This window comes from Amborella trichopoda, chromosome 6, assembly GCF_054954075.1.
Source record: "Amborella trichopoda isolate Santa Cruz 75 chromosome 6, AtrichopodaSantaCruz75HAP2 v2.0, whole genome shotgun sequence".
Classification (NCBI taxonomy): Eukaryota; Viridiplantae; Streptophyta; class Magnoliopsida; order Amborellales; family Amborellaceae; genus Amborella; species Amborella trichopoda.
In genome coordinates, this window is record NC_142341.1 from 43,290,126 (window position 1) to 43,362,214 (window position 72,089).

The 72,089-nt window shown below is 34.9% G+C and overlaps 3 protein-coding genes across 4 annotated transcripts; all 3 read left to right on the forward strand.

Moving 5' to 3' along the window:
• The first annotated feature begins 11,586 nt into the window (after positions 1 to 11,586).
• Positions 11,587 to 20,394, forward strand: LOC18438717 (paramyosin). 2 transcript variants are annotated; one of them, XR_016058627.1, is made up of 6 exons: positions 11,587 to 11,645; positions 12,671 to 14,358; positions 14,518 to 14,594; positions 15,035 to 15,141; positions 15,285 to 15,401; positions 19,988 to 20,394. XR_016058627.1 is itself a non-coding variant. In XM_011626811.3 (6 exons), the coding sequence occupies exons 2-6, from the start codon at positions 12,913 to 12,915 to the stop codon at positions 20,330 to 20,332; spliced, it is 2,097 nt and encodes a 698-aa protein (XP_011625113.1). In that variant the 5' UTR covers positions 11,587 to 11,645; positions 12,671 to 12,912; the 3' UTR covers positions 20,333 to 20,394. The 2 variants fall into 2 exon arrangements, 1 of the variants encoding a protein (XP_011625113.1); XM_011626811.3 differs by having other exon boundaries at positions 15,030 to 15,141.
• Positions 20,395 to 40,830: 20,436 nt separating this feature from the next.
• Positions 40,831 to 56,374, forward strand: LOC18438718 (Rhodanese/Cell cycle control phosphatase superfamily protein). The gene is made up of 10 exons (XM_088870983.1): positions 40,831 to 41,416; positions 41,569 to 41,649; positions 43,962 to 44,069; positions 46,228 to 46,324; positions 50,323 to 50,362; positions 50,481 to 50,555; positions 55,152 to 55,239; positions 55,372 to 55,439; positions 55,682 to 55,754; positions 55,893 to 56,374. The coding sequence occupies exons 1-10, from the start codon at positions 41,252 to 41,254 to the stop codon at positions 55,974 to 55,976; spliced, it is 879 nt and encodes a 292-aa protein (XP_088727109.1). The 5' UTR covers positions 40,831 to 41,251; the 3' UTR covers positions 55,977 to 56,374.
• A 7,772-nt stretch (positions 56,375 to 64,146) lies between these two features.
• On the forward strand, positions 64,147 to 67,378 carry LOC18425331 (ubiquitin fusion degradation protein 1 B-like). Its single transcript, XM_088870984.1, has 4 exons — positions 64,147 to 64,308; positions 64,436 to 64,566; positions 66,007 to 66,230; positions 66,993 to 67,378. Exons 1-4 carry the CDS (start codon positions 64,297 to 64,299, stop codon positions 67,298 to 67,300), a joined length of 675 nt encoding a protein of 224 aa, XP_088727110.1. The 5' UTR covers positions 64,147 to 64,296; the 3' UTR covers positions 67,301 to 67,378.
• The last annotated feature ends 4,711 nt before the right edge of the window (positions 67,379 to 72,089 follow it).

Sequence of the window (72,089 nt, forward strand, 5' to 3'; positions counted from 1 at the left end):
GTTAGCCCATACACGCTGACATGATAAACTCGTAATGGTTGTCGAATTTCTATTGGTCGATGAACTGACGAAGGTACAACCAAAGCGGCCTGCTAGTTGGTATCTGGCGACACTCCAAATGCCGCCAACGCCATTTGGAATAGCATCAAGCAGTGATTGGTCCATCAGATCTTGACTAGAGTCACTAAAAAGCGATACATGTCCAAAACATGATTTGAAGGTTGTTGGAATGTCACCGGCGCCATTACCAATGGTGCCAGACACTGACAGGGCCTTAACAACTGCATTAATGAGCAGTTAATGTTTGTTGACTGTCATTATTACTGCATTAATAACATGACGCCATTCTCACTAACGCCAGCGCTATTCCAAGCATCGCCATAACTCTGATGGTCCGAAAATCGCACAAATCTTACATACAAGCTTTCATAGGTCCATTTTGCTTATAAATAGCCTCCCTTGCCTCCGTCTTAAGGTTCGGATCTTCATGGTTTTTAAGCTAAAACTATACCCGGATTCATATGACCATTGGCCCTAAAACTCTTTGATCTCAAGCTCAAGCTTGCGGTTGAGAGAAAGCCCCAAGGTGAGCCCATTTGAGCAATCTCTATTTTACCCAAGCCCCTCAATCTAAAACTAAGCTATCAACTCCTTCAAGCTACATTATCAAACTGAAGGGGGTTTGAGTAATCAAACCTCTTGGGCCATTTTCCTCCTATTTCTACTTGTCTCGTTAAAAATCGAAAAGTTTAGGATTGACTATGCAACCAAACGATCTGAATCGACGCTGACTTTGGGTGCAGAGCCTGGGGCCCGACCTAATTATTGTTTTCTTCTTTCTTTCATTAGTTTTTCTAGTGTTTATTTTCATTTATTGATCATATTTATGATTTTCTTCCTTTCTTTTTACATTTCTTGATGTAACTCTCATTTTCCTTACATCTCTTGCATTTATTTCTTTTTAGCTATATCTATATGTTTTTCCTTATTTTCCCTATTTATGATCTTATTTATATCCTCTTGTTTCTTCACTTAATGTAGTATTTATTATACATAGTTAGTTATATTTAATCATTTCTTTCCTCTTTTATCTCCTTATTGCATAATCATTCTCCTTTTATTAGTTTATCTTTATCTCTTTTGGTTGGTTGCACTTATTTTTCTTCCTTTTTTTCTTTATTTGCTAGTATAAATCTTCTCCTCTCACCCAATCTCTCATTGCTTTTGCTATATGATTATTTTCTTTCTTTTTGTTACATTTATTTCTTTTAGCATGTTATATTTGTTTATCTCTCCCTTCTTTCCTATTTGATAATGTAGTTCTCTCACCCTCTCTCGTCCCTTCTATTAAATCCGTACTTTCTCTTCTTTATTATTTTTCCTATCTTTGGTTAATGTTATCTACTCATCTTTTTTTCTCTTCCCCTATCTTGTTATCTAGATATTGTTTCTCTATATTTCCTCCTCTTTTCTTTCACCCTTCTATAGTTATTTAGCTTACTCTCCTTATATTTTGTTCAATAGTTTAGTCTCTCTTGTTTTATTCTTGTTACATTTATTCTTCTTGCCTTATTTATCATCTTTTATTATTAACCTATGTTTATCTCTTCATCTCTCCCCTTTCCATGTGTCATCTTCTTTTTCTCTCCATCTCATTTATCTAAGTACTCTCTCTAACAATCTTTCCTTATAACTCTATTTTATATTTATATTTATTGCTCTCTTTGCATGATATATATTAAGTACTAGTTCCACTCCTCCTTCTCTTATGTTTGTTCTATTCCATGTTGTATTATCATTTTTATTCTCACATTCTACTCATATCTCTTTGTCTCACTGATAGGGATCTCTTCTCCTTTCTTCCTCATATTCACTCTTTTTTCTTTATTCTTCTCTCTCTCTCTCTCTCTCTCTCTCTCGCTCTTTCATTTTATGTTATGCATGTTTAGTATCGATAGTGGCTTTGATTTAGTAGTCTCTATGCTTTTAACTTTTTTATTCTTCTTGTATTTCGTAGTTAGATTCTTTACCGATGTTTATTCGTATCTTTCTAGCTTAGTTGTTTATTTGTGATTCTCCTCTCTTATCCTCTTTTTAAATCACTTCTTTTAAAATCTCCCTTTTATCCTCCAACCTCTTTTCGAAGGCTTTCTCTCTTGTTGAGCTCCAAGGTCGAGATAGGACGGAGTCCGAAAGGGATAAAGATCTTAGGACCCGATTCTACCTTGGAATGTAATTTGACGGTACCCGTACTCTTCCAACTCTTTGATTTGTTTGCACCCGAAACCAAGGAGGGGGCAAAGTCCCTTGCCCGCATTTTTTAGTACAAACACATAGATTCAAATACCGAACAACCAAATTTTTGAGTATATTATATTAAGGTCACATTGGTCTAGCTCGATATCTCAACTATTAGATAACTTCTCACTTCAATTTTTTCTAAAGTTATGAGTGGTACGATATCTAGATACCCAATCGCAGTTAAGGACATTTTTACTTTACTTCTTACAGAGTCAAATATCATCGATTTTGGACTTCTTTCTGTAACAAAAAACTGGTCCAATATCTTAAATATCAAACAGACATAAAAGGGCGGTCTGATGCTGGAAATGTTTGGCAGGGTTTTAATGAAAACAAAGTATTGGTCTCATGTTTCAAGCATCAGACCAACTCAAAATAGGTAACACCTCCACATGGGAAGGTCTAATGTTTGGGACATTGAAGACCACAACTTTAACGTAGTCTGATATTTCAAACATTCGCTTCGAGCCCCAAATGAACTCCAACCTATTAGACAGTCCAACAGTTGCAAAAAACAAAAAAGATCTAATGTTACTAACATAATGTCGGTGGGCAAAACTGAAAAGAATAAAAAAATGATGTAAGTAGGACCTCCACATCAATTTGTGAAAATGTAGACTATATCTTAGTACCATAAATATTTTCAGCCTATACATAAATTTCCCATAATATAATTAGTACTAATAAGGTCCTCAATCACATAATTTGAGAGATACTAATTTCATTTCAAAATTGAGATGAAGATAGAGGATCCTAAATAGGATATGTGTATCTTTTTTTTGTTGATAGATACTGCATTTCTCGAGGAGTTCTAAGGCAAGGTTAAGGGTTTGAGAGATGGACTGGAGGAGCTCTAAACACAAAAGGTTGCGAAAGAAGTTGGGGAACTCTTGTTCAAAAGGTTGCGAAAGAAGTTGGGGAACTCAGAGAGATCAGTGATGAGAGAAGGCAGCTGGTCTAGCTTGGTTTTGACGACCCCACATTTGCCTTTGAAGCTCTGATGAGATATTTCTAAAGATAGAAAATGGAGAAGGTTTTAAGAGATTTGGAGGAGGTTCTCCCCGTCCTTGTTTGCAACTTTCATGGTTGTCTTCTTAGAGGGTTTCACAGACCTTCATCATAAAAAGAGAGAGTTTAGGAGTGGTATTTGTGGGTTCCTTTTTTTAGAAAGAGAGAGAGGTGATTCTATTTACAGAGAGAGGTGGGCTTCTATTTAGAGGGTCCTTGTTTGAGGAAAAGAGAGTTAAGCTTCTGTTTAGTAGATCTATATTTATAGAGAGTGGGAAGGGAGACAGAGAGAGAGTTGGACTTGTTTAGGGCCCTTTTGTTTAGAGAAAGAGAGATAGGGAGTTTTTTGGGGTCCTTTGTTTAGGGCCATCGGTTTAGAGAAGAGAGAGTGAGAGAGAGAGAGGTGGGTTACTCTTTAGAGGATCCTCATTAGAGAGAGAGAGGGGGTGGGGCGTAGGGAGATTCGTTCTGGGGTTCTCTATTCAAATAGACATAGATGGCTTACGTGCTGGCTCTCTATAAGCCCCCTCCTTTTTAAGGATGCATAGTAATTTGAAGGTGTTTGGCCTTTCTCTTATAATGGTCGGTACGACCATCAAGGAACCCTAATTTGCTATTCTCCATTACAACTCATATTGTAATTGAACCCTAAATTATAACTTACATACAATTCAGATTGTTACTGAACCCTAAATTATAACTTACATATGTATATGTATATAATATAGATTATACTATTTTTAAAAACCGGGTAGGATCTGGATTAGATGCATCTGTGCCCAGATCCGATCCAAATTTTAATTTAGATCTGGATCCAATTTTCGGATCCATACTTGGATCCAAATAGGATACAAAATCTGGGTCTTGGATCTGGAACAGGTAAATTCCCAACCCTACTATTGGCCCATCTTTCGTTTTTGCTACTGAAAGGTGATTTTTAGGAATTTTTAAGGATTCCTAGGGCCTATCGAATTCTAAAATATTGACCTAGTCAAACTCTATGAGCCTTGGATCCAAATCCCATCAACCCTATAACTAATTGAACTGAAACTCAATTGAAGTCTAAGTCTATACACTAGCTTGCATCACTATACTATTCCAAAGGCATGAGATAAACGATGTAGAGTATGCCATAATTGATAGTTTCTTTAAAACATCTCAATATTTGACAAATTGTTTCCCAATGATCTGTATTTAGGCAACTTGTATATTTGACCTAATATAACTCACTGCATGCCTACTCAATTTGAGAAATACACCTCCTTTTATTTTTCAGTAACTTTGCAATGATGAACTATGGGTATGACGGTTGTCTTAAAATCACTATGCCCGAATTTATTAAGCATATTTACAATATATTGAAATTGTGTCAATACCAACAGGCACAAAGTAGATATAAGATTCAGGGCCAAAATTATATGGTGAATCTCTTCGTGCTTTATTACTTTTTCTCGGTTCTACAACCTCTACAATGAGTTTATTGCACGTTTTCTGTTCATGTCTTCTTGGAAGAGGAATCTTATTCTCTAGTTCAATTTTAAGGTTTAAGTTCTCCAAGAATTTGACATCTCTAGATTTAATTATAACATTAGAACTTCATTCTAGAGACCAATATGCGTTGTTATTTTGTGCATGACTAGTGAAAGCGCAACTAGAGATTAGAGATCCCAATTTCTTCGTTTAAGATTTTTAACAATCTTACGCATGTCAAACGACCCTAAACTTTGACAACAATTGTAGTTTATTATTAAATTGAAGTTCATATGGTGTCTTTACAATTTTCTTGTATTGTATTTAATTCGTCATGAAAATGTGGAAATAAAAGCTTCTCTCCACAAAGGCAAACCATAAATGATGATCATAGTACTAATCATTTCCACCAATCATTTTGTTGAGAGGTAGAAAATGTGATGGCTTTGTGAATTATTCCATTGTTTGAAGAAAAACTAGAAAAAAAAAAAAAGGATAAATATTCACCACCCCCATCACTCCTTAGGATTTTATTTTTCTCCCAAGCTGATTTTTAACTTTAGTTTTATAAGTTCAAAACATTTTGAAAGCCTCATCTTTTTCCCTTAATAAATATAGGAAAAATATCTCTATAGATTCTATTTTTAACTTTTATTTTTTCCTAAACCCAAGATTTCAAAACCTATCTTCTAACCCCTTAGATAACTTTATCTATTTTTATTCCAACTTTTAGTCCAAACAAATTTAAAAAAATTTATTTTCTGACCCTCTCTCTCCTGACGTGTTTCACTCTCTCCATGTAAATCTCTCAAACCCCTCTCTCTCTCTATTTTTCTCCAACTTCTATCTCTCTCGTGCTTTCCTAGATTCTTCTCTCTCTCTCTCTCTCTCTCTCTCTCTCTCTATTTTTCCCATCCTTTTTCTCCCTCCCTGTGCTTCCTCAAATTTGTCTCACTCGTATGATTCACTAAATCCCTCTCTCTCCCCATGTTTCCTCGAATCTCTCTTTCCTATATTCCCCCAAATCAATCTCTCTCCATTTTTTCCCCATCCTTTCTCTCTCTCTCTAAATCATAGTCTCGCTCTCACCCCAAATCACAACAACTAAAGCTTTTATTTGCCCATCTCAAATGGCCAGGGCTTATGAGTAGGTAAGCCACCGTTCTTATGTTCATTCATAAGCATAACTTTGATTCTGTGTGATCCGGTCCATTGATGATTTTCCCTTTCCAATTTTTCACTTGACTATTGATAAATTGGAATAAACTCATCTCAAGGAACTTAATCCATTTTGACGATGTGAAAATTCCAATGATACAATGTTCTAAGGAATTTCAAGAGCAAATAGAAGAATACAATAAAACCAATGTCATGAATCAGCCACCAATAAGCCCAATCAGAACAGTCTCTTTATAACCTTTTTTTGGCAAAAAGAAGCTCAGAAAAGAGCATGTGTTCCAACTTTCTCGCTCTACCTCCTTAGTTCCAATTCTTTCTCTCTTTAGCTCATTTGTTCCAAGAAGTTTCTCAAGTTTGATAGTTGTTCTTTTTTTGGCTGCTATTATTGTAAGAGTTGTTGATAGTTCCTCTACTGATGATGCAGTCATAAAGAAATTGATGGAATTATGGCATTGGTTTCCCTTTGAAAACACACCAGAATTTGATACACTAAGCTACTCCAAAGCCTGAAGCCCTCTGAAATCTAACCCACACGGCTGTTTCTCCGGTTCTGACACCCTAACCATTGAAGCTCTTTAATGGAGCTCTGAAATGGGATAAATTGTTTTTTACCGATTTGATTTTGTCCCAAAAAACCAATGGAAATCCTGGAATTTAAAGCTTGTGAAGAAACACCATTTAACAAGCTCTCCTCTTGAAAACCAGCTTAAATGGTTAGGATTTCAGAGCAAGGGATGGTGGTCGAGTACAAGGTGGAGAGAGAGAGAGAGCCCGACTAGAGAGGACGAGAGAGATGGGGGAGCCTGACTAGATAGAGACAGGGAGCTTATTGTCTCACACAGAGAGAGAGAGAGAGAGATAGAGAGAGCTTTGTAGGTGGTGGCTTTTGTGGCAGTTCAAGGCCGCGTTCCTGGGTGGAGAGAGAGATAGAGAGAGCTTTGTAGGTGGTGGCTTTTGTGGCAGTTCAAGGCCGCGTTCTTGGGTGGAGAGAGAGATAGAGAGGATGGGGAAAACGGAAGAGAGATAGATAAATAATTGGGGGAGATAGAGAGAGAGGGGTTTGGGAGGTTGATGGGGGGAGAGAGAAAGGGAAACATGTTTAAGAGAGAGAGGGTTTAAAAAATAATGTCTTTTTAAATTTGTTGGGGCTAAAAAAAAAAAAAAAGGTAAAAATGAATAAAATATGTCCAGGGGGCTAGAAGATATAATAGAGTTAATTTCTATGCAGTAAGCTAAGTTTTGCAACCTTAGGTCTATGAAGAAATGAAAGTTAAAAACAAGGTCTATAGAGATATTTTCCCATAAATATACATATGTATAATAATAGAAATAATTAATGAATATGATAAAGTACTTTTTTCCTCATGTGAGGGCAATGTTTAAATCATATTTATAACTATACATATTCTCTAACAAGTCAACATTCATACATTACCACATTCAAGGATTAGATTAAGTGAAATGATTTTGATTGGATTAAAATTCATTTCACTTAATCTAGCATACTACAAATTATTTAAACTCACATTTTTAGTGGAATAATTATTTATTTTGTTAACAAAATCCAATTTAAATATTAAATTACAAGAGTACCCTTTCTCAACAAATACACCTCTCTTGGTCACAATGATCGTATCAGAATTGATGACCATTTTGAAACCGTGCTCATTACGAAGGTTGCTCAATACTATATTCCTCCTCGTATCAGGCACACAAAATACAATTATCCAAAGTAAGAATGTTGCTCAAACTGAATTTCAGTTCCATCATGCCTTCATCAAGCATCCTAGTCAAGGCTTGAATTCTTAATTGGATTTAGTTCCCTACTCCTATGGGCTCAAAGGTTTTAAATACGGAAAAAGTTTATATAAAGATGCAACCTCATAATGTAGAACTACAAATGCACCTCAAAAATCTATCAAAAAAGGTAGTTTTAATGTTGAAAAACCCTTTGATTGATCATCTCGACATCGAGATGTACGACTATGAAAAATAAAAAGATTTTAAGTCTCAGAAATAGTGCATTTTACAACATACTATCTATACCGTCCATTTTCAAGATTTTCATATGTTTATAGATCTGCTTGATTTTAACCATTTTTTAAATTTAAAATTTTATAATTAGATATAAAAATATATTTTGAGATAATCCTAAGAACATTTTACATGGAAATTATATACTCTGATAAAATTTGAAGGTGCACCTTACGTCTACAGCTACGGATGCATCCGTATGCCAACTGCACCCTTTAAATAATCACGGTTGTTACATATATGTATGGTAGCATTAGTATCTACTCACAATCCAGTTTCTTTGTCAATTACATTGATCTTGGCTGCCATAGCCATCAACTTTTAGTCTTTAGTGATCAAGGGAGTATGGTTTTGAAGCTTTTGAGCTTTCTTCCAGTGTCAACACTCCTCAAGGTAGTACCCTGGTTTCTTACAACTTCCATTCAGATTTGTTCCATTTAAAGATATTATTTGGAGCTTGGGAAAGAAAAACTTCTTGTTTTGAGTTTTTTCCTTAGACTTTTCACTATAAAGTTTGCTTTCATTTGAAATCCCTTGCTAACTAAGCATCCATGGCCTTATTTTTATTTTCCCAAAGTCTAATTCTCTCTTTTTAGTGCAAAGAGAATGCGGAAGTTAAACCCAATCAACATTAAACGTTTTATGTTTTATTTTCTTTTGGTACTCTTTCTATGATATGGGGTAACTAGTGGATGATTGCTCCCATTTTGAAAGCTTCATTGAACTTTTTTCCACACTTTTTAAGTTTATTTATAATAAGTTGGAACTAATACACTTGATTGATTAAGGGTTTATTTCTAATGATTTTAAAATTTAAATAGTCAAGAATAAAAAACCTTTGGTTACTTGACTCTTCAGTTTGGCATTTGGTCTCTAATCAGTTCCAAAGATCCTACGCCGAACTATCAAGACATAAATATGATATATTGGAATGGTCAAGAAATTGAGGATTTGGAATTTGTACTAGTGATTATCATGTGTACTTCTGGAGAAGTTTGGGTTATTCCTTATGCTGGTGTGCTTCTTCCTCTGCTTCCCCTTCAACTTATGGTGACACTTCTGGGGTAGAGGTATTGAGAATGTAGACCACCTTAAGCGTGGTAAAATAAAAATAAAAGCTTTTATTGTCATCTCTTGAAATTCGGGCCATAATCTAGTTGAGTCTTATAAAGTGTTATTTCGCGACCTTGATATGGGCCATAGAAAACTCCACATTTCATCCTAAATATTATCTTGTGAAGTTGTAAATGATAAGTGAAACGTGTCACAAACTAATTGATTCCACCAAAAACTTTCGAAGTAATAAAATAAGGCATTAATCTTCATATCTGAGGCACGAAAACTTCATTATCACAAGACAATATTTGTCTAGTACTTGATTAAATAAGTACGCATCTAGGTTATATAGGTAATTTCTTCCTCACAATACATGGAAATTGAAGATTGATCACTACTTGCCCATACAGATGCACAAATATTGCAATATCTAGAGCACTATAAGTGTTTTATATTTAGTGATAAAATTTGTAAAAGGAAGATGGGGCTAAAATTAGTATACAAAAATATGTAACCAACAAATAAATTCGTATCTAATATATAAAGAGAGAAAGTGCCCTTTCAACTTCACCATATATGGCCGTTCAAAGCTATTGACAGATAAGAGTTGACTTTTCAATTCTGATGCGGTTTGTATAGAGCCGAGTCTCTAAACAATCAAAGTAAAGTGCACGTTCAAATAGTGTTGAGAAAAGTGATTTCAATACTTGAAGTCTTTGTGATAGCCTTAAAATATATTTTCATCTTTAATTATAAAATTTAAAGCTTAAAAAATAATGTAGATCAAGCAGATCAATGAAAACTTGAAAATCTTGAAAATTGACGGTCAAAAAATACGTTACAAAATACACTATTTCCAAAACTTGAAATCTATTTTTTTCTTATGTCCATGAATCTTGATGTCGAGATGATCAAGTTGAGGGTATTTGGTCATCAAAACAACCTCTTCTATTCTAATTAAATTTTTGAGGTGGGCTCTAATTTGACTGTTTAGAGCCTCGGCTCTATGTAAACTTTTTCCTTCATAAAATGGTTAGAATTTTGTATACAAACCCAACAGTCACACTAGTTCTTGGAGGCTTTCTGGTTCCAAAAGGGGAACCGCTATGACTAAATATGCAACTAAAAATGTTCATCCCTTTGGGGGTATTGCTGTTTGTGTTTACACTTATTCAGACATCCAACAACGCATGGTGCACAAGTGGGAGGTCCAACAATGCCTAATTAGTCGACTACCCTTCTATGGACCTCTCACCACAAATTAGTGAAGAGCCATTACCTTGACCAAGGTAAATTACCAAAATTCCTTTATATGCATTTTCTATAGATAAGTTATAAAAATGCCTTTATTTAAGTGTAAAAAGATGCGAGCCATGAGCCCAACTGCAACCGCACATGTGCTAAGGGCGCCTCTATGCTGATGCGAGCATACAAAGTGTAGCAAAGTGTAAAATGCGCCTCAAGTGCCCTTGGCATGCATGCATGTTGCATTACCCACCATCTTTACAGATACTTTCACTTCCTTAGATGCATGTATATAATGGAGGATGGTAACCCTATATTTAAAAATGACCTCCTCTACTGCACCACTTGTCTCTACTATAGGGTTGACAATGGGCCGAGCGGCTCAACCTTAAAAAAGTAGGGGTTGGCCACAAAATGTGGGCCTAGGCCTGGGCTAATCCAACGGGGCCTTTCTTTTCCTTTATTATTTTTTATTTTCTATGCTTCTACTTGGCCTGTCTTGTCCACTTAAGGCCAGGGTTAGGGCCGAGGATGACCCAGCCAAGGCTTGGTCTTACTCTACTATAAGCCAAAAGAGTACTTTTCAAAGATTATGGAAGACAGAGTAATAATTTTTGAAGAATATAATTTAAAATAATGTTATTTTAAAGGGATTGCATTACAACCATCTGATGTGAAATCCAATAGCCTAAGTATATCATAAAATTCGAAAAAATTTATTTTGAAGTTTGAGCTTGATCAATGGAATAAATGTAGCTATCTAATTTCAAATCCAATGTTCTAAAATTAATTGTAACGTACGTTTTAAGAAAGATAATATATTTTTCCTATTCAAAGCCAGTAGTTTCCAATGCAAAAATACTAATCTATTATGATGATTCACCAATAAGTGTGGTGTACCTCACGTAGATAAAAACTGAAATCACCATACATATTCTCATGGTAGTATGCCCGACATAGCAGGGCATCCATTTTATAATATTCGCTAAGGGACCGTAGATATCATTGCGTATATACCAACGCCACACATAAACAGTGTACTTCCACCGTAAGAAAGTCCATTGGTTATGGTGCTCTACCGTCCATTAAGAAAAATAACAGTGATGATAAATCCCTGTAGGATAGCATGATCATGTCCTTACGTCATTCATCTTCGCTATTGGACGGTAGATATACATCCCGTATACCAGCCTTCATACACGCATATCATGTGTACGTGATATAGACAAATCATGACATTTACTTTCGATGGACGACTGGTAGTTCTCCTCTCTCCCTCTCTCTGTATCCTCTGTTTTAACATTCCCTCTTTCTCTCTCTTCGAGCCAGCCATGGTTACCGTGCCCTTCAAGGTAAGCTCCCTTATGATATTTGTTGCTCTTCTGTGACTAATAATTTGTAATCTTTTCCTAAAAAGGGAATTGGGTGCTGTTATCATAACAAGAAATTGAAAAATCTGGTTAAGACTTTGCTTAAACAACTGTTTTAGAGATTATGAAATTTAATGGCAAGCCTTTATGGGTTCATTCTCTTGATTTGGTTTCTTTATGACCCATGATTCTTGAAGGTAATGGTTAAGGCTTTTTCAGAGCATATCACGATTATTGTTTGGAAAAAGGGATTTGAGACGATAATTGGTTTTGCAGTTATAGAATCTGGTTATGTCAGAGACTTTGAATTTATTTGAAAATATTAAAGACCAAGATCAATGTTGTGACCAACAAAATTTTGGCAAAATTATTCAGTGTATGTCTAAATCAGTTCTGCCCAAATCCGATGTTTCCGAATAACATGGGAAAATCTGGCTTTGGATCAGTAGTGGTGTTCGGGTTTAGATTTTGTTTTCTGTTTCATGATTTGGTAAGTTTGGATTTATTTAGTAGTAAAGTTGGGGCCTTGGCAGAGAATCATATGATTCCTCCCAATTGCATTCTTCGAATTGGACAAATTCACTACATTGGAAGGGTTTTGAAAGGGATGCTCTAGGTTTTGTATAAGATTGGATATCCTTTGAATTCTCATTGTAAGATCAGTCTACAGCTTTGTGCAACATGATTTTTTAGGAATGTGGAAGGTTCTGTCAAAATCTCTTCTGTCAAAATCTGAACATTAGAACCGAAGATGTATTCAATTGTTCAAGTCTTAAATAAATAAAATTGGGGATGTTTGGTTTCCCAAAAAAAAAGAAAAATTGAGGATGTTTGACCAAACTCGCGTTTTTTAATTGGAATACGAGGAACAATAGCCAATGTTATATACCTTCTTTCAAAGGTTGTAATTTGTGATTCTTTGGGGTCTGTTAATTTTTTATTTCTGAACTCATAAGAAAGAAATTAGTTCACTTGTTTGGTCCTCATTCTTTATATTCCTTTTGCAGATTTCCATTATTGAATGTATGGCCCTACTTCTTTTAGCCCTACTTCTTTTAGTCCTCAGGTTTGACCTTTGATGGTTGCTGATATATAATTTTAAGGAGAATAGGGTTTTGGATTCAACCATTTTACTGTGAAATAGATTATTGTTGAGAAACTCTAGAGAGAGCCCCATATGTTTAATAGTAGTTCTATTCAAAAGTTGAAAATTTACCAGATGAAGCATTGAATTGGAAGTTTTGGAAACATGGCGAGTGCTACTGATGATGATGTGGTTCTCAGTGATGTTGAGGGTGAAGATCCTGCTCCATTGTCACTTGGGGACCAAAATTCTGAACTGTCTTTAGAGAAATTGGGACAGATTCTCAAGGAGCTTGACGGCGAAAGACTTGCAAGAAAGGCTGCTGAGGCTGCAAAAGCTGACTTACAAACCTCATTCAATCGCTTGAAAGTGCTTGCCCATGAGGCCATTAAGAAGAGAGACGAGGTTTCACGACAAAGAGATGAAGCTTTGCGAGAAAAGGAAGAGGCACTCAGAGCAAAAGAGGGACTTGTAGGAGAGTTGACTGAAGCGTTGAGGTTACGAGAAGAAGCCATGAAGCAAAGGGATGAGCTTCAAAGACATAAGGATGAGATGAACCGGTTAATAGAAGAAACCCAAAAAACCAGGGACTCTTTTAGGTCAGAAATTGAAGCCACTGCACAGCTGCTTGTGAGTGAGACCGAAAAGATCGCTGCCAAAGTTAATAGTTTTAAGACTTTTGCAAGTGGACTTCCTAGGTCTACAAAGTATACTGGCTTGCCTGCAATAGCTTATGGTGTCACCAAGAGAGCTGATGAAATAGTTGATGAGCTTCTTAGACAGATTGACAATGTATCGAAGAGTAGAAACGACGTACGTGAACAGATGGAGCAGAGAAACTATGAAATTGCCATTGAAGTATCTCAGTTAGAAGCAACGATTAGTAGACTAAAGGAAAATCTCTCTGAAAAATCTTCTGAATTGGAGAGCTCAGAGAAATCAGTTTCTGCAAAAGATTTGCAGATTGCTGAGTTAAACAAAGAAATGTCAGAAAAATCAAGATTGGTTGAACAGGAGGCCGGGGATCTAAGGCAACTCGTAGAGGAGCTCAATGCCAAATTAAGGGGTTTGGAATCAAAGATTGAAAGGCAACGACTGTTGGTCTTTGATCAATTGAATTATATATCAAAAGCTCACGATCAACTTTACTTTATAATTAAGATAATTGATACGAATTCACCAGATCAAGCAGAGTGCCCTGAAGATCGCTTCCTGCCTCATGAAATGGATATGGATGAGAATCTGCGAACTTCTTTGGATGGAACAATATCAGTGTTTGAACTCTCCAGAACAGCTGCTGAAAAAGTAAGGATTGACATGGAAACCAAGAACAATGAAAGAAAAGATTTGCAGGATAAAGTTGCTCGATTGGTTGCAGAGCAGCAACATATTGGTACTTTGCTGAGAAGTGCTTTGTCAAAAAAGATGGGGGCTGAGTCCTTGAACAGCGACAGGGGTCTTGAAGATCGATCATCAAAAATGAGTTCCATCCTTCAAGTCGCAGGAAATGGTGTAAGAGATGCTGGGATAGATTTCAAATTTGGTTCAGTTCTTGAAAATTGTGGAAACTGGGATGCTTCGAATGATAAGGAGGATGAGGTCTTTGGCTTGGTATGCATCTATCTTCTTTGCCCAAATTGGACCCAGATATGAGAACCTCCTGTTAATTTTTATTATGTTTGTGAGTTTATTATGTTACACTATTTTATGAGTTTATCATGTTACCCTATTTTAGTAATCATGCAGTAATCACTTGTGAATTTGATGTAGGCTGGTGCATTGGAGAAAATTGTGAGAGCATCTCAAATTGAGATTATTGAGCTTCGGCGTTCTTGTGAAGCACTCAGGTACTTTTTCTGGTGCTAACTTTGATGGCTAGGTGTTACATATGCATGATTGTATACAATTTCAAATTTGCTCTCACTTAACCTAAGGCCTATATGACAAGATTCATATTTGTTTCTTCTTTCGAATATTGGGAGTTGCAAATCTGAAGCTGCTGTCTTAATCGATGGAATTGTTATTGTCATTATTGTTAACTTCACCTCTCCACCACTACTTCCTCCTCTTTCTCCTCCCCACAACCCCTCTCTCTCTCTCTCTCTCTCTCTCTCTCTCTCTCTCTCAAACAGTGAAATGTGGAGGTTGATGCCTTTTATCTGTATTTTTATATTTTGAGTACAATGTATTGTATCTACTACTTATTCATCTGATCTGTTGCTAAGTGTTATGTTGAAGTTATTCTGAATAGCATTTTTTGCCTGTCCTTTTCCTGCATCAAGGGCAGAGTCCAGTTTACTTAAAGCACGTTTAGAAACTCAAGCGAAGGAGCTCAACCAAAGAAAGCTGCAAATAAAGGAACTTGAAGAGACAGAAAGGGCAGCAAATGAAAATGTGATATACATGCCTAAATTTTCTTTTTGTATTTGTATCCTTCAATTTTTCTTCTTCTATAGCAAGTTTTTGCATGTCTCATTGCTTAAACTTATTCACTTTAGGCCTTTAGGGTTGGAGAATATTGAAGTTCCTTTTGTCAGGTTGAAGGCCTTATGATGGACATTGCTGCGGCAGAAGAAGAAATAGCAAGATGGAAGGCTGCAGCCGAACAAGAGGCAGCTGCAGGGAGAGCTGTTGAAGAAGAGTTTTTGGCGCAGGTATGCTAATCACCTGATCAGTTAGTTTTGATTTTTTTGCATTCTGACATAATAGTAGCTTATCATTTTTGAAACACTACATGGATGAGATTTGAACTGTAATTGGCTGTTTGATTTAGAACTTTACATGAACTGAGTGGTAGGTTCTACCCTTTCTTGGTCACGTCCATCCATTGATTTGGGAGTGATCTCAACTCTCGATTGTAATCTGGATCTTATTATATACTTTCTGTAACCTCTAACAAATAGTGTTTGGTTGTTTTTGTTTTAGTGTCCTTCAAGTTATCTTGATGCGTTTGATATTCAAATGATCGTTATGACCGCGAGTAGTGGGCCTTTAAATGAATGCATAAGTTATTCTTGTACGATATCTGGCTCTTGTTAATCTATAAACTACGCAATTTTTTACTGTTTCTATATTCCTGATGATTTGGCGGAAAGGGAATGCATGTAACCATCAAGTTTGAAGTTTGTTTACTCCTTGATGGCATTGAAGCATCTGTTTTTATTTAATATCACATCTTCTGTGCCTCAAGTTGTATTTCTCCCCAGCCTGTTGGCAGGTCACCAACTTACCTACCTGCAACCAGTGTTCCTCCCAAAGCTCCACTTGGTGGCTGGTATCGTGTGTTGACCGTTTTAAGTTTTGACACTTGGACACATGGTGGCATTTCAGAATTGGGTTTAAATAAAAAAATAAGAAATAGCTTTTACTAGAATTCGAACTTGAGACATCTTGTACGTGAACCTTACATTCCAATATCTCAAAGCACATGCATGTGTAAATGTAATGAAAAATGGGCTGTACGTACTAAAAGGCTATTTTTTAATTAAAATGATGATTGTATATATGTCTCGTACTGTTTTGGCTTTTCAGGCCAAATTACTGGACACCTTAGAGGCATCCTGGACACCTTAGAGGCATCCTGGACACTGAAACTAGTACAGCTATCCATGTAACACTGCTGGAAACTCCATTCCAACTTTCATTCTCCTCAACATGTGCGAATATTTTTTGAGTGGCAGTTTTTTGCTTTAATCTCAATTCTATATCTTAGGGCTTACCTATTATGTTGTCATGCATTCTTCTTCCTTCCTTATTCTGAGGTCTTTTTCTATGTCTCATAACCGGTCACTGCCCACTTAATTAGCTTCTGTAACCTCATAGTCTTCACAGGCCTAGCCCTCAAATTGTATTAGATCCGCTATGGCTACTCTGTCCTAGGTTTTCCACCTCTCCTGGAGTTGGCTTCCCTTCCAGATGATCAGGAACAGTAATGCATTATGACTTTCTGCACTGGTTTAACAATCTCAGTCAAAGATAGGCTACAGGGTGTAATTGATAGATCCACCATTCACGAGCATGGTTTTCTCAAATAACCCAAGAAATATAGAGTTGAAACATGAGCATTTGCCATGGGCTTTATCAAAATGAGGGTAACACAAAGAAACCTGATCCTTGAGATAATGGATCGTAGTAAATTCAGTGGCTGATGCCCTTCTGAACTCATTGATCGAATGAGGAGAAATATGGGACTAGAGTTCGAAAATGGTCAGAGGGAAGGTTAGAGTCAGTCCAAGACACAATCAGAATAGAAATTGCATGAAAGGATGTGATATGAGTTAGTCACAGTATTGCAGAGAAGGTCCTTGAGAGGGTAATTTGGCAAAGACATTGAAACTATGTTGATAGTTGATATTGGAAGACATTTAAATTGGGTGCACTTGAAGCAGTGGTCGTAAGTCAACATGGATTAGGGGTGGCACTGTAGATTAAAAGAATAGTTTTCGTTTTTGGAATTCAGTTTGACTCCGCATACCTGGATTTGTTCTGATTCTCATACTTCCCTTCCTACTCAGTCTGGATTGCAGGGCTTGGTTGTGTAAGCATTATTTGTAGCCCTGGGTCATAAGTTACACCGCAAATTAAGGGGATAGCATCGGCATATTGTCTTATTTGGAGTACCCTGTGCTAGTCACATCTGAATCATTTTACTCAGAATTATCTTTGTGGTTAGGACTTGAAATTTGATTTATGTTTTTAATTTATTGTTATTTTTTCATTCTCTTGCTATTTGCACTTGGAAGTATTTTTATGTAGGATTGCTTGTGTCCTTTATTAGGGAAATATGAGATTCCAAATTTTTTCTAGCAGTTATCCTAGATAATAATTAGATACATGTAAAAATTGAGGAAGATATTCCTAGTTGGATGAGCATGGGTAGTCTAATTTTTTGAATTCAAGCTGGACCTGGAGGGTGGTTTAATCATTGACAGGGCATTTTGGTTTGTACATAAGTTTTGTTTTGAGCCATACCATAACAAGGCCAATGTTCTAAACTATAGTTACCAGGATATCCAGGCATAGTTGGCAATCTCTCTGGTACTCCAGTAAAGGGATATTAGAGGGATCTTGATTTGTAGATTTTGGGATCTCAATCCCTACTGTTAGGGATCGCATTTCCTACCAAGTATTTTAGCCATGATAGTCATGGTGGACACAATGGATTTCAACAGCAAGAGCTTCCATAGCACATTTTATTATATACTACAAATTTTTTTATATATAAATAAATACTATCAGTGTGCTAGATATATGAGTCTGCTTTACGAGAATTATTCAGTTAAGTCCATCTTTTGGAGAAATTATTAAGACCCAATTATATTACAACCCTTAAGAACCATGGCTCCATTTCTCAAGTTATAAGATTGAATGCTGGTTATTTTGCTAAGAAATTTAGAAAAGGAGGAATTGGAATCCAATGCCTGATAATGCACATCTGGATGTGATCAACAAGATGGAAACAAACAAATTTTGGTGTTCTGCAAATGAGATTCTTTGTAAATTCATTTTTTACATCCTTACTTTCCTTAAATAGTACATGTTTAGCTTATTAAATTATCTATCCATACTAAAGTTTTCAAAACTTCTGCACAGGTTTTCTCTATGTTAATTTCTGAGCTAGCAAGCTAAGCTAAAGCAGACAGGCAAACTTCCCCAATCTATTGTAGTTATGCATTTTCTAGGACTAAAGCTAGGTATTCATTTCTATTCCATAATGAGATAGCTGTATGCGATAATAAGAATCTCTAATACCTCAGAGTTGCAGTCTGAGAGAGCAAACTGTATGCAGAATCAGGTTTGGAAGCTCGTTATTTTTAGCTCAGGTATTAAAGGATTAGGTTGGTCTCGGTCATGTTTCTATATGTCATCTGTCCTTTTTTTATTTCTGAAATGATTCTGTTGCTAAGGTTCGCTGAAACATACTGTGGGCTTGTATTTAATGGAAAATGCTACTTCAAACAATGATCTACTGATCTTAGGTTGCCTAATCCTGAATCCAATTCATGCTTTTGTAATTTCACAAATGTTTTGGGCAGTGTTCCGAGACTTGGCCGAGGCCACTTGAAATTGGCCGAGTAACTCGGCCTCATCCTAAGGGCGAGGCAAGTTTCCGCCGAGTACAGTGTACACCAAAGTCTTCTAGACTATATAAAATACTATGTCAATTTCAAGTCATAAGTTGCACGAATAGCTTTTTGGATAGTAGTCACGCCTATGCTCCATCACAGCCGGGGTTTGATTCCCACTGATGTCATTTTTTTGTTTTTATTTTTAGAATAAAAAGAAACAAAAACAGCGTACAGGGGCTGAAAAAAAAAGAGTTCGTGGGAATCAAACCGAAGACCCCTTCATAATGGACGCGCAGCGACTTTGCCATTCGACAATTAACTTTTAAAGGGGGAAGGTTATATTATATGTATGCTTCCTTTGTCTATGTTTTTTTTCAAAAAAGGGATTGAACTCGGGCGAGTTCTCGGACTCGCCCAAGCAACTCGCCTCGGCCAAGGTCTGGGTACCTTGTCGGGTCGTGTTTCAGAACACTGGTTTTGAGAGTAACATATATCGTAGTGGGCTATGGATATGGCGACTCCCGTTACTGTTTTCTGTAATTTAACATGTGTTTTGATTCCTTTCGACAGGAATCAGCATGGATATAGCACCTATGTTCGGTTACCTATGCATTGTAATTAGTGGCATGTTATTCCCTAAGCCATATGCCGATGCACCTATATTCAGTTACCCAAGCATCGTAATTAGAGGAATGTTATTCATTCAGCCATATCCATGGCCTTGCTTATTAACTTGCATATGCCATTGTTCTACTCTTACTACCACGAGTCATGTCACAATTTTTCAATAGATTCTTTCTTGTTTAAGTGGTCATACTCGTACCAGACTTGCAACAAGTAGCAGTAGTGTTAGAAGGCTAGAATGCTTAAAACGTTCACCTCCATCCTCTTCTAGTTGCCATGTCATCTTCTTCCACTTGGTTTCACAAAGGACACCATTGGCACAAAGAAACCTAGTATATAGAAACCAATTTGATGATCTGGGAAAGATGCTCAGTGATACTTATTACAAAGATGCCTTTCTCCGTGTTTTTTAATATTAAATTTATTTCATTTGCGCCGGAGAAGCAGAAACATGGTTTATAATAACTAGATAAGATGCCAGTTTCCAAAAAAAAAAAACAACTAGAAAAAGGCCACTTCGGGTTTTTAAAAGATATGTTTTTTTGCAGCTGGGATTCCTCAAGAAAGATTTGGAAGAAGCAAAGCTTGGTCTCCAAGAGTCAGAGAACAAGCTCAAGTTCAAAGAAGAGACGGCAGCAGCAGCCATGAGTGCACGTGATGCTGCTGAGAAGTCTCTCCGCCTTGCAGATGCCAGGGCTGCCAGGCTTACAGAGAGAATTGAAGAATTAAACCGGCAGCTCGAGGAGTTGGAGAACCGGAGTGACTTAAGTATTCTGAGAAGGCAAAGATACATTTGTTGGCCATGGCAATGGTTGGGTTTGAATTTTGTTGGTCCCCGTCCTGATGCTGATCAAAATACCAATGAGATGGAGCTCTCAGAACCTCTTTTGTAGGTTGATTGTATAATCTCAGTAATTATTTTTAATATAAAATAGGTGATGAAGGTTTTGGTCTACTTGCGCATGTCTTGATAGAAGCTTCGTGTAATTTATTTTACTTTCCTTGCTTTTCAGAAGAGGTGCATTTCCTTGGTGACCTTGCATTCATTGAGAAAATCGTCGTTCTAATTCTTGGTTGCTCATGATTCTAGATCTTGGATGAACTGAATTTTGTGTGTTCATTCGTCCTTGCAGTTCAGAGCATATGAAGAAATCTCATGTGGTATATTATAGGAGCCATATATTGCTGGATGTTACTTCTTTGTGAGAGAATTTCGCCATTAATGCGTCGCTGCTCTCACAAATGGAAGAAGGAAAATTCTATTTGCATTATCTTATGGCTCATTTGTTCAATGGAAATTTAGACCACAATTCAATAGTCTATGAAAATCCACACGCATTCAGGTCATCACCCTCCATGAAATGGAAGGTAATGAAAGGAGAGTTGGATCCACAACTGGGCCATGTCTTATTTCTGATGGGTCTCGTTCCTCTCCATCATCATTGTTAGTAAAATCGCCTGAACTAACCGCTAACCTCCCCGTTAGATCGGAACCGGCCATTGACCAGTTCCGGTTTTGGGCTGCTAGGGTGATCAACTGGTATTTTTTTAAAAACAATTCAAAAAAATGTATATAAATTCTCAAAAATAAGAAATTTGATTTGTAATGCATTTTTAAATATTCTTTACATTATGGTAAAGATTAAAAATTATTTTGGTCATTAATATTCACTTTTATATTTTCCTATTTTTTTAAAAAAATTTAAAAAATAGCCATTGGAAAATATAAAATGCATTAAAATCCATTTTTTCCATTAATTTTCAACTTTAATTCAATGTGTTTCGTTTTAATCATTAGTTATATGCTTTTCATATTTTAATACTTTTTTGACCGCCTAGGACTTTTTTGACCGCCTAGGACTTTTTTTTTTATTTCTTTCAATACTTTTTTGACCGCCTAGGACTTGTTCGATTAGAGCGGTTGAATCGGCCGGTTTACTAGTTAAGCCGGTTAAACTGCTTCTAGACCCATGTCCGGTTAACCGTTCTCGTTTGATTTTGCGAACATTGATCACCATCATTCGTTTAATTGAATGATATTGGTCTCAATGGACTAGGACAATACCAGTGCATTCCATATAATATAATTGCCCTTTTAACAAATATTTCAAAAACAATCTTGAAGATAAACGATAAAGTACTCAATTGCCTGGTGAAAGGAATAAGAAACTGCGAGAAAGAATTGATGAAACAAAAATGCCAGGAATGACTTTGGTTTAACATCATTTTTGGTGTTGGTCTACTTTTTTTATCCTGTATGTAATCTAATTATGCAGTGTCCTTTTGATTCAATATATTTGATAAGGAAACCAGCAAAATGCTCTTCGTGTGTTAATCATCACACTTCTTAAGGAAAATGGGACAGATATTAATCCAAGTTAAGATGACCCATCTAAAAACACAAGCATCATCATCATCATAGATTTTTTCTAACTGTTTGGGATCGGCTACATGAATCTGGGTTTGTCATTCTGCTCATCTAAAAACATAATCACTTACTAAATGAAGGCAAAATGTTCATCATTTTAAAGGTAGGACATCATGGTTTTGTCTGATTGATCGCAATCAAAATTCATGCAAAAATGTATCCTATGGAAGCCATTGGTGGTATTATTCCCAATCACCTTGGATTTATTTTCCTTTATCCAGGAATTATATATATGAAAGTACAGATTGTGTTGTAAGCCAATGTATCTAAATTGCTAATTTCACCAAATTTGGGATTAAAGTGAACTTTGGGAGTTTCATTAACTGGTTCAAACATTTATAAGTAGGAAGTTGAGAAATTTGGGGAGGTAAAAGGAATTATTATGTTAATCTTTAATATGGAAATAAGAATCCCGCGGGCTTAATTGGCACCAAAATGTATGTCTATCAGCTAGCGAATTAACCATAGATGGAAGTTGATGCCAACTTGCTTCCGAAAATATGTATCTTTTGATGAAATCTTTGAGATATTTTATGAAGTATATGCTCTCTAATTTAGTAAGAAATATATACAATTATCTTAATTAGTGTTTGAGAGCTTAAGGGTTATGTCCGTCACGATCCTATGGTAGTTAGAACACTTGGAATTGCAGTGATGAAATTTAAAATAGTCAAATGCATCAGAAGCAGACTGGTCATTGAAGCGGTTTGGAGCTGGTCTGGTCAAACTGGCCGAACTACCTGAATTGTTGGATTGGATTTAACAAAAATAAAATAAAAATCATAAAGAATAGGTTTAAAATATAAAATATAAAATATATTACAAAAATTTGCCCAAACTCGTTTAGTAAGTTGAAATGGTCAAAACGGGTTTGTCCAACTAGCCTAATTTGGTACGATCCATCTGGTCTTGATAAGAACGCTAACTTCTGATTCTCGTGATTTGTGAGTATGGTCGTCTCTTATAACAATAGTAGGAATACTGTCCATCAGATGAATATGAGATTCCCTTCCCTTGAATTTGTAATTTTGTGCTCTTTCATATCTGTCTCTTGTAGAAAAAAAGGGAAGTGCAAATTTGTTAGCTTTAACTCCTTTAAAACAAGTAGTAGTGACTGGAGCCTTTATAGCTGCAAACTTGTTGGCTTTAACTCCTTTAAAGCAAGTAATAATGATTAGGGCCTTTAAACCGCTTGAAAATCACTTATATATAGACAAAGATCATTGTTATAAGTTGATCACGGTCAAAAATCAAGGATTGCTTTAAAATTTCCAAGCTGAGAAACGCCTTCAAATCGAGTGGAAGGCAGTGGACTTGGTTTGCTGGTGACACAGATTGATATCTCAATCAAACAATAGCCAAAAATCAGAGGTTCCTTACTGCAGCAAAAACAAAGTGTTCCAATTAGATGTAACAAAAAGGAACATAAGACTCTCAAGCTCAAATTTTAACTCGTTTCCATGTCCAATACTAGAAAATTTTCTTCTGGGGATCATTATAAGTCACTTCTCATGGAATTTGGTCTTAACCGTGGCTAAAAATTGTTTTCCGAACAACAATCAAAGAAACTCATAAAACAAAAACCAAAGTTGGTAACGACGCAAAAAAAAAATCATTGAGCACAAACTTTGCTCACGGGGGTTTCTGGAACATATAATCTTCTCTGTATACTAACTTATGTGAGCTGCTATATTTCACTGTTGACCCCGAGGCTGGAGATGCTCTCATTGTCTTCATTCTTCATTGGATTAATCGCCATCAACTTAGTAACTCTTAAGATGCAGTTGAATCCAAATGAATAATACCTCCAAGGAAAGGTACATCTGAGCCAAGCAGGGGACCAAACTTACGGAAGCAAATTATGGAAAATTTGTTAAAGCATTTTAATGATTGCATTCTTCGAGAAAGTTGGTTTGAAACACAAATCAAAACTAACCCCCCACTCGTTTTCAGCAACTTGATTGTGTTGGCAGACCAAGAAAGGCAATACGTTAATGAAGGTCAGCAAAAGTCTTGAACCTTCACATAGTGTTAGGCTGTAGGGCATCCAGAACAGTGAAAATGAACCTTGAATTATGTTCCTATGTAATATGTTAACGTCCTACATAACATGTTTTCTTTCTAGATTTGTATTTTTTCTGAATAACATGCATTTCTCTTTGACTTATGTACCATATCCTAGTTTCATAAGCGCTCCAGGTATGACCCAATTCTTCTAGAGAGCGGCCATTTTTTTATTCTCATATAGGTATGTCCATGGGGACTGTCTCTAAAGCTCAGCACCCTCACCTAGGTCAATTTCATTGAGATGAATTAATTGATTAAGAGCTCAACTCAACCTCATTTTAGGTTGCAAATCTTTACAGCACAAAGGCAAAGATGAAGCAGGAAAATATTCTTTCGTTCAATGTATTCATGTATAAACCTGGGACTTGGGATCACCTTGTTTACCAGGTAGGGATCTTATCACCCTGCGACGTGTTCTAAGTGGACCTCAATCCCATCCCTCTAGTTGTTTTCTAAACTTGGTCCTTTGAAAGAACTTTGGTTAGTGGATGTTCTGATTAGACAACTAGTAGTAACCACTCCATCTTAGTGATTGCCTCAATTCACAATGCCTCAAGTGGATGCGACTCGAATTTCTATTATATATTTTACTTACCACTCGATAAACAACAACTTCACACAACCATGGTAAATTAAGATTACAAGTTTAAGACTTTTGAGGGAATGATACATCTACCATGAAGTTTCTTAACCAAACTAGTTCTATATTAGTGCCCTCCAAGGCAAACAAATATAATTCTTTGTTATCTACAGATACACTTCTACTTCTTCGAGCCTCATGCAGCTATACCCCCACTAAAGGTGAAGTCCTACCAATAGTAGCCTTAGATTAATTAGAATCCAATATCCACTTTGCATCGCTATATCCTTTTAGTATAGTGGGTTCGCCCATGTATTGTAATTCATAGTTTATAGTCCCTTTGAGATAGTGCACAAACCATTTGGATTTATTCCATGCTTAAGACCTAGATTACTGGTAAATCTATGTAGTTTGCCCACGGCATAACTAATGAATATGGTATACTCTAGTTGGGGGAATAAATTACATATATATATATATATATATATATATATATATATATATATATATATTCAATTGAATATGAGGGGTAGTGGGGTTGGAGATGGATTGCAATTGAAGAGGTCAAAGCCCTTAATGACTTTCTCTATATTGTGAGATTGGGATAAAATATGACCATATGGTTTTCTCACTATGTTAATTCCAAGAGTCATGTCATCTTGTCCCATGTGCTTATGTATTAATTTCAAACACATTAGATTCTTTGTCTTCAATGCAAACAACATTGCTGTCAAATATGAGCATATCATTTACACACAAACACATAATCACGACACCAACATCCAAAACATTAACGTCGATACAATTATCAAATTCGCAAATGGTCCATGCCATTGTCCAGGTGCTTGTTTCAATCTATATTAGACTTTACAAGTTAATATTTTCGAGTTCCATTGCTCAAGATAGATCCATTGGTTCTATCCTTCTAAAATACCCTACACTCATCATTGACTAATCCCTTCCAAAATGGAGAATCACACGAGGACATGGCCTCTTGAAAGCTCTTACGTTCTTCTTTTAGAAGAAAGGTCATGAAGTTGGGCTGAAATTCAGTTGGTTTATTGGGTCTATTTCTTCTATGTTCTAGGGCTTCATGACAATCATTTTCCTCCCAGTGTTACAAGGACACTTTATATTTTTCATGAAATGGGTTGACACTTAGGCTTGTGTCGAAATGCACATACACATCATCCACAATTGACCATGTGTCTGATGCCATCATCAATTAATAAGTACATATTGACAAGCTAAGCATAAGTGTCTGGCACTTTTATAACCCTTTGTGACCATCACCAAGGCTTGCAAAGTGCTACCACAAAGCAAATTTGATGTTACTTCACTATATTAACATTATTTTATATATAACCACATCTTATTTAAAATAGAATCACCAACGCTGAGTTTGAACACATGACCTCTTTTAAGGTGATACCACTCCAATACTTTGGATTAGATGTATAAATTTCGGAGGTTATATTATATATATAATTATAATAATCAAAATATTGGTTGTGCGGTCAATGCCGGGAAGTAATGGCATTTTAGCCTTTCATACTAAACACTTTGATGCATACTAAATACTGACACACATTTTGCTATCCACGTAGGATTGGTTCAACTTGAACATATCCTACATGCTAATTTTGATATTTATTACAAATTCTGCGGCCCTAGATTTCCCATTCACAAAGGATTCTAGGTCTAGAAATTTGTAGGCCTTATTTGAGCATGCTCTAAAACAATACATTTTGGACTTTTATTTCCCAGCTTGGGCCCTTTCAAGGTCGTGGAGTCTTGCTTAAGCAAGCAGCCTTCAACTTTGAGGAAGCCTAGGGAAGATTTCATACCTTTCCAAAGTTCATATAATGTGACATGGACTTTGAATATGATATTCCATTCAAAATAAAACATGCAGAAATTATAGAATTTTCCAAATATACGCAACAAGATTAGAACTAATAAGCATGACATTGACATTCACACAACTCTACCATTTCTACTTTTGGCCAAACCATTTTATTAAGGGGTATATTGGGCAGTGGCTTGGTTAATGATAACATTCTCTTTATGAAACCTAGCAAATTTGTTGAGAACAACATTTGCCATCTCAAACGCTTTGAAGTACCTTGAATTTCAAATCCGTTTGATTTTTCCAATTTTGTTTTATAAATATGAAATTTTTCAAAACTTCATCTTTAGTATTATAAAGTAAACATAAGCATTTTTTAAAATCATCAATGAAAGTAATAAACTACTTTTTGTTACAACAAGTTTGCACATCTCTAGGCATCACTATGAATTAATTCCAGTAGGCCAAAACTTCTTTTCCATAAGGAAAAGAGTTTTTTTTTGTGATCTTGAATTGTACATGCATATCTCACATATTAGTATCAATATTATTTCATTTAGGAATCAAATCGAAGTTTTATTATTTTTCTTTCGAGCATGTAATTAACCTGACCTCATCTACTATACCACAAACTAAAAGTCACTCAACTAAGTGTATGAGGAGGTTCATTGATGCATAATCTCTGCCAAAACATACACCTTTCTTCGATAAGATAAATTCATCAGAGGTAAAATCAAGCTTGAAGCAATGCATGCTGAGAGAGGTTGAGTCAGTTCTCTAGACCTCGAAAGCATGAAAGATATCAAGGAAGTTTAGAAGCCTATTAACTGTGAACCTAAGTTCAACCATCCTTTTACCTATTACTTTGACGAAAGGGGAGTTAACCTATGTTGAGCACAGATTCAGCAACTACCATTTGATCGGTCGTAAATATGCTCCTTTCACTAGAGATGCGCTTAGTGCTTTGGTAATCTCTCTGGTAGTCTGAATGATTTCTGATAAAACTGATCTTGAAGACAAGAGGCACATATTTCTCCTTGACCACATTAGCTTATGCAAGTTGATTCTTCTAAGGACTGAGCTGGCTTACAAAAGTGACATAGTCTACCCGAAAATTTAAAAAGAATTACTTCTACTTGTCTTTATTCTTGGGTTATTTGTTGGTTCTTTCACTATTGTTCTCTATCTTCCTCTCACTTATTTGAATTTCTCTTATAACTTTGGTTTATTCTTTTGAGAGTTTTCTAGGTGATGTCCTTGGGCTTGTGCTTCGATACATTTATATAATCCCTCCAGGATAGTGGCAGTTTTGTAATGATTGATGCCACTTATAATGCTTCATAAACCTTCATGTCATCTAAGCTAATCCCATTGGAGATCACTAATGGCTCATGCACTTATGTAAGAACAAAATTATCATTGGTAGTTGTTTGTAAATAACTTTTTCCTATAGACATCCTCTATATTGTATTTATTTTCAAGGGATTCCCACAGATCCTTAGTTGAGGGCATTGTTTTGAAAAAATGGATGGGTATTGAATCAAATGAATTAATAATCCTTATCATCCATGATTGACAATCTAGAAGTATAATAAATTAAAAATACTAATATGACATATAAAGCTCGAATTTTTGCTGGCTAGGTTGTGCACTTATTAAGCACTTGTTCATACGTTTGATGTGTAATTTTTAAGTCAAACTTTTTTTATTAAAACTCTTTGTTAGGTTTGTGTCCCCCTTTGTGGTATTTTATTAGGTCAAGAATAAATGGCTATGTAAAACATAAAGCACTCTTTAGGGCGGTTTGAAGCTCCCACCTTTTAATAAACAACCACATGTGATAGCTAATCAAGATTCAAAAAATCAACTCAGCCAAGGTGCTCTGACTTTGACCGAAGCGAGTTATTAGGCAGAGTTCGAGTAACTCGGCCGAGTTCGTCTCATGTTTTAAAAAGAGAGAATAACCAATAATAAAGTATATATATAATAGGGTGTGGTTTCCATAAGGTTGCAACCTTAAACGATCCATTTAAGGTGCACCTTCAAATTTTATCATAACATATAATTTTGATGTAAAATATTCTTAAGATTATCTCAAAATCTATTTTCATATCTAATTATAAATTTTAAACTTCATAAATGATTAAAATCAAGTAGATCTATAAATATATGAAAATCTTAAAAATAGACAGTCTAGATAATGTGCTGTAAGATGCACCATTTTTGAGACTCAAATTCTTTTTTTTTTCATAGTCATTCATCTTGATGTCGAGATGATCAATTAGAGGGTTTTTCAATATTAAAACAACATTTTACGATGGATTTTTTGAGGTGCATATGTAGTTCTACATTTTAAGGTTGTAACCGTATATAAACTTTTCCCTATATAATAAGATACTTATTTCTATCCCACATGCTTAAATACTGTATTGGATCAAGTGTATAGGCCCTCTTTAATAAGTTGGGGTATCAAAACCTGCCGTTGTATCCAGTGGTCAAACATGTCTGGGCTTATTTTTAGGACATTGTACTCGGCCTCGCCTATTGGTTGAGGCCGAATAACTCGACAGAGTCTGAGTCTCCTCGGCCGAGTTTAAAAACAATGTAGCTAACTAAGCTACTTGAGCATATTTTACTTTAATATGATATAGTATTCAAATGCCGATTCCAACCACGAATCGACTCAATCACTGGCGATTCCCAATCTGGATCGGTGATTCATGATCTAGATCTATGAATTTTTTATCACTAGTTGAGGGCATCTTATATCACCAGGAGCATTTATGATGTGCCTTTTTGAGATATGATCCTCATTATCCATTCATTAAATTCGATATTCTTCTCTTTAAATGGATGATTAAGCATGTAATTGATACTTAGATAAGTTGTCAAGGGGTCAACTAAAGGGAAATTAGGGGTAGGGGGGGGGAGGATCTATGAGTGGTACTTGGAGGAGTTAGACATGCCTTTGTTAGAACATAGGCAATCCTAAGAGTTCTCAATAAGAAAAAAACAAGCTTTCTATTGCCATCTAATTGGGTGTCTTTTGTAACAAAATCTAGGTGTAGACAAAATCCTAAATGAACGTTTGGTCATTAACTTTGTGAATCAATTTTCAAATGAGTTTAAACTTTGAGATATCCTCAAAATAATCTCATTGGTCTGTTGATCAAATTTCATACGATTTGGAGTTGATTGGATGGGTGTTTGAAAAGATCACCACAAGCTAAACCTATGAATACAAGGCTGTGAACTTTAGAATTGGGTCCAACTAATGCACATTTGATCCAGACTTGATGGAATGCTTGAAAAATGTAATTTAAGCTTTGCTATAAAAATTTCATAAGATTTGGATGATTTTTTCGCATGTTTGGAAAGCTTGTTTGCGAACTACAATGCATATGAGGTACCCTACTGGAGTCATGAGTTGTTCATCGTAAAAAATGTTATCTTAATAACTCCTCTATAGCTGAAATTTTGAGGGATGATAGAGAATTGATTCAAGAATAAGTGCTTAAAGTTCCATTCAATTCAATTTGATATTAGTCTATTACAGTATGTAGCAGTTTGTCAAAATGTAGTTTGTAGGGAGCTTATATAGCAGATCTTAACAACCTCAAATAAGATAAAAGTTTTTAGGTAGGTAGGAAAAATCCTCAAGAATCCATAGGAAAAATTTAATGTAATTTGGACATTGAAAAGGGGTTCAAATTTGATTTTCTTCTCAGTTTCAAGTTTCATATTATATAAATGCATGACTGTGGTGAGCTTTAATGGGCTATAGAAGACTATGTTATTGGTCTCAAATCAAAATAAGATTCTGTAAATTTATAGAAAATGTATTGCCAACCTACAATTATGATCTCATTCAATTTGGACACTGATAGGGTGGTTCAGCTAAATTAAACTTTGCCATCTGCCAGTTTTATGTAGTAGAATGTAGCTAGCAAAACGACCCCCGCCATAGATATTAAAAAATATATCATATTGTTAAAATTTAAATTTTGTTGGTTAGTGCGAAAGTGTTTGTAGAATCTTTAGACAAATTCATGAATTTTTCATATCGATGCGGGCTGAAACGAATCAAATTCTATTCACTAGCTGGTTGTAGTTTGCTAAATGAATATTGCTTGCGGAGTGCTTTTGCTCTAACTGTAAACTTTTGTATAGGTAAATGCCCCTCATTGGGAACTAATGAAATTTGGTGACTTTGAACTCTATATTGATAGGGGTTTGTTTTAGAATGATTTAAGTCCCTGGAGAATATTTTTAAGATCTTGTTTCATTAAATTTAAGTAGGATTAAGCCGTAGATTTTTCCCCTTTGATATTCAAATCAGGGACTCAATCATAATGTATAAATATTTCACATGAATTTATCCTAGATATTGGGGAAGATGATCAATCAAGTATGAGACCTTATAAGTATAATAAACATGTTCAAGAAAGATGTTATGATTAAAACCAGTGGTTTAAAAAACGGATCTGTGGTCCGGATCGGACACCATAAAAATCCATTCGGATCGGTGAATCGGCGATCCGGATCGAGAATCGGCCGAATCGGTCGGATTAAGCTTTAAAAAATATATAAAAAATTATTAAAATTCATTATAAATGTTGTTTTTTAAGAATCCAATAAGAAATCGTGGTACTACATTATTAATTTTTATTTTTTCATCAATATGTGAATATTGAGATATTTTTTCTCAGTATGAACTTATTTTAACCATTGAATTACATCACACAAAATAAAAATCGTGGAACTATCATGAATGAAGTATATAATCATATATGGAATACAATAAAGAATGGTTTTTTGATAAGAACCTTTTAGTTTTTTTTTTTTGATAAAAACCTTTTATTTTTTTACAAGAAAGTTTGTCGTTGTTACATTTTTTTTTGTTTTTAGCAAGAACTTTTTTTTTTTGACAAAAAATACTTGTATTATTTTTTTTTTATAAGAACTTTTTTTTTTTGACAATAACTTTTTATTACTTTTTATTTTTTTGACAAAAACCTTTTATTTTTTTGACAAAACAAAGAAATTTGACAAGAAAAATAATTGATAAGAACCGTTCATTTTTTTTTATAAAATTTTTTTTATTTTATTGATAAGAAAAAAATTTGACAAAAAGTAAAATTTATAAAAAAAAACCTTTCATGACAAAGTCTTTTTATTTGTTTGACAGAAAAAAGAAATTTGAGAAGAAAAATAATTGATAAGAACCTTTCATTTTTTTTTATAAGATACTTTTATTTTATTGATAAGAAAAAAATTTGACAAAAAACGAAATTGATAAAAAAAAATTTCATTTTTGATAAGAAAAAAATTTGAAAAAAAAAAGAAAAAAACAACATTTCCTCCAAAAGGGATTTGAACCAATGTCCTCCACAAGGAAGGTATGTGATAACCAATATGCCACATGCAACTTAGTGATATTAGAATTACAAATAAATTAATATAATAAATCAATGTTTCAAGTTAATACTTTTTCACATTATCCCATATTAAAGAGGTAAAAGGAAATCTTAGTGAATAAGTACTTCTTCGTTCCCAGCAAGGATAACGCATGCAAAGTAATGAGAACCACGTGGCAAGGTGTGCAGACCTTAGGTTCCTGTGATTTGTATAACCTATTTCCTATTTTACCCTGAAATTTACAAACATGCCCATGACAATTCACTGTTGAAGAATCAGGCGGGCCATGATGTCATGAATCGAAGAATCCCTGAATTACAAAAATGCCCATGACAACTCACTGTTGAAGAATCAGGTGGGCCATGACGTCATGAATCCCTGAAATTTGCAAAAATGCCCATGACAATTCACTGTTGAAGAATCAGGCAGGCCATGACGTCATGAATATCTGAAATTTGCAAACAGGCGGGCCATGATGTCATGAATCCCTGAAATTTGCAAAAATGCCCATGACAATTCAGTGTTGAAGAATCAGGCGGGCCATGATGTCATGAATCCCTGAAATTTGCAAAAAGGGCCATGACATCATGAATCCTTGAAATTTACAAAAATGCCCATGACAATTCACTGTTGAAGAATCAGGCAGGCCATGATGTCATAAATCGAAGAAACCCTGAAATTTGCAAAAATGCCCATGACAATTCACTATTGATGAATCAAAGAATCCCTGAAATTTGCAAAAATGCCCATGACAATTCACTGTTGAAGAATCATACGGGCCATGATGTCATGAATCCCTAAAATTTATAAAAATGCCCATGACAATTCACTGTTGAAGAATTAGGCAGGCCATGACATCATGAATCGAAGAATTAGGATATTCATGACGTCACATAGCGATTTACGGTACGGAATCGCCGATGCACATTGTTGATGCCGTAAGTCGCCGATGCACACTGTTGAATACTCAGACGGGCCATGACGTCATGAATCAAAGAATCAGGAGATTCATGATGTCACATAGCGATTTACGGCACATAATTGCCTCTAGAACCCGGTTCTTCTCTAGAACCGGGCGATTTCTAGGCTCGATTCTTGTTAGATATTTTGTAAGTTTAATTCATAGTTGCATATTATTCTCTAAATTGTTTGATTGTAGTCCAACCCCTAGAATCTTTTACTTAGCACACTTTTAGGGGCATCACAAACTCTTGAAATTCACACCATCAAACAAATACAAAAGGACAAAATCAAGGTTCAAGGTTCAAGTTTCGTGACATCGGACATAGATGAGGGCATCTCATTTGTCCATATTCACACCTTGAAAACATTAGCTTTAGCATCCTTTAAAGTTAAAACTATAGGATTGTGGTATTTTTAATCGCCTGTTTAACCACTGATCCATCCAAAGATTGTTGTGCCAGATCATGAATTGCCCTTTAAGCACAACCAAAGTGAGAAATGCAATCAAATTGAAGGGATGGCAGTGAGACTTTGTCGGTTACTGATAAACATTGATATCTCAATCGAATGACATCCAAAACACAGAAGCTGATAGCATAAATATGAAAAAAAAATTCAATGTTTTAGTGAACCATGGCCACAATGAATAGATGTCTTTAAGTTCAACTTTTGACTCGCCTCTGTAGCCAAATCTTAGGAGTTCTACTCCTAGCTCTTCTAGAGTTAAATGTAACTCTTTTGATGCCTGAGAGTTGAATTTGGTCTTAGCTATACTTAGAAAGTACTTTATAAGAACAACAACTCTGAAAATAGAGGAAATTGCAACTAAGTAAAAAGTTATTAGGTACTACAAGCTTTAAATTTGTGGGCTTCTTTGATCGTAGCAATTGTTGGATACCCGAATTTAATATTCTCTGCAAACAAAGTTTTCCAAACATTTGATTAAACAATTTTAATTGTCTTCATTGTGAACCTCAAGGCATGATATTATCTTACTCTCTTCAAGGCATTAATTGTCCTCAACCCAAAATAAACTTGATATGCAATTGGGTGTAGAGAGTATACCTTCAGGATTTAACTAGGCCAAATGGAAACACTCGTTGAAGTCTTTTTAGAGCGGCGGTCTTTCAGAATCTTATGGAGAATATATGAGGCCTAATGGGCTTGCTTTATGCTTGATTTTGGTTTAAAGACTCAATTACAAACTCATGGAAACAAACAACAAAAGAAAATGGTGAGAAAACATGGAAAAATCATGGTTTCAGTTTGCATACATCATGCTTTGCAAAAATATGAATGGTTTCCACATTGAAAGCTTCAAAAGGAACTTTATTTAAATATGAAATTAGATAAAAGTCTACAGTTGATCTGCTAAATTTAAATACTAAACCAGGTGTGAATGGTTGAACGACATGTCCAAAAACTGTTAATCAAATGTGTGAGAGTAGTTGGGAGTGATTATAGCTGATTGCAGCTAAAACTTGGGGTTAACGTGTTAATCGTGGTGGTCGAGAGTCCAGTAAAGGACATAACTCTGGTTCAATCATGTTGAATGAGTTAAAGTGAGAACTTTGCCAATTTAAAAGCAGTCCCCAAATTGTATGCTCTACTTAAACTTATGTGTTGATCAGACATATACCTGAATCATAGATCTTGACAGTTTGTTTCTCAAACTACAAAAAATAGAGATTATTTTTTGAAGCACCAATTATACTAACAAATTTTTTTTTTTTATGAACAATATCAATTTTTATAATACTAATGGACTCTGCAAAGGCATACTTTGTTGCACCACGGTTCATGTTCAAACTACGCTTATGAATTGCCCAATCATTGCTGACAAAATCTACGAAATTAAACACTTAAATTTATGAATTGTCCATTGATTGGTGACAAAATGTACGACTTAAAGAGCTTGAAATCAAAATCTTTTGATAATTGATTGCAAGGTGAATCAAGGGGTGTTTGCAAAAAAAAAAAATGCTAGAAAATATTCTTAACATGGTTCTTAGGGGGTTTGATGATAAATGGGTCACCCTGTTTATTGGTATTTTAACCAAAAATAAAAATATAATCTAAACAAATCTTTTATAATTCATGATCCCTCCCTCTCATCCTATATCTTTCGTCGCTTTGTGCTTGTAAAACACACAATCGTTGAATGCTAATTATGCTCACATTTTAGTCTTTAGGAGAAAAAGTATTGGCTTTTTTCTGCACAAATTGTAATAGTACAACATCTTTGCAGGGTGAGCAGATGGGCAAATTATTCTTTGTTTCTTAATCTACAGGTTCCCAAATAACTCATGAGTAAGCTGGAGCGGATCAAAATGTCATGCTCAAGTAATAAATGATTATTTTTACGAATAAAAAAAATAGTAGGCTGACTCGAAATCACCTGAATCAGATGGGAATTGGTGGGTTGCTAGGCCAGTTCTCTCCGAGCTTCAGGCAAGCCAGCTTGGGACCTTTTTTTGTAACCTAATAAACTAGAAAATGGCCTTACAACCATTTATTAAAAAAAAAAAATGATGAATAATCAATCCCCCACTATTTTAACCCCAATTTGGATCGACCAATAGGTCTATATTAGCCTCATTTGAGATCCCAAAGAAGTTTTTTTTTTTCAATTGATTATTGCTTTGGGTAAAATGTTTTCCACAAAATTTCTTTATTTCTTGAGCCTAGAACAGTAATCCACCATTGTTGCATTTTCTCTCTTGATCTTCAACAAAGCAATCTGGAATTTGTTTCAAATCGTTTGTACATTGCCCTCTAACGAATCCATATAACCTTTTATTGGATAAAAAAAAAAAATTAAGAAATTGAGAGTTTGAATATTGAGAGGTTTTTTAACTTGAAATCAAAATTCATCAATTTCTCACTTACTTTTTAACCAAATTCATTGAAATTTGTTCTAAAAGTTTTCTACAGCACCCTTAATACATTTTACTGAGGGTATGTTTGGCAACTCCATGATATCCTAATATTTTAGGATATTGTAGAATCTTAAATAATTTCAATCTTAAAAAATGTGATAAGGGTTTTTGCCCCGTTTGATTGACCAAAATAGTATTTTTTTAATATTAAGATAATACATACTTATCTAAATTTTAGAAAATTCAAATAAGACTTGAATTTTGCGGGTTTCAATTCTCCTGTCTTTCATGTCGAAGATGATGTGCTCCCCTCTTCCCCCACGAACCCATATCCCTTCTGGGTTTTTCCTCTGTAAATGACCTCTCTATGAGTCTCACCCTCCTCTCTCTCTCTTAACCCTAACCCTAACCCTAACCCGTCAAAACTCCATGAAATCACATGGCTTTGGAAAACGTATCAGTGATAGAGTTTTCTTTTTTATACAATTTTTTTTGAAGTAAGAAGAAAAAGCCAAAGCCCATGTACTGATCATAACGAAGCTGAGAACCACATAGAGTCAAGAAGTCATGAATAAAAGTTTGGAGCTACATAGTCTCAAAACACATAACAGTCACGAAGGAACCAAAACCCTAAAAGCCACAAATAAAAACCCTAGCCCATTTGTATACTTCTCTCTTCTTGCACATAACAAGATCCATGCTCAGCCAAAAGAAACAGCTCTTTCACGCTTTTTTTCCTCTTCATTTTTTGATGAGTAAGAAGAGCTCTTCCATCCTTATTCTTTCTTCTTTACTTTTCCCTATTTTTCTTTTCCTTTTGGACAAGTAAGACCAGCACATACATTCAATGCCACAAAACCCACCACGAGAACTCCCACCATCGTCAAAGCATTAGAAGTACCACCATTCGATAACAAACATGTAAATCAACCCGAAAACATGTACAGAGGGGATACGACCAAAGGCAACTTAGCAGTCAAGTGAAAGAAGAAAACCAGTTATTTCCTCAATAAAGGTTTCAGTAAATGGTAGGAAGAAATATTCTAAAACACCCGTGGAAGTCAAACATGTGCAAAAAAAAATAAATCAAGTTAATATGTAATTCAGATATATATCAAACAAACCCTGAATCAAAACAAAAAATATCTGAGAACAATTTTTGGCTTACATCATTATTTTTTCTACCACTTTCTTCTTTAAGTGTTTTTATTAAATTTTTTATTGTAATTTTAATTTATACCTCCCATTATATGAAATCAATTATTTGATTTTCAATATTTTGTTTTATGCGGGTTTTCTTTATTTGTTTCCCTTTATTCCTCACCTCCCCCCATCTTTTTTTTTTTTCTTAAATGTTTTGGATAATTCAGTCGAACTGACTAAGCATTTAGGTGGTAAGTCTTACCCTAATAATTACCTAACAAAATAATCCCCATTAACTATCTAATCTAAACAATGGCTGAGTACTTGTGGCTTATTTGGACCATTCATCCTACTAAGGTGCATTCTAAACAATTAGATCCTCTTCCTAGCAATTTCTAGACCAACAACGTAATTGACTAGCCCCAGCTAAACTACAATTATTGTCCCTCCCTGTGAGCTTCCCATGAGCATGGCTCATCTAAACCATTTAAGGCTTCACATACTAAAACTTGGGAAACTTGTCACAATTTATTTAAGAAATGAAGTATTTAACATTTTACCTATTTTTTTATTTAATTTCAAATTTATTTTCGAAATATACTTAGGAATAGTTGAAAATGTGTAAAATATTAATTAGTTAATAAATTAAGTATATTTTGATAAATTAAGTTTTGGTTTATTTGTAATTCGTGGGAAATAGGGAATCGATGGAATGGCCTCTTGCATGCACTAAAAGGACGGGTAACCAAACTAGTTATTTACCATTACATAAATATAAAATGGAAAACACAAACAAATAGAAAGGAAACCTTTTTAGGTTTTAAAATTTAGGGAAATTGACATAAAGAAGACATTTTCTTTTGTTAGAATTAAAAATAGTCCCCACTTCTTCAAAGTTTACTCCATGGTCTTTTGTTTTGTCAATTTTTATTTTTTCCAAATCACCCCAAGCCCGATACTTAATACCAGATTACATTTGGAATTTTTTCTTTAAGTACTCAGCCTGGCATATACTATTTCGTCCAACACTTCAATTGCTAGATCAATCTTTAACAAATTTTGTGTCAGGAGTCAATTCGATTACTTGGGAGTGTTGGACCACCTTCTTTTCTATTAAGCATTTCAACTGCCAAACTAACTAAACCAAAGACAAACCAAATTTAAATGAAGGGCCCGTCCAACTTATGAGAAATGAGAGAGAGAGAGAGAGGGTGTTAAGTGTTGTATAACAGAGAATGCAATCTAACATGCCAAGTGCCTGACAAATATCTGCAAAGGCTACCCCAATGCTTGGAGTTCTGGCCAGATACTATTATAGAGAAGTCGGTCCGGTAATTAAAGTGTTGGATCGAGTTGTCAAAGAAAAGTTTAACGTGCGATCTCATCATTCGAGTGGTTTTGGGAAAACAATAAAAACTAAGAAAAAAAAGGTTCTCAGCATAAAATAGTGAAAATGGTGATTGCTTTTAATTTTAAAATAAATAAGAATTTCATGCCTTTTTTTTAAAAAAAAATTACTTAGTTATTCCGAGTTCATGATCACCGTGGTTGAGATTATCAACCCCTAAACAGATCCAAAGTTCATCTAAAATAAATTTTGGAGTGTTGGTACATGTAAATAAATGAGCAAGCTCACTAATCAATCAATTGGGAAAAAGTATTTGATGGGTTAGGGAATGCAAATATTGGGTTGTGCCACGGTATGCATCAAACATCCATCTTTAAGATGAATTACACAAGAAGGTTTCTTGCGAAAAACTAAAGGACAATCTTTCTATGTTTCTCCTACAGCATAGAAGTTCTATCCTTCCCCTTATCCAACCATCCATTCTGAATGAAGGGCTAAGATTGCCCCAATCACAATGTCACGTCTTCACACTATTTTATTTTTAATTTTTTTTGTATAAACTATTTTGACACCAAAATTTGGATGTCCATTTCTCTATTAAAGTCGCACTAGTGAAAAATATAAAAATATATTTTTAATAAATTAAAATGACCAAAACACCCCTAAAAATTTTAAGGGGTATTTTGATCATTATATTTTTTAGAAAAATTATTTTTAATATTTTTTATAGGTGCGCCCTAATGAGAAGATAGCATGTATTAAATTTCATATTCATACAATTTGTATAAAAAAAACTAAAAATAAAATACTTTGAGACGTCAGATCTAAGATCAAATAGCGAGTGACTCTGTTGATCGAAATTGGACGGCTGGATGGTAGGGGGAGGATAGAACTTCTATGTTGTAGGGAAAGCATAGAAACCTTTCCCAAAACTAAAATGGATGGTATGAAAAAACTTAAAGAATATTATTTTTAAGTTTTAAAATTTGTTTGTCTTTCAGACTTCATGATCATAGTGGTTGAGATTATCCACTCCTAAAAATTTGGATCCAAATTTTTTTTGAGGGATAACTATCGAAAAGAAAAATGAGTTGATGCATCAAACATGTCACTTGGAAAAGTATTTGATGCATTGTATGTCCGTCTTTTAGATGAATTGCAAAACATCTTCTTTGACCAAAAGCTAAAGACGACAGTATATAAAATCAAAACATTAAAAAATTTTATTTTTTTTTATTTTTTGAGAAATTTAGTAAAATATCCACGAGAGATGAATTATTCAACATTCTACCCTATTGCAACTCAAGATTACATAACTTTTCATAGGTATTTTGAAATTAAAACAAAATATATGAATAAGATGTTAACTTAATTCTCTTTTTGTGGGTAACTTGATAAATTCCCTTTTATTTTTTTAAGAATTCATGGTCACTATGTTTGAATCCAAAATCCATCTCTAAGCCCCTAAGATGGATTTTGGCTGGGCTGATGCATATAAATAGATAAATTGGCTTACTTGTCAAAATAATATCCATCATTTGGAAAAAAGTAGGATGCATCCCATGATGCATCGAATGTTCATCTTTAAGATGAATTGCAACAAGGGGATAAGGAAACGAAATAAGTGCTAAGCTAAGTGTCGACTGTCTAGTACTCTTGATTATTCGGTCCTTCTATCGTTACCATAAAGAATGATCAAATCATGAATCCATCTATTTTTCTTGTACCTATTTTGATTGATCTTGAAGAAACAATCTGAAAAATACATGTAAGGAACAACATCTTACGTCCTATAGAATATAAAAATATAAAAAATAGAATAGAAATAAATTTTAAACTTGTGCAATTTTTTTTTAGAATCTTTCAAATACTAAAATTGACATGTACAAAAATAAAAAGAATGCTACTTATAAGTCTTAATCGTTGTTTAGTTCATTATTATAGCGGTTGAGATTTCTATAAAAATGATAAATTGGTGGGGGCATGTCAATGGATGAGTCCCATTTTGTTGTCTTCATAATTAATGAGCGCGGTTTGTATAAGGTTGTAAACTTACTTGTAGAAATGAAATAGCAATATTCTACACCATCTACTTTATTTAGGTGGTGTAAATTTGATATGTTTTTCAAAACACTATTAATATACAACACATTTTTTGCTTATTAAAAAAATATATAATATGTTTTTTAAGATAGTATCTCATCTACACCATCTAAATAGAATAGATAATGTAGATTACTACAATCTTATTTATATAAAAAGTGTCGCTTCTATGAGGTTATAACTTTAAACAATCAAATTAAGGTGTACCTCCAAATTTTATCATAAATATAATTTTGGCGTAAAACAATTTTAGGATGTCTTGAGAATCTACTTTCATATCTAAATATAAGTTCTTAAACTCAATGGTTCAAATCAAGTAGATCTATAAACAATTGAAAATCTTGAAAATAACCGGTCTAGATAATTTGTTGCAAGATACACTATTTTTTAGACTATTTTTTATTTTATTTTTTCATATTCATATATCTCGATATTAAGATGATCAATTAGATGTTTTTTCAACATCAAAACAACCTTCTATGATGGATTTTTGAAGTGGATATTTAACTTTGAAGTGCATCTTTAAATTTACATTTTAAGTTCGCAACCTTATATAAATATCAAAACAACCTTCTATGCAAATAAAGTTCCAATCTTATACAAATTTCATACTAAAATTAATTAGGGCTGTAATCAGTTTTTGGGCTCCGTTCTCTTGCTCGATAAATATCAAGTTCCAATCTTGATATTTATCAAAACAACCTTATATAAATATCAAAACAAGCTTCTATGCAAATAAAGTTCCAATCTTGTACAAATTTCATACTAAAATTAATTAGGGCTGTAATCAGTTTTTGGGTTCCGTTTTCTTACTGGACAGATGTTGATAAAGCATTACGGTAGTGCAGCTGGATTAAACGGCACGTATAAATGTAAAATTCCAAGACAAAAATGGCACCCACACACTAATGTAGCCGTTTCTTTTTAGTTTTACCTTCCTTTCAAAAAAACAAAAGAAAAAAAAAACAGAATAATTTAAGCACAGCTAGATAAGCTTTAGCATAGCGATTGTTGCATCTGCAGGAGTTTTGGATATGGAAGCTCTGAGGATTCCTTCTCTTGATACCACTAACTTCTGCATTTCCCCTTCAGCTGTAGGGAAAACCAGGAAACTTCGAGATGGGTACCTTCTCCCAAAACTTTCCTCAGGACCTTTCCATGGTTCACTTCTCAGACCCCACAGAAGTCATTGTCCCCCAGTGAGTCCATCTCTCTCTTTCTCTCTAACCATAATCTTGGGTCTTCTTCTAACTCTGCATTTTCTTTGTTATTGTATTGTTCTGGGTGCCCTGTTTCACGTTTATGAATAAATGGATAAATGGGTATCTGGGTTCGAAACGTTGTGACGCAGTGCTTGATAAGGATGGAGGCGGATGACCCAGCGAAACAGATGAAGGAGATGGCTGACGCCAGAAAGAGATGGGACAAACTGGTAAGTTATATCTCCTTCATTAAATAAATCTTTGCAATTCGATGGATTGCCGTATAAGTTTTCGTAACGCTTACTTTGTTAGGTTGTTGATGTAATCTATTATTATCCCATTGAACTTGTTTCTTGTAAATCTTGAGGCAAACTCTGTTTTTGGATCAAAAGCTCCTGATGGTTCTCATGACTCATTTTGGTATTTAACAGAAATATTGCTCCACTCATATTGGCCTCAATTTACTGTGCTCGGTACTGAATTTTGTGTAGAATGCCTTTTTTGCTTGGATGATATTAGACTATTTGTAGAAGATTTAGGCTTCTCTGTGGATATGGAAGCCATTGGATTATGAAGCTGATGCTCTTTAGTTGTAATCTTGTGATTTGTTATGTAATGCCTTAATTGATATGGGAAAAGAAGGAAAAACAAGGAAACCATTGGAAATTAGGAGGACAAGGTGCTAAAGCAGCGGCTATTGCCCATAGTTCATGGGCTTCATTTTGTCTTATATCGTACATGTTGTTATAATGGTTTTACATGACCAATTTGTCCCTTGAGGTTTGGTTTTCGGTGTTCCTAATGAATTTGGGTGTACATAATGGCCACTTAATGTTTGGTTGTTTGTCGTTCCACTTGTGCGTGTGTACATTATGAGTTCTGAGATTGGTTGCTGATATCCATTGTCTTGTCCTGGTTCCCTTTCATTCATCAGAATGCTGTTCAACCTTCTAGATGCTTAGTGGTTACCATCTTTACTTTTGTTTTGATTTCTGGCACTGCATCCTAATCTCAACAATCCTTGTGTAGGTCTTTTTTCTGTTCTGAATATAAGTTAAAAACTTAAAATGGTGAATCCCTAGGGTATAAGGAAATCAAAGCCAGGAGACAGAAATGTACCGGGACAAATATGACTAAAATACACATACAAGGTAGAAGATCTTGAAATTGATCTCATAACATGAACATCATTCACATATGTATCACCAGCACGCCGCCCATAAGAAGTAACAACAACAAAGATTACCTGTAAGAAAAAGTAACAAGCTTTAGACTTAATATCTACAGTACACCTAAATCACACCCATAAGAAGTAACAACAATAAAGATTACCTATAAGAAAAAGTAGCAAGCTTTAGATTTAATATCCACAGTACACCTAAATTATCCCGTGTATTTGAGTACAATCTACACGTGAGTACAATCTACACTGGATAATATCTTGGTATGTTATGTCCAATCTTAAGCAAAGAAATTTATAAGCACCTAAGAAGATGTAAGCTTGGCCTTATCACAAATAAGGTCCTAAGTCATGCAAAGGAAGCTTGTCAATGTGTGAGATGGCAGCAAGACACACCTGTTGCTCCATATTGTCCCACAGACTCATGAAACCTCGGGCCAACATCCTGGGAATGACATGTGCCAACACCCTGAACTTGGTCAGAAGGTTGAAGCTAGAGTCCACCATGAGTGTACAGTCGTACTGACTCTTCAGGTATAAGTTTCATATGTTTCTCGTGTGTCTGTCTCTGCTTAGCCTCTATAATCTTGTATTGCTGCATATTCGTCGTGCTTATCGTTATCCACTCTCATAAATCTACATATGTATATGTGAGTGTTGCCTGCTGTTGGCCATATAAGTGCATGCTTATTTTTTTGCTATGCATGTATTTTATATTTATAATTCTACCAACATAAATTAATCACTGTAGGCAAGAGTACGCATATATTTTCCATAATGTGCAAAAGCCTGTCTGTGAGACTTTTTCTTAGGTATCCACATCTATATACAAATTCATGTTTGTTTGTCTAAATAGTAATTCTCTTGCACTTGTCGTATTTGTAATCCCATTGATGTTTGTGGATCGCTTGTTTGCATCTTTCTGCATGTGAATTATTGTGTAGAGTTGTGTTTACATCAACGTCGGAGTCTCTTCAAAGAAGTTAAGCAATAGTTCTGGATTCCACCCTGTTTCTAATTGATGAAAGACAACCTAGTTTTTTTCATTTCAACTAAATTGAAACTTTTACTGTAGATGATACACATGCTTATTATGTTGCTTCAATTTTGGTTGAGTTAACAACTGATCAAGTAAAGATTTTGGCATTTGTATGATGTCTTCTCTTTGAAAAGACTTCCATGAAGTAAAAGTGTTCAAAAAACAAGAAATATGGTGTCAAAACCTTTTTTGTGGTGATCACTCTTGAAGCTTTAAAGCATTGCGGACGACACTCTTAGCAATAGTACTATGCATCCATCACAGGCTCGAGCTTTTCATCTTCACTGTACTTTTCTTTGGCTGATATGGATTTCTATTTACAGATCCGGGAGGGAAAAGTTAAAGCCCTTACCCCAAGGGAAGCTGGTTATGCGATTCAACTTTCAAATAAATCCCTTCTTGATGTTCGGCCATCCATAGAGCACAAGAAGGTATCGAAAGAACCTTCCATTTGACTCCCTCTTGATTGAATTTTACAAGTAGATTTACAAATGTGGAAAGCCAATTACACCTTATAATATGGGTTTTTTTTTCCCTTTGAGTATGCTTAATTATTTGGATTTCAATGTTGAGAGTAAACAATGTGAATAACAAATAATCAATATCAGCAAAGTTTCAAAAACGCTAGGCGGCTCTGAGGCGGCCTTCCGGGCTCCCAGCGCCTAGGCGGGCGCCCAGAACCTCGGGTGCCCTGTAGTTTTTTTCACTTTGGGGGTTTTCATATAATGAGGGTGGTTTTTTTTTTTTTTTTTTTTTCTTTTTCACTTTGGGATGGGGGGGGTTAAAAATAAACCCCATAACATTTTTATACGACTTTGGGGGTCAAAATGACCCCCTTTGCCCTTTTGGGAGATTTAAAAACACGAAAAAGGCCTTACGGTCCTGGGCGTCCGCCTGGGAGCCTGCCTAGGCGCTCGCCGAGCCTGCCCAACTGCATCCGCCCGTGTAGGGCCGCCTGGGTCTAGGCATGCGGATTTTTGGTCTAGGCCGCCTAGGCATCCGCCTCGGGGTCAGACGGACCGTTTTTTAAAATGTTGAATATCGGTGTTTTAAAAATCTCCTAACTGGACCGAAACCGGAAGATCTAGTTTTGGAATTGGTCAGGTTGATTCGGTTCTGTGAATATATAGGGAACTGGCTGGTTCATTATATGACTTGGCCTATTCAGACCGATTCGTTGACAGAAACGGCCGGTTCTGTTAGAGAACCGGCAATCCCAATCGGGCAAACTGCCCAACACCTTTTGTTTTGTCTTTCAACTTTGGTTAAAATTTTTAGTTATGTGGGCCCACATCCTTCGCATATTTTGGGTGGCGCCGTTCAACATAAAACCCACTTCTAACTCATTCCAGATTTGATTTGGAAATTTTACCATTGGGGCCCACATCCACAATGCAATTGGCCCGTCGTCTTACTCTACCCAACAGCCCACGATGAATTTTTATACTAGTTCGCTCCCCCTCAACATGTGAATATAATTGATGTGGGACAAATAGGTGCCCATCACCAAATCTTTTCAACAATTCAAGCATTACCAAGGATTAATAATTTACCCTTTTCATTGCGGAGGTCAAAATTTTCGTTTTTGGTAAAAAACGATAAAATTTACAGAGAGAAGAGGGAAGAAAATTTGGCTTCGCCCCATTACACCAAACTCTTTTTATAAATGAGATGGTGGGGGGAAAAAAGGGATCTTTTGATAATTAAGGAAAAATAAGAAAGAGTTCAAGTGTAATTGTAATGGTGAAACAAAAGTACTTTCCCATCATAAATTTGCAAATTATTAACCAATCCAATATCTCTTTTAATTAACCAATCAATTTTTTTTGTTATTTCGAATCCAATAGCGCCTCTTAATCTCCTAATCTCTTGGATTGGTTTTTTCTTTTTTCACTCTCTCTCACACATACTTTCTCTATCTTGAATCGGGTTTTTCTTATCTCTCTCTCTCTCTCTCTCGGATTGGGTTTTCGTTTTTTACTCTCACACATACACGCACACTATTTTCTTGGATTGGGTTCTTTTTTTTTTTTTTACTCTCTCTCTCTCATTTTTCATTCTCTCCTCCCTCTTTGTCTCAATTAGGCACGTGATTGTGCCTCGACTATAGACATAAATTAAATTTTATGTTGACCATAAAATGGATGTAATTGATAACAAACACTCAGACATGATATATGTTCTCAATATTGATGTATTTTAAGTAAAATAATAAAAATTATAATGCAATAGCATTATTGTTTTTGAAAACCTGAAAAGCTAGAATTTTAAGAAATTCTAGTCATTTTTTTAAATTGTTTTAACGTCTGATCTTGCTAATTCGGCCGATTCTCTGATCCGATCGGCAATCTACCGTTCCGACACAGTTTTTGGGGTGGCCGATCTAGATCACAGATCCATTTTTTTAGACCTTAACCAATATTGAGTTTGGTGTTGTTTATCTTTGGTAGAGAAACAAATCTAATTTTTTCCTTTAGTAATTCTTGCAATGTTTCATGACAATAATATTATGGTCATGGCTTCATCATTTGTTTTAGTTTGATGCATTTTGTTATTCCTCTTTTTTAATGTTCTAGTAACATTTGGCAGGCTTGGGTGAAAGGGTCCACTTGGATTCCCATATTTGATGTCGATAATAACTTGGAATTTGGAACTCTCTCCAAGAAGATCACAAATTTCGTCATGGGTATGCTTCACAGCTTTACCATGTAAATACCTAAGCATCTTGAACTAATTCCATGTATATGGTAGTTCCATGCTGCTTTGATCATTAAGAAGTTAATACCAAGGCTGATGTCTGTTGTTAAAATGTGACAGTTTTACATGCACAATTGGATAATTAATATTATGATTATAACTTATTACTATTGCAATGTTACCTCCATTTTCTTAGAAGTCACAAACATTGGGCCTTCACATCTAGTAACAAGTCTATAGGGGGAGATTTCCTTTTCATTATTTGGTTGCAGCTATTTGTTCGTGTTCATCATGTGAAATCGCAATGTTCTTGACAGTTAACAGTTTTTTAAATAAAAAATAGCAATATTCTTGACTAAACTCATACTTTTTAAGACTCATCTCCACACCAAAAATTTAAGTTTCAGGTTGTGCATAAGTTTCTCTCTGCCATGACTTTGTTACTTGGATTAATAATATTTGTCAAGTTTGTGAAAGAAGAGAGAAAAAGAACATTCAACCATAACATTGGCTAAAAATATACATGTCTATCTCATTGTTTTAATCATGGGGCAATGTGCCCTATATATATATACATGTATCCACGAGGGTTACAGCTATTAAAGAAGTCCAAATATAGTAGGGTACTATAGAAAGGACCTTAGTCAAGTTATCAAGTTTGATACAGATTGAGTTTCCAAGAATGTGAGGATCCTCACATTCTCTATGGTCAACTTTGGTACAAATTGAGTTTTGACCTAAACATCCTTACTCAAATCTTCATTAACCTTAACCCTAATTTTGGCCCATTAAATACATAAAGAAAATGAAAATAAACAAACTCATTAAAAGTAGAAACTCCTGAAACCCCTAACAACCTGTCCAAATCCTGCAATTTCGAAGAGAAAACTGTAATTCACCAATTTGACTGCTTTACCTTGAACCCTAGAAACCCTAGGTGCTCAAATCGTAACCCAGACCTCTGAAATCCCTCAACCCCTCTGAATTCAGTAAACCGTATTCCAATCTCTCCAAGACCACAAAAAACCTAAGCACCTCTCGTTCTCGAATATGGTGTACCATTAAGCAAATCTTAGACTACTGTAGGCACCCTCGCCCCTATGGCCTGACTCAAAGCCATGTTCCCTTACCTACTCAGTGCCTGCAACGTAGGAGTAGGAGGGGACGTGCGCTGGTATCCCATCAACAATAAACCTGGACTCGCTCTTCTCGAGTCGATCAAAGACTCAGCACTACTCCACTAATTCCATTTTTGAGTTAATCAAGGAGTCAGGACTACTCCACTAATTCCATTCAAACTTTGACAACTGAACATCTTTGGCTCAAGCACCTCAAGGACCAAGGGAATGATCCACTTGCACCACTTGTCTGATCTAGGTGCCACCTCATGGTGCCGGGCATGTGGGCCTAACTTCTATTCAAGTGGGCCATATTCATTACAATTTTCTTTGTCTCTTTCATTTTTCTGAGTTTCATATGCTTTATAAGGTTCAATTTCCATTTCTTGAAAGCCCTTCCCTAGACTTTCTTTTGACAAACTTCTAGCAGGTGCGGCCAGTGGACCACAAAAAGCAGGCCATGAGGTCGACCCTCTTGTGATTTGTAATTTGATGGAATCCTCTTTTTTCTACAATTTTCATTAATTGAATCTCATTTAGGTGAAAATCAAGGCATGAAGGTTTGATCTTTCTCACTTCAAGATTTTGTGTGCAAACACTTGGTATGTAATTTGTTTCTTGTTTTGGGTTGAAAATCATTGTATTTTCTTGATTAAAAATAGTGCACAGAAGCCCCTTGTAAGGTAGACTTCTAGTATTCGATCAAGGTGCTATGAAATTTAAAAATTTTATACTTGGCCAGATTTATCCTTGCTGTTCATACCTAGTTGGGGCGGGGCGAGGCGGCTGCCAAGCACTAGCAGCCGTTTGTTTAACGTTAGTATCTTCCATACCTTCGGACATGCCATGCCATTTTGTAAAATTCCATCTCATATCTTAAGTCTTAATCAGTCCACTCTATCTCTACAAACAACTTGTCGCCATTTAACTAGAAACTTATCCAATGCTTTCAGTTAATACGTTCATTCAGTTATGTCATTAGGAGTGCATCTAAGTGGCTGCAATGAAGTGTGCCTGCTCATCAGCAATAGCACCCGTCTTTAGTACCACACATAAATTGTGGGTTTCCTCATTGGGATCTTTTTGGGCAGAGAAACTTCAGTTTATCATAAATATCACATGATGGTATAGCACTTAAAGTTGATGAAAAACCTTCTTCCCATAATGTCCACAGCAGGCAATGATGGATGCAGTGGTTCAAGTCAGATTTGGATCCTTCCTCTACTGCCAATAAGTGATCTAATACCCATTTTTTGGGTATCAGGGCCCTTGTCAAGTTCCTTGAATGCAAGTGTTTAACACATGAAGTAAACTGAGACTTTCAAACAACCCTTTTAATATATCTGAAGCAATGAATTATGTCCATAACTAGCCGTCTTCAATAGATGTAACCCAATTCTCTTAACGAAGCCTGCATTTTTCTCTTCATATGTTCTCATATTCTTTCATGGATGGTTTTTGTGCCTCAGGCCACTTGATGGGAGGAAATTATTTGCTATCCTGAAGACTTTTTACAAGTATCTCAGGATCATTTGAAGAAGTGCCTTTCTTTTAGTAGGACAGTAAAAGGAGAGCAGCCAATACTTGTCATCATGTGAAATATATAGACTGATGTTTCTATGCTCTCAAATATACATACGAGGAAATACACAATTTACAAGGGGAATTAAGGATCCATGATGAGCAGGGGCACTTAATATATGAATATTTTACTTTAAATAACACAATACTGTTACTTACCTCAAAAAGAGTAACCAATACTTCATCTAGCTGTTGACCACCAATCCTATATGTTTATCTTGGACGCTCTTTGCAAAGATCAGGTGGCTGGATGACTGAAAATTGGTTCATTCCTTATTGATCATTTGTCAACATAATTGACTATTTATGATCCATAATTAGGAACTTCAAGGCGAGCCATGGGGACATTCTTGAGGCATAGGGCTGTCAATGAGCAAGACCTGGGCCAGACCAGTCTTAGCTCTAGCCCTGCCTTATTTCCTATAGGGCTGGTCCAAGCCTGGCCCGCCCCGAGATGGTCAGAAGTGGCCCTGGCCCAACCCTGCACTTGGGCTGGCCCAGCCTTGGTGGCCCCCCGGTCACATTTTGTGGCCTAGGCCCTAGTTTTTTAGGGCCGGGCTGGAGGTCTGCTCAGGCAGGAATTGGGGGTTAATTTTGTAGGGAAAAACAATGCTTTTAATCTGGTTGATGTACCATTTCAAATATCTCGAATTAATGAGAGCAGGATCCAAAGTAAACTAACGGTCCATTGCGTAAAAAAGAATAGGATTGTTGAGCAACATTATAGGAGGATGTTGGCTTGATATATTGCTCTGCATATGGCACCTTAAATTGTTGCCTCAAGGCCCTTGCGGCTAAAGTATAGAGCTAGGGGGAAGAAGTTCATCTTAATTCTGGACTTGGGAAACAATGAGGACCCTTAAGCTTTCTATGTAAGCTATTGAATCAAGATCACCAATAAATATTATCTTTATTTACCTTCTCAAAAAAAAAAAAATTATTATCTTGATTTTTCTCTATTACTTTTGTTTGCAAAGCTCAAAGCCAAGATTTTGGCAAAGTGATTGAGGTCTGAGTTAGTAAATCAGAAGAAATAGTCACTAATTATCTCCATTTGTATCTTCACTATCTTTGTTTGGGAAGTGAAAGCCCAAACTTATGGCATATCAGTTAAGAGTAAATGAAGAATGACATAGTTGAGGATGCATAATTTCTTATGCCTTTGATTTTAATCGTTTGTTTTGGGCGTATTTTTTTTCTTTGTTTTGTCTTTTTGTGTAATCACTTGTAATCTTTTATTTAGATTTTTATCAAGAAGGTACATGATAATTTTGTGTGATTTATGTAGGTGGCTGGTGGAGTGGAGTTCCCGTCTTCTCCTATGACAAGTGAGTTTGGACTTGTCTTTTTGCATATCTTTCTAGTATTCCATGCTTTAACATCATGGCATTGTGTGCTTCATGCATCATGTTGTGTGATTATATGGTGATTGTTGTATTTCTACAGGCAGTTCATTTCTAAGGTAGAGAAAAAGTTCCCAAAAGATGCCGACCTTATTGTTGCATGCCAAAAGGGTCTGAGGTAAACAGTTTTGATTCTGAACTTTCCCCATAAGCACAACTATTTGTTTAATGAATACGTTACTGCATTAGTGAGATAAATTTGTTGTTTCTAAGTTTGTCTCTAAAATGCCAATTCCTTATTGTGAGGGCATACTGATTCTCGCATAACTTCTTGGAACAGTGCCTCATTGGTTGTCACATTAATGTGATGATGCGCAGTTTCCGGACTTCATGTCCATTGGCATGCAAGTTTCAAAGATGCCATCTAAAAGGGGTTGAAATTATCAATGACTTAAAAAGCAGATTGCTCAAGACCTAGGCGGTCCAGAAAGCCTGGGCTCATCGCCCAAGCCTAGGTGGCCAAATTAAGCGCTCGGGAACCCACCAAGGCAGGCGCCCAACAACCAACCCTTGGGCGGCCGCCCAGGGCCTGCGCCCCGCCCAGGGGTGGAAATGCCTTTTGTTGAGGGTTTTTTTTTGGGTTTTTCGTGAAAAAAAATTGTTTTTTTTTCTTGAAACTTAAAACCACTAGAGCCCGTTTTAGAGAGAAACCTAAAAAAAACTAGATTTTGTGATTTTCATTGGATTAAAGTGTTTATCAAAGTTACAGGAAATGGATTCAACATCACCTATTTAGGTTAGATTTAGTTTTGGAGGTTTTTTAGGCCTATTAGAGGGTGTTTTTGAAGATTTTAGCACTAGAAAACGCCTCAGAGGTGGAAGTTTGGAGATCAAGCAATCAAAGTAAGTGCAAATTTTTATTTTTTAGATTGCATATATTATTTTGAGATGTCTTCATCTAGTCGAAGCGGTGATCCAGGTTGGAAATATGGATATAACCGGAATACTTTGGATAAAAATTGCACAAGATGCAATTATTGTAAAAAGGATACAAAAGGTGGCATAAACCGATTTAAGAAACATCTTACCGGTATTAGGGGAGATGTTGCCCCTTGTAAAAATGTTTCTGAACGTATCAGGAGGAGATTAACCAATAAATGAATTCAATAAAATACAAACAGAAACAAAATCCTTGCTATTTGGATAAGTTTATTTCTAGTTCTGCTAGAAGAGGTGATTTGGGTTGGAAGTATGGTTATAACCCAAAACCAAACAATAAAAATTGTATAAGGTGTAATTTTTGTGAAAAAGATACCAATGAACGTATTAACCGATTCAAGAAACACTTTGCCGGTATTAAATGGAATGTTGCTTCTTGAAAAAAGGTTCCTGAAGTTATTTGGGATAAGATTAGACAACATTTGAATTTAGTAGAACCAGAAAAAGAAGAAAATGAGCATTGTTCTGTGAAAATATCTTCTCCAGGTTCTTCTTGAAGTGGTGATCCAGGTTGGAAGTATGGTCATAGCCCAAATCCGAATGTCAAAAATTGTATTAGGTGTAATTATTGTGGAAATGATACTAATGGGGGTATTTACCGGTTCAAGAAACACCTTACCGGTATTAAAGGGATGTTGTCATGTGAAAAAATGTTCTTGAGGCTACCAAGGAAGAGATTATACAATACTTGAGTTCAAGGAGGCACACAAAAAAAGAAAAGGGTTAAGAGGCACCAGCCAAGACTCCTAGGACCTCATCTGCACAGAGTAAGAGGGAAGTAGAAGATGAGGAGGAAGATGAAGATTTAGAAGAATAGAAGAGGACGAGCGTTATGTTGAAGAGGGAGATGACTCTGATGATAATGGCCTCGAATCTGATGCAATATGATGAGGCTTACCCTACTCCTCCTGATGATGATGATGGTGACTGAAAAATGAAGGCGCTTGACTCTTGGTGTTGACTATTGAGTTCTAGACAATATATTTTATATATATATATTTTTCTTATTTTTTAGTTTCTAGTTTCTACTACCTAACCCTTGTGTGTATGCTTTTATGGTTTTACCATTATATGAAAATATGGATTATGGACTATCTAAATTCTCTTTATTTATGGAAATATGGATTATTTGTTATATAGTTATACTGTTAAACGTAGACACTTAGACTAACATTTTTCTTTCTACTGGGCTGCCCAGGTTCTGGGCGCCTTGGCGTCGAGGAGCTGGGCAGGCTGGACTCCCTGGCTGCCTAGCGCGTTTTGAAATGCTGGAAAATATTATGCTTGAACATTAGATTTTACTGGATTCCATCTACTACAATATAATGTTTTATATTGCTTCTGCCCAAAAAAGATAAATATTCCTCTTTCAACAAGATGTCATCCCTATGTTGATGTCAAATCTATAAACTGTGAGAAATGTTGGGACTTATTGTAATTCTAGGACATTTTGAATATAGCCCAGATTTCTGTTACGTGTTAGATTGCTTTTTCTTTTTTGACTAGGTTAGCCTGGGATTTTCCATTCCTGCCCCATTCTATATGATAAAACATAAAAATTAGATTGAAGTTCTGGACCAAAAGGTCATGCTAGTGGCAAGTAGAAGTACATCAAACCAAGAAAAGAAAAAGACCAATCCCTATTACATTTCCTAGACCAAAGAAGAAAGAAGGCATTAGTAACGATAGTGCCTGAATCATACAAAATCACCCAACTACATTGTGCTGAGTTCACGTTCTAGAGGAGAAGTCCATGAATGATTTGTGGTTCTAAGTTCTGAATATTTAAGCACTTGGCCTTCTGGATACCCAAATGGTCGGCTTTGATCTCTGCTTTGTTTTGTTGCCTTGAACTGGACCAGCAAAAGCCATTATGAAATGCTGGATTCTGGATATTTAAGCACTTGGCCTTCTGGATACCCAAATGGTCGGCTTTGATCTCTGCTTTGTTTTGTGGCCTTGAACTGGACCAGCAAAAGCCATTATGAAATGCTGGATTCTGGATATTTAAGCACTTGGCCTTCTGGATACCCAAATGGTTGGATTTGATCTCTGCATCATTGTTGGTGCCTTGGACTAGACCAATGAAGCCTTAATGTGAAGCCCTATATACATGATCCCACACAACAATAAAACCTGCATTTTCATGATAAAAATGAGCCATCCTGTGTTTAATTTGGCCCATTGTTGCTTTCGTGGTAGCCATGTCTCTTTCGTGATTTGGAGGAGTTTTGGTTTCAATATCCCAACGTACTAGAGAATTATTGAATCAGCTGGGGATGTTGGGGCATTTAAAGGCCTTGAAAGCATGTAAAAACTCGTGGAGACCACTCGAAGAATCCCAATTCAAACTTAATTTCGACGGGTGCTCTCTCGGAAACCTTGGGATTGTAGGCATCGGTGGCTTGTTTTGCGATCATGACAGTCAAATACTTTGTTCCTTCTTCATCCCGATTGGCTTCTCAAATTCCATTGTTGCGGAAGCCTCAGCTCTCCGGGAAGGACTCAGAAGATTCGATCCCTCTTGGGGACTATTTTTAAACATTGAGGGTGATTCTTTAGTGTGATCTCCTGGGCCTCAAGGGGAGCCCCATGGCCTTGGAGACTTGACAACATTTTTGAGGAAATTTGCCATCTCAGTGGGAATCTAGCAACCTCTTGGACTCACATATGGAGAGAGACAAATGCTGAAGCTGATGCCTTAGCAAAGGCAGCCGCAACTTTACATCATGTCAACCTGTTTCACTCTTAGGGAACCATTTTTTGCTTGGTGCCCCTACCTTTGGGAGTTTGCAAATTGGCGATGTAAAATATGTTTTGGCCTTTCTAGGCTCCTTGTATAGGGCACCCGTCTGTGGGTAGCCTATTTTTTGGGCGGAACTCACATGTGGGCATTAAGTACCCCCCCGTCCCCACTCTCTCCCTCCTGTATTCGCTTTTAGTTTTAAATAGAGTTATTATATTAAAAAAACAAAAAACCACATGTGAATGTAATGAATATGTACTCCAACAGGAGTGTGATCTATTTGGGTCCAATATGTTTTTCTTTGACTTGTTGGTTGACTAACTTGGATTGAGCAGTCTAGGCCTAATATTGTGTCCAAAACCTTTAGCCCTAGGCATATGCTATAGCTGGAAAGGATTTGTAGGATCATCCCTCATTAAGGTCGGAGAGATGCCCAGGGTATTTTTGGCCAAGAGGTCACCGGTTATCTGCGCAAGGTTAGAGGCTTGTGAGTGCACGGGCCAAATCCTCAACAACCACTACATCATATGTACACATGATAGCGCATTATGGGAAGGGACCCAAGGCTAGCATATGCATTCTGTTGAAGAGCGGACCCCCTGTACTATTGCAATACTGTGCGTTTCATCTTTATTGGATATCGTTGGAGTTTGTGGCCTTTAAACACCGTAAAAGAATGTAAAAATAATGATTTGGTGAATTGTGCACTTCAACGGGTGTGTATGATTAATTGACTGACTTAGGTTGGGCAATCTATGGCCCCAGTCATGTATCAAGTCATTGGTGAGTGGCCCCACTCGTCAACCCCATCTTTATTGTCCCCATCATCACCTCCTTTATCATTGATGTGTACCAGATCTTTATGAACGTTGTCTGATGTAGTGTTCTGAGCATGTCCCATGGCAATATTCATTTGGAGAAGCACTATATGGATGAGAAACTGCTTGAATTATGTATTATGCATGTTCTTGATCTATTTTGAACTATTTCCTTAATGTTGCAAAGCTTATAGTCTTTGGTGTACTTTAGGTCACTCGCTGCTTGCGAAATGCTTCACAATGCCGGCTACACAAACCTACTTTGGATTCAGGGGGGTCTTGAAGCTGCTGAAGAAGAGGTGAATTTTTACTGAAAATATGTTGAGTTGCATAGTTCAGTTTTCTGATTTCCTTTGTGACTGCTGTTTTGTGCAATGTTAGCCCAAGTGCTTGGCTGATTGGGGCTCCGAAATGTTTTTGATTTGGACCAGGATCTTGAGAGAGAAGGTCCTCAGCCATTCAGATTTGCAGGACTTGGGGGAGTTTCTGAATTTCTTGGGTAAGCGCATCTCTTCAGCAACGGTCTTTAACAGTTGTTGGGTGCTAGTAAGCATTGAAATTTGAAAGTCATGATGTGATCCATGAATTGAATTTGATCATTTAATGGTTTTTTTTTTTTGTGTGCATATTTTTTCCTTGGAATTGCGTTAAAATGTAGTGATGGTATTTGTTGGAGTTCTGTCCTACATGGAGATGTCTCCACTTTCGATTAAGTTACTTAGATTGATGAATGTTTGCCAGTTGGACCGATCAACAACGATATGCAGCTGCCAAGGAAGGATGGGGCTACCGATTAGTCTTTTCTGCACGTCTGGTACAACACTTAATGGTCCATGGTTCTTATTTTTCTTTCAAAACGGACTGATTTAAGCACTACAGTGAATAAAAATAGCACCCTTTGAGAAACAACCATTTGTGATTCTTTATTTTTTTCGTACTTCGGTTGCCACAGGTTGGACTCTTTCTCCTAGCAGATGCCTTGTTTATTGGGGCTCAACAACTCGGCCGTATTATTCAAGACTTATGGTCTCAGTGAAAACATGAGTCCGTTTCCTAAGCATGCATCCAGTGTTCAGGGTTTCGACAAAGCGATTCCATTATGAGATTGAAGAGTCAGAGCTCTCCTAGAGGTTTCTTTCTAATGACATTTTAGAAGATCTCCATCTCCTTGTCGGCTCATTCAAGGCGCTAGCTTGGTAAAGTTCGCAAGGCAGCATTCCTTGGCATTCAGGTAAAAACCTGTTTCCATGAGCTGATCCTTTGTAGAGTTCAACAAATTTGCGGATTATGTGTAACGACTGGAATACTTTCTTGTTTTGTTTTTTTGATGTATTGCATGCTGGTATCTCTGATACTTTTCAGCCATTGTCGGCGGACAAAAATATGTTGTCATTAATATTAGTTCTTAATTATTATTTGATTTTTGATTTCCAAGACATGCATTCTTGCCTGGTCAGACGGCTTCTTGCATTTTTATAGGGGAACTCGGTCAAAAGAAAAAAGGAAGAAACTACTAAAACTAACTGGAATTGAATTTAAATGTCAATGAACGAGAAAATGTATTTTCTTGCACAAAATATAACATAGAGATTTTAGAAGAGAAATCCATGCAACAGGTGAAAGAAATTTGGTTGCTCTTAACGTTCATAGAATAATCATCCGAGAAGTATTGAGTAATCGAAACATCATATTTGCTTCCTACACCCTAATTTATCAGCCAAAATGGCGAAGTCCTGGATTCCACATAATGACACTAGGAGAGACCGTACGCTTCGATTCTTTGAAAAAATATGAACAAGTATAGAGGTAGAGGTCTTTCTCATGTGATTATGCTGCAAGGGAGTATTGTCAATGGGTATCCTATTGATCAGTCTTTGAAAACCTAGCAATTTTCAATTCTGATGGGAATCGGTTGATTCCAAACTGGTTCATCTATGTGTCGAGGCCAGTTTCCCCCTAAAAATCTCCATAAATCTCTATTTTAGTTTTTGTTTTTAAATTTATTTTTGATATTTTATGGATCGCTTAATAGGATTGATTCAGATCAATCCGGATTACCAATAGAATAATCCGATATGGATTGTGGATGAACGATCTACACTACCGATTCAAGTTCTATAACACTACCGATTCAAGTTCTATAACACGGGTAGTGATAGATAACTTTACTCAGCGAAAATTCACATGCAAATGCTTAAAAAGTACTAACAAGGTTTATTCAAGCAACGAGGGATTTTGAATGGAAAAGCATCTTGAATACGTGTATTCTAAGTTTTTATCGTTGCTTGTTCATTGTTTGAATGACTAAAGAGAAAGCTTTATATATATGCCACTAGGGACAGGGATTTTATATATGCTAGTCTCTCACATCTGTCGAATCTGAATGAATGGTTTGGATGCCTTTAGCCAGTATTACTACTGAACCATGACCGTTTGATCTAGATCTAACAACTCAAAATATTTTGTTTATAATTTTTTTTACAAATCAGATGAACACGAAATTTGGTGCGTGTGATCATTTCAATAGGGTGCACTAAAAATAATGTTAAAAAAATGTTTCCATGAAAATAAAATGACCAAAGCTGCCTTGAAAATGTCGGGTATTTGGTTATTTAGTTTATAAAAATAGTTTTTAATGTTTTCATAGATGGTAGGCTACGAGTGGATTGGGCACCTGAAATTTGAAGTCAACATAATTTGTATAAAAAGAAAAGTAAAATATTAAAAAATGTTTAGGGTGTGACATTATGATTTGGGCTATTTCAGCCGCCCATTTAAATTGAACGGCAAGGAAAGGGGTGGCATGTATAAATTCCTTATACCTAATCACATATAGAAAGCCATTTGCTTGTCTCATTGTTTGCCTTGTATGGTATTTAGAACACCATACACCGCACGATGGTGAGAAACAAGTGAATGTGGGATGGTGAGAAACAAGTGAATGTGTCCTTCCAATTCTTTCTCAAGCACGGATTGTGGATTATAAGGTGATGTATATTTGGCAAGAGGTCACAAACCAATATTGTCAAATCCGTTTTGGGGTCTTTTTCGGTTTGGTGAGAAAATGAAGCAATTTGAGAAAAGACTTCAGATTTTTTTTTTTTAAAATTAATATAAATAAATTAGATATTTATATACAATATATATATATATATATATATATATATATATATATATATTAGGAAAAGTTTTAAAAAAAATTAAAACATATATTTATAAAGCTATTTCTTTGCTGGTTGAAGCAAACTCGAAGCGGACATGAAGTAGTCCGAATTTGACCGAAGCGGCAGTACCAAGCTTCGCTTCTCTTCGATTTATGCCTAAATCCGAAAGTTTCAGCCTCTTCGACCGAAACGAAGCAAAAAAAATTTAATAACATTGTCACAAACACCTCTAACCATTATCACATGTCAAGTCGGACAGCTTGGGGTGCACAAAAAAAAAATTCCAACGTCGAACGGGCAGTGTCTTGTGGGTCCATATATTCAAGTTACTTTTCATGGAATTCGAATATCCTAGTAAACCAACCTGTGGATTTCAGTAATAACCAACCCATGGATTTCAGTAACATCCAAGATATTAAAAATCCATACCTTAAAATCCATGTGTCCAAACGGGCATTCTAAAAGTATGTTCAATCTCTATTAAAAATATGTTCAAACTCACAACATTGAGAAAATATTAAAATATGATTTTTGTAGACAAAAAAAAAAGAAGTGAAATACAATCCTAGGCTCCACTAAAATATAGCTTCATTCTCCATGATGAAGGGAAGACTAAAACATAATCGAATTTAAAAATAATAGAGATACGAAAGAAATATTGATCCCTAATCCCAATACAGTCTCAATGAAAGGAAACATATAACCATCTTTCTCTCACTACGGCACCAAGCCTTCACCATGGTCTCCGAGTTTCTGAAGAACGTAAGCTCTGTATCTCTCACTAACTCCATATCATCCTTTTGATCTGTCATGTTTGAAAACATATTTTTTGTTGGAATGATCGACCAACCTACCAAAACCATATTCTAAACACGTCTTTATCACATGGTTCTTAATTAGAATTTCTTTCATAAAATCAGAGTTAGCACCCTGCATTTTCATTGTATCAAAAGTTCTCTCTGCTACTAATAGTTGAGAATCAACAACTGGGTGCCCCCTCTTTGCAAAATCATACAAGAACCCCAAACCCTCACCCAATAAAACATAATTTTGAATATTCGACCTCTCAAAATGACACAATAAATTCATGGCATTTGCCTTAGAAATCGTACACTAACCCACGACTATTACAGTCCTGTTTCTGCAGAGACAAAAAAAAGGGAACCCAATTCATTGAAACTCTTTGCCACTAACCCATAACCACTTCTCCAAAGCAAATATTAAACCATTTTAGGTCTTTTATTATCTAATGTTATATAATATTGTATAACATAAAATAATATAATATTTATTGAAATGTTATTTATATATTATATAATATAAATCATACTGTAAATAGTAAATAGTGAATACTGGGTCCGCATGTGTGAAAATAAAAACATGGGGAATGCTTGTCCACCTCAAGAGGTGAGGTTTTGTTTTATCATGAATTAGACAATTTCCATACGCATTACCCACCAAACAAACATATGAAATGTAATTTTCACATGAAAATATTTTCTGAAAATGTATTTACACACGAACGAAATGCGCCCTAAGTGGATTTGTATAGTTAAATGAATGCAGCCAAAATATTTTAAAATTACATCATTTTTAAGTTTCAAAATTTATTCATCTTTCTAGAGCCATAATCGCTACAGTTAGTGTATCTTGCAACACATCATCTGGACTGTCAATTTTCAAGATCTTCATATGTTTATAGATCAACTTGATTTGAACCATTTTTAGAGTTTAAAATTTTATAATTAGAGATGAAAATAGATTCTCAATGCATCCTAAATTTTTTTTATATCAAAGTTACATATATGATAAAATTTAGAGCTGGGCCTTATTATTTTATTATTGCTTATAAATTTATAAAAGCTTTGTACGTGACTCCACCCACATATAAATTATATGTGACTTTTGGATTGCTCATCTCACAAGCCAAATAATGTATGGTGTTAAAAAAATTTCAACAAAACTTTTTTGAGTTAAATTTATGGTGTCCTAGCAAAAATTTAAAAAGTATTTCTTATGAAAATAAATGACGAAAATACCCCAAAAGTTCAGAGGCACTTTGATAATTTTTCTATGACAGGAAATATTTTAAATTTTATCATGTGTGCCCCTGTGTACATGTGTAAAATAATTTATAGAATAAAGATCAAAATCATTGTGGGATTATTGGTTCTCATTGGTTATTTTTGTCGAATTATTTCCATTTATGTGATTTTTCTTCTGCATCGCAAATTGAGAAAAAATTATAAAGAAAGCAAAACTTAGTTTTCCAATAAAATAAATTAGGTTTTTATGAAGGTGTTTATTTGAATAAACACCTGGACCTTTTCTTTTTTCTTGAAGAGAAAGCCATTTAAATACTATACTAAGGGTGCATTTATCATTTAAAGATAAATCTTGTTGCTTTTTCCCCAAGTGTCTCTCCAAATATGATATGGGATTCTTCTCTATAATATAAGGAAGGAAACTCCCCAAACAATTTATTCCTTTATCTCCGTATTGGGGCCCACCTTACTCATAAAAATAGGAAAATAGGAATAAGATTAGGAGAATTATTTGGTGCGTCCAAGCCCGCACCTGTTATTACGCGTTATGTGATAAAGAGCGTAAGGATCTACACCTTAAATAATAAATAATAGTCCTCCAAAGAAAAGGTCCAAAATACATCATTTTTTAGTTTTCAATTTTATTTATTTTTATAGCAAAAAAAAAAAACCAAAAAGATACTAATCTCTGATTTGGGTTTTAGTTGATCCTAATTTCTTCATATGTAGCAAAAAAAAAAAAAGACTAGTTTCTTCGGTGTTTTTGTGGTTATATGCTTTCGATCTCATTTGATTTTAACTTTTTTCTTGAAAGAATTCAGAAAATCCATAAAAGAAAAATAGATAACAAAGCTTACAATAAAAAAATTCATAATTTATATAAAAAGACATAAAAATTATGCATAATTAATTAGTGATTTAGTAAAAAAGAAAATTATGTTTTTTTGTATGCTCAAGTTCGTATCGAACTCGCCTTGGCAGGGTGCTGCGGCCGAGTGAGTTGGCCAAGTTCGAGTCGATTCCTTTAAATCACTTTCAAGAACCAGTGATGGATATTGCTGTGATCTATTGTATACTGTAGTTTTTTGTTTCCTTTCTCTGCTGTGAATACTTGTTGATGATTTTAAATGACCTGCCTTTCACATGTTAATAAAGAAATTTTGTGCTCTGTTTAGGTGATTGAGAGGTAATATTTTTTATCTATCGATGGATTCCACACAGGTATGTCCTACAAGCTTTGTATTATTCAAACAATTGTATTTCCTTTAGTTTTATAATCAGTGTATTGCACCATATTTTCGGTTTTTCTTACTGAAGCTTTCATTTTCTATCAAATAGCTTAAGATTACTCAGGAGATTCATCGAAAAAAGAGATTGTTGTTGTGGGTTTTCTGCTGTTTACTTACATATCTAAGTATGTTATGGTCACAAAAAAATCAAAAGGATTCTAGTTATTGTCAGCTAAGTTGCATAAAGTGTTTACTTGTGGATCCAACTGTATTCATGGAGATGATTATCTTGTCAGCTATTATTGGTTTGGAAAAAGTTTATATAAGCTATCAACTTTATATTGTAGAACTAAGATACATTTAAAAAACCCATCGAAAAAGGTTGTTTCATCACTAGAAAATTCTCTAATTGATCATACTAACCTCAATATATATGGATATGAAAGTAAAGATGAATTTCCACTGTTAAACATGCATTGTATAATATATTATCTAGATCATTAATTTTCAAGATTTTTAAGTGCTTATAGATCTGTTAGATTTGCGCCATTTTTTGAGCTATCAATTTTATTATAAGGGTAAAAAATAGATTTTTAGGCTATAATAAGAGGTTTGCTACCAAAAAAACATCTTATTAAAATATTTGCAAGTGCAACTTACCGTGACCGTTTAAGGTTGACACCTTATAAAAATCTCACCCTATTGGTTTTGAAATCTTCAAGGCTATCCTAACATGAACCTTTTTGCCTTAGTTATTTACAGAATGGTGCTCCGATATATATAAACTAATCTACAACATCAACAGAATGAATCAACAACATAATAATTTTATATATTAGTAATGTAAGACTTCCACTATGTGTTTGTGTCACTCCTTTCATGGACCTTCTGATCAGGGGAATTTTTTTTTTAAAAAACAATGTTTTTGCCTTGGTTCATTAGTTTTCCAAACAAGAAGACACCTATTCAGGCCATCCAAATTTGCACCTAATGTACATACTTATAATCTTATGAATTCAACATTCAGTGACCTCTTGCAAGCTCCTATGCACTTGCCTATTCATATTGCAGCATCTGAAAATTTTCTTAACCTTCTTTGTACTTGATTCAACCTCCTTACTGAAAGGCATATGTACTCCCTTAGTTCTTATGGAACATCAAATTCCACCTTGCTCATGAGGCATGCATTTTTCCCTAAGCTATATAATCAAAAAGTATTCTATAATAGTGCAAATTTATAATTATGTCTATATCACGGAGCAATATTGTATTGGGCATTATTGTAATCATATGTGTGCCGCCATAAATGAAGCAGTGTAAGTTTAGTTGATTTGTTTTACAAAGAGGGTTTATCTAAAGAACAATTGTTTCATGCGGGGCTGGACCGCATCCAGAAGTATAAAACATCCATCTTCAAGATGTATGCAAATAGGTGGTCCATCTAAAAACAATTGTAACTAACGGCCCAAATGTTTTTTTAATATAATTATCATTTTTAGTTTTCAAAATTTATTTATATTCATGATCTCCCTATTAAAAATTATATATTCTCTAAAACCTGAGATCAAATTATATTTCAAAAATATATTTATTGCCAAGCCTGCATTTCTACATTTCAAAAATATATTTATTGCCACGCATGCTAACCGCGTCCTTATCTGAATTCACTAGTTGTATTGGACCTTTGCTAACATTTGTTAATATTTTGCAGGATTATGGAACTGATGAATCTGACTCTAGAAACGATGAATCTGATCGTTTGGATGGCTATGGATTTGATGAACCAAATTTTAAATGGACCTATCGTTGTTATACTGCCGTTAATAAGGTTTCTACTTTCTCATTTTCTCTCTTTTGTTTTTCTTATCATGAAATAGGTTATCTGCGAGTTTGTCTTTGACTAGGTATACATGCCAATTGTATAGTTTTCTCATCCGATCACCATGGTCTGATTTCATGTATAATTTTCGTGTTTGAAATAATTATGCGCAAAAATTCCACCTTGGTTCTAGTAACAAAAACATATGAATATAGTTTTTAAGTTTATTATACTTTCTTCAACATAGCAACAAATCCTTAACTTTTCATACAAGCTTAACTTTAGTCCTGATGGGATCTGGTCCATCAGTGCTTGCCAAACTCATTGCTATCTAGTATTATAGACAAATTGTCACATGATAGTCGATTTTACAAGGTTTAGTACTTGATGAATGGAATCAATAGCTGCATTTCTGAATTTCGTTTGATAAACAACGTTTCGACATATTCCCAAAAAATAAGTCAAATTAATCCCCTCTGAGTTTTAAGTTCTAGAATTCTGTTCTCTGACTTGTGCTTTATTATAGATACGGATGTTCTCTCTTGCTTGTTTATTTAATCTTTCATTGTCGTAACTCTGTTTAATGTCTTTGTCTTTTTAGCCTCAGGTAGAAAGTGGGGATAAAGGTATGCTCTCTTGAAATCCAATTTTTTTTATGCTATTTATCAACTTTTTTTTCTTGTTTTCTTTTTTTTTCTCTTTTTCTGTTTCTTTGTTTTTTTTTTTTTTTAGTCCTAAATTTGGGTTTTCTGTTTTCTTGAAAATTCCAGTTATATTGCCTCAGTCTGAACTCCATAGTCTTGGTAAGCTGACCTTTCTCTTTCTTATTTCCATTGCAGGCCATGGTTTCTTGATTGTTAGGTAGAGTTGCTTAGTCTATATAGATATATAACTGTTCTTTTTTCCTTTGTTCTTTATCTTTGATGCTTCTGTTTCTAGTGGATGTTAGTATTGACAATATTAAATGCACGATGCTCTGTTTTTTCTACAACAACTATGCATATGGAATACCCTATGTTGTTTGAGCTTTGGAATCCTTCCACGGAACATGTCTCATATTGTGGTGTCTTAGAGTTTACTGCTGAAGAAGGCGAATTATATGCCCAATTGGGTACGTATCTTTTGAATTCTAGTGTAACAATGTATCTAGTAGTTGCAATTAATACAAAGCAGGACATGAGATGCTCTTGTCCTATAATACTCTCTTTATTATGCTTTTGTAATTTTTTGACTTTTAGATGATGGAAAACATGCATGTACAAGAGGGCGATTACCTGGAAGTAAAGAACGGCACCCTTCGAAAGGGGACATATATGAAACTACAACCTCACACCAAGGAATTTTTGGATATCTCAAACCTAAAAGCCATGTAAGTAAACTGTAATAGTACGATTTCATCGTTGTAATTGCTTCTAATTGTGCAAATTTATTCATTCTGTGTTTTAGTTGTACTTGCCGTCGTTCATGCTTGTTCTAAGATGGTGGTGTTAAAGTTGGTTTGGCTTAGATCTGCTGAGTTCCTGTTTATCTAGAGTAAACAGTTATCCAATTGGACAAACTTTCGATGAATTGATTGCCATGGGTAGTCTAGGAAATGGTTGGTAGCTTGGTTTCAGATCATACGGTCTACGCTCTAGTCTTCAAGACTAGCGAGATCCAAACTTGATTGGCAAGTTTGTTTGGTGTGGAAGTTTACACCTTTGTTTTTGTCATATATTTTTTAATGTTTTCTAGGCTACTAGTTGTCATGATTGGGGCTTGCTTCTTCTTTAATTTCTTGTGTTATGGAAATTCCACTTATTTTTTATTTTTCTAGTTATATATAAGATATTTGGTATACAATACATTTACATTGCTAATTACCTTTGAGTTAGCTTTAATTGTGTGAACAATGAGTAGATCCTTCATTTATTTAAAAAAGAAAAAGAAAAAAAACGATGACCAGATCCTTCAAGTAATTATGTTTTTGGATATCTCTCTTCTTGTCTGGGTGTGCTAAAAGTGCTCTAACTTCTTTTAGAGCACTTTTATAATTGTCTAAGTGTAGATATTTTATCTAAGATGGAGTTTATATTCTGTTGGAAGTCGTATTGATTTGATCCTATTAATTATTTTCATGGAAAGTTTTGATTTTTGCAACAAGAAATAAGAAATATACAGTTATAAAAAACTGTAAGTGGAATACAGACATAATAACAACATAAGAAATAGAAGGAAATAAATGGACACAACTCCATTTGTAAATTAGTAATCTTGAAACTGGTCATTTATCAAGTTATTCATTTTCATCTCTTATACAAGGGTATGGTTACTTGCTAGATAGATTCAACTTAACTTGTATGGGTAATTGTCTAAAGGAGGTGATTCTCAAAAGCTCCTCTGACATTAGCAACAATGTACTCTTCATTTGGTGGCAAGATATCGTGGACAATGTGTGGTTCACTGTGAAGAGTGGCATGTACTATTATTTTTTCATATGCATTATTTTTGTATGAGGCAAGCGGCTTATGAATATTGATCATCCAGGAGTTGCTTGATAAGCCCCTATGATACATAGAGGGGTCGAGTGACATAAGTCTTCTCCTCGTCGATTCTTGCAAATTGATTGTTTAGCAAGTTACATACCCTTGCGTTGCAGTCAAATTTGCTTTTAATGTAAAATGAGAAGCAAAAGAAGTATTGGAGCCATTAAATTGGTTTTAAACGTGATACATTTTTTAAAGGAGGAAGCAAAAGGGAGCTAAAATATTTGTTTTAATCTACTTCATTGTCTGATGAGATCTCTTAATTTTTTCTTTGTTTTTTACAGTTTAGAGACTACTATGCGGAACTTCACTTGTTTAACCACTGGCGATCGCATTATGTTGGGCTTCAATAATAAAAAATATTACATAAACATTGTGGAAACGAGACCAACTCCAGCAGACTGTATTATTGATACAGACTGTGAGGTGGATTTTGCTCCCCCTCTCGATTATAATGAGCCACAAAGATCTGCTACCACTCTCTCATCAAGCCAGACACCTGACAAAGGTTTCTCCTGTTTTTTCTGATTCCTTCTTTCTTTCGTTTTACTTTCTCATGTCTATTATTATTCTTTCACCAAGCCAGGCACCTAAGAAAGGTTTTTCCTGATTCCTCTTTTCTTTTCATTTTACTTTCTCAGATCAATTATTACTTGATCCTATTATGATCCTTATTTATGCATCCTATGCAAATGTTTTTTTACTAGAATATTTCTAAGACTCCTAACCTTTGTTGATCTTTATCCAAAGCTAATTTCTTTGAATTTATGATGTTCTATTATGCTATCCGACATACTCTTAAAGAGTGTTATCCATTGTCCACATTGAGATTCCATTCTTTTACTTTAGGATTTGTTAAAGACTATGACTCTCTCAAATAAGAAAAGTCTTTATCTGTTTTGACTTAATCATTAATCTTCTCTAGATTTTTGGACATCATTTCTTAAAGAAACAAAAAAACATTGTTCTTTGTTCAGAAAAATGGTAGTTGAATGGAAGGATGCAGCGAATAAACAAACTGAGTTCTATAAATAAAGCATCATGAATATAATGGATTGGGTGGTCTTGTCTTTCGCGATCCTTTGTTCAGAAAAAGGTAGTTGAATAGAAGGATGCGGCGCATAAACAAATTGAGTTCTGTAAATAAAGCATCATGAACACAATGGATTTTGGTGCTCTTGTCTTTCGCGATGTAATGCTTCTCCTATTTTCCATCTTTCAACCAAAGAAGAGCTTTCAAAGTAATTTGAGAAGTTCATCCCTTTTACAGGGTTTGGAAGGCACTTAGATGGAAAGCATTCTTCCAACATTCAATCTCCCAACCCTTCCAACCCTTCTAATATTCAGAAAGAAGTTCGGAAAGAAGCCCCCAAGAAAGACCTCGTAAAGGAAGCCCCTAGGGAAGACCTCTTAAAGGAATTTGAGAAGTTCATCCCTTTTACTGGGATTGGAAGGCGGTTGTATGGTATGCATTTTTCCAACATTCAATCTCCTAACTCTTCTACTAATGTTCAGAACCCTTCTACCAATAATCAGAAAGAAGCCCTCCAAGCATTTTCAGGCAAAATTACAGATTGAGGCAGTGAAATTCACTGTGAATTCATTGTTACTTGTATTATTTTTTTATTATCAATTAGAATTTCATTTCTTCCCTCTTATCCAATGTCCAATGTGGTCTGATCATGAACGTGTATGCACAATTAAGTAAATATTTATGGCAGGTTTTTTCAAATGAAAGGAGTCCATCGATGAAGTGAATAACAATGCAACATCTGCATTAAAATTCACTGCTTTGGATGTGATCTATGACTCTCGTGAGATAGGTCTCTGATCTCATTAGATCATAAATTTAGATGTTATACACTGGACTCCATTAGTTACCCTTTGGACCACACCATTACTGTAGAATACGAAGTGTGGATTTGTAGTTACTAAGTCAGGAACTAACAATAGGAACCGGTTATGTTGAAATGCAGGTCTCTTAATAAATTTATTTTTGAGATGGATTTTAAGACTTAATATTTAAGGATATATAATATCTAATATAGAGATTACAAATATGAAAACAAAAATAAATTTTAAAAAACTAAAAATAATAATTCTAGTAAGAAAACATTTGGACCATTAGTTTCCATTGTTTTTAGATGAAACGCTTTCTTGCATCCATCTTTAAGATGGATGCTTTATACTTTCCGCATCCATATGTAGGAATGCGCTCTAGAAACAATTTTCTGTAACAATATATTGGGACGCATATGTAGGAATGTGCTCCAGAAATAATGTTCTGTAACAATATATTGGCAAAGTAGAAAATAATTGATAATAAGTTAGTTTTGGTCTAGAAGATTAACAACAAAATGATGGGGCTATAGGGATTGCCAAAAATTAATTAAGTAAAAAAAAAAATATCAGGGATTTGGCTAAAAAAAACGTGGAGTACAAATTCTCATGTGTGTACATGACAAAATAAAATATGGGTGTGATCTGAATCACTTTTTCTTACATTGTTAACTAGCAATTGGGGGAATGCAATTTTTGGGGGAATATCAAAGAAGTATTTTTTAGGAATTTTTTTTTTAAAATTATAAAATACGTGGTGATTTTGGTTTCATAAAGAAGACTTTTTTAAGATCAGTTAGAAAATTTGGACATTTTAATGAATTCCAAAAAATATAAATTTCTTTGAAGTAATTGTGTTTTAATCTATATGGGCTAGAATTCCTAATATCCTAGGATATGATTAGTCCAAAACGAATGCATAATCTCATGGAAAATTTATCTTCTTTTGCAGGAAGATAGGTTTTAATTTTAAAGTTGCATCACTTGATTTGATTTAATTTCTAAATATTTAATAAAACTCATGGGTATATGAGATAAGAAATTAGTTTATATTTGGTCAAGTAATAGATTTATTTCCTCTCGCATCTTTATCTAAGTTATTATGAAAGGCGCTAGTCAGACGGTGCATATGTGAACCTTGCTCATAGCCGTCAAATCTGAGTAGATAGTTAAGGAGGCTTGAGTTGCAATGTGTCAAGCTAGCTTTTAACTGTCATATCTTGATCAGATAGATTATAACGATTTTTTTATTCTACAAATAATTTTGAAGTAAAATTTGAGGCATGCATAGATCCGTAAAAAGCGCAGACAGAGGCACATATGATAAAAATAATAAAATATTTCTGATCATAAAAAATTATCAAAATAGCCCTAAAATTGTAGGGATGCCCAAAATTTCATCCATTTTGCAGAAAATAAATAAATAAATAAAACAGTGTTTGGCATGAACAATAGCACGTGTCATATCTTGATCAGATAGATTATTGCTATTTTTTTATTTTTTTATTCTACATATAATTTTGAAGTAAAATTTGAGGCATGCATAGATCCGACAGAAGCACAAACAGAGGCGCATATGATAAAAATGATAAAATATTTCTGATCATGAAAAATTATCAGAATAGCCCTAAAATTGTAGGGATGCCCAAAATTTCCTCCGAAGTGTTTTGTAGAAAATAAATAAATAAATAAAACAGTATTTGGCATGAACAATAGCAGGTGTTCGATTCAAATCGAACGGCTAAGAAGTTGAGTCACATATAATTGATATGATGTTGGGACACATACATTTCCCCAGTAGGTAAGGGTTCCGAGAAGAGCTTAAGTGATTTTTTGTGAGGCGTCATTTTAGTAACTAATTGTATAAAAATTCCAGTAGGATTTTCCCATTATTATTTTTGTGTTTATGTGGGTTTCTCTTTAGTCCATCTGGACTTGCATTCATTCTTGGTTTGTTTTGGCCAGCCATATTCTTATTTATCTAGGAGAATTATAAATACCCATGGTCATGCCTTGTAGGCAATGCCTACCCTCTGCACCTTTTAATTCACACCATCACTAACTTTAATACTATTTATTATTATATCTAACTCCCAAATAAAAAATTAGTTTTCTTGAGACGAAATACCCATAATGCTTAAACCCACATTCATTCTCATCTCTTCACTCTCTCAAGGATTTCAAAATTTTTAGAGACTTTGTTTTTAGAAACTTGAAATTTGAAATAATTTATATAGTTATGTTTTTTTTATATAGTTTATAATGCAGAAAAGTATGACAACAAAGAACAAAGCTAAATACAAGCATAATTCAAAAAAACATAGTATCTCTTCTCTACACCTAAGCTAGAGTTGCAAAAGCATAAGTTTTTATTTCTCTTTCAATTTTCTAAAAATCGTATGGAATGACCCCTTTAAAGCCCTATACTTCCCTTATATATTATAATTTTATGTTCCAAGTACAAAAAGTATCCAAACATACTATATATTCTAACTTAAACTTAAAATTCGTAATGATAGGTTTACCGCTATGAATAGTACCAATAAACAATACTCGTGTACTGTAATTGTGAATAGTACTTATGAAGTAAATAAATAAATAAACTCTAGAATACCTAAAAAACAAATAAATCTTTAAAATAAATACTAAAACTAAAATTATCATATACAGCCTTCAAATTTGAAAAAAAACTAAAAATAAGAATAATTTTTCAATCCATCATTTTACCTTGTTTGGAGAAAACTCGTCTTTGAGTTTAGAAGTGTGCTAAAATGAATTAAGCATCAAAACCACATTTTTCAACTTTTTTTTTCTTAATTTGTTTAAATACTGTTTGTGATAAATATAATTCCCAGATAAATGGATCTTGATGTGTATATGGAGGAATCAGTTCAACTTTTTCTAGTCTTTAGTGGTTTTCTAGACATCTATTTCATGACTTTCTGAAATCAAGGCCACAATTCACAGTTTATGAGTTGACTACATTTCATCTTCGCTACCCTGATTCCCATACCCTAAATTTCTTGAATGTTCTACCTATATTAGTGAGATCTTCAAAAGCCATGATTTGGATCAGTCCTCCTGCTGTCTTCTCTCTATATTCTTCACCCTCTCCCAAAATATCGCATCAACATTTCGTTCCTTAATATAGATTAGATGTCATAAGAGATTTTGTTGTTCATCTGAGTATATCGAAGATTGGTGGTGAATCTTAATCTACAACTTGTTGATTTTTATGCTATCTGTGTCAAAATCAATAATTTCGTCCTTAAAATCGAAAACCATAAAGTGATGTTCTCCAAATCTAGATCTTCTATCATTATCCTCATTACCTGACTCCACACGCGGTATATGAATATGAAAAGGCTTGTACTCGATATCCTTTTTTGGCTGAAAGAACACCATTGTCTTTCCTATTATTAAAGCTCACCAATTACTACAACAACTATTGAATTTGCCTTTCAAGTTCATCAATTATATTATTTATGAGATCATAGAGTGGATCCATGAAACCTCCCATTGCACAGCTGCTTCTTGTATAGGAATCGCCAAAATAAAAAATTCTAGGCAAGTGATCAATAAAACAACTGATATTAGCGAGATCTAAGTTTTGTTGTTGATCTAGAGTACAAAAGTTAACGCTATAATACCATCCGTATACTACTACAGTAACTTCCATACACTTCAATGACAACTTCTTTACACTGCTACATTACCTTCCGCATAGATCGCGGAGTCTGATACCAATTTGATGCAGGAAAATTTGATAGAATAGTAAAATCAACAAGGAATAAAACCAAACACAAACGTAATTCAAAGAAATCTAGGGTACTGTCTCCACATCTAAGTTAGTGTTGCAAAAGCCTAAGTTTTTATTTCTTTTTTAATTTATAAAAGCCATGTGAAATCACTCCCCTCAAAGGCCCACACATCTCTTATATATTATAATTTAATATTTCAAGTACAAAAATTATACAAATAAGTAATACTTTAACCTATAACCCTAAATTAAACTTAAAATTTCTAATCACAATTTTATCCCTGTGACCAGTACTCGTGAACATAATTATGAATAATATTCATAAAGTAAATGCAACCAAAAGTCCTAGAATCCGTAAAAAACTAAAAGAACCTAGAAATAAACTCTAAAACTATAATATAGATCCTTCAAAATTGAATAAAAATTAAAAATAAAAATAATTTTGCCCTCCATCAATTTCTTTCTCTAAAAAAAGTGAGATATCTTCTCACTTTAAAACTTCAAATTTGAGATAATTTATCTCTCTAAAAATTTTAAGATGGTTTATTTATCTAAAAATTCAACATTTCAGATAGTTTATCTCTATAAAAAATTTAAGATAGTTTCTTTTTAAAATTTCAAGTTTCAACTTGTTAGAGAGAAAGGGAAACTATCTTAAATACATGAAGGTATCCTCATCCTAAAAGTTGCTTCTTTACTTTAGGGATGGATGCAAAAATAAAAAAATATTGAGTTTAGTGGCATGGTATAAAAAATATTTGAAGGTGG

What these genes read in the sequence shown, in the direction of transcription:
- LOC18438718 (XM_088870983.1), top strand. Translation starts at nt 41,252, where the DNA reads ATGGAAGCTCTGAGGATTCCTTCTCTTGATACCACTAACTTCTGCATT. An exon ending in ACAGAAGTCATTGTCCCCCA is followed by an intron (nt 41,417 to 41,568) that starts GTGAGTCCATCT and finishes GTTGTGACGCAG; the next exon opens with TGCTTGATAAGGATGGAGGC. An exon ending in GATCACAAATTTCGTCATGG is followed by an intron (nt 46,325 to 50,322) that starts GTATGCTTCACA and finishes TGATTTATGTAG; the next exon opens with GTGGCTGGTGGAGTGGAGTT.
- LOC18425331 (XM_088870984.1), top strand. An exon ending in ATCTCAAACCTAAAAGCCAT is followed by an intron (nt 64,567 to 66,006) that starts GTAAGTAAACTG and finishes TGTTTTTTACAG; the next exon opens with TTTAGAGACTACTATGCGGA. An exon ending in AAGCCAGACACCTGACAAAG is followed by an intron (nt 66,231 to 66,992) that starts GTTTCTCCTGTT and finishes TCCCTTTTACAG; the next exon opens with GGTTTGGAAGGCACTTAGAT.
- LOC18438717 (XM_011626811.3), top strand. Translation starts at nt 12,913, where the DNA reads ATGGCGAGTGCTACTGATGATGATGTGGTTCTCAGTGATGTTGAGGGT. An exon ending in AGGATGAGGTCTTTGGCTTG is followed by an intron (nt 14,359 to 14,517) that starts GTATGCATCTAT and finishes AATTTGATGTAG; the next exon opens with GCTGGTGCATTGGAGAAAAT. An exon ending in AAAGGGCAGCAAATGAAAAT is followed by an intron (nt 15,142 to 15,284) that starts GTGATATACATG and finishes TCCTTTTGTCAG; the next exon opens with GTTGAAGGCCTTATGATGGA.